This window comes from Protopterus annectens, chromosome 7.part0 (assembly GCF_019279795.1).
Source record: "Protopterus annectens isolate FY-2018-M chromosome 7.part0, PAN1.0, whole genome shotgun sequence".
NCBI lineage: Eukaryota > Metazoa > Chordata > Ceratodontiformes > Protopteridae > Protopterus > Protopterus annectens.
In genome coordinates, this window is record NC_056739.1 from 1479915158 (window position 1) to 1479987246 (window position 72089).

At 37.8% G+C, this 72089-nt stretch overlaps 1 protein-coding gene across 1 annotated transcript; it reads left to right on the forward strand.

The window, feature by feature from the left end:
- The first annotated feature begins 26389 nt into the window (after positions 1–26389).
- On the forward strand, positions 26390–39083 carry LOC122805768 (elongation factor 1-alpha 1-like). Its single transcript, XM_044076035.1, has 3 exons — positions 26390–27911; positions 31706–31813; positions 38359–39083. The coding sequence occupies exons 1-3, from the start codon at positions 26414–26416 to the stop codon at positions 39081–39083; spliced, it is 2331 nt and encodes a 776-aa protein (XP_043931970.1). The 5' UTR covers positions 26390–26413.
- The last annotated feature ends 33006 nt before the right edge of the window (positions 39084–72089 follow it).

The window sequence follows — 72089 nt, forward strand, 5'->3', positions numbered from 1 at the left end:
TGGATATGTTTGAATGTAACTCACAGCCACCTAACCAGGCAGTACTCCTAAGTTACCTTTGATAAGATGCTTGTACCTAATGAGTTTAAGAGCTGAATAGAATTGAAGAAAATAAAACCTAGTGGGGAGATAAAATTCCTGCATTGCACTCTAGATAGATGAGAGTTTAAAATTCATAGGTGTGAGTCCTGAAACAGCAAGTATGAATGTGTGAAAATTGGGACTTAACACATACTAAGTCTGAGATCACTGTCTCTCGGAGTATTCCCTTTTCTCTGTGGTAATGCAGCCTGGAGTTAGTGTACATAAGCAGCAGGAGTTGAGGGATGTATACCCCACATGAATGGGTAGGGGACTTGACCCCCTGCAAAAAGTAAATTTGAAGGAGGAAAAGACACCTTAATGAAAATCCACATTTTTTGACATTTGCTGTTCTTCTGCTGTTGCACTGTTTTATTTTTGTAATTCCAACACATAACTGTGGATCTTAGAATTTTAACAGAGAGCTGACAAAGACAAATAGCTGAGCAAGTGTGGTGTATACAGAGGGGAAAATGAGATAGTGAGCTATGAGTTTTTTTTACTATTTACTTTAACAGTGTCATAAATGTGTATAAACATAAAGAGAGGAAAGAGCAGAACATATGTAAATAAGAACATATTTTTGATAGCTGGTAGTATAAAACTGCCCGAGAAAAGTAATATCACTGTAGAAACAGACAGAAGGCAATGCAGTTGGTAGCTGAATCTTTCTCCTTACCACTTGTGTTATGCCAGTAAATCTTAGGAAGACTCCCCCTTTTTTCCATTGTGTAATTATATGGACTGACTAAAAAGTAAAAGGAAAAAGAAGAAAAACAAATTAAGGGCATTGTGGTAATGAATATTTATGCCTGGGGTTTCTTTTGTAATTCTTGACTTGAGGCTTTTAACAAATGGTGAAACGGGACAAAGCAGCAGCACAGAAAGAAAGAAAAAAGACTCTGTGTTACTTGACAGCATGGTGATACAGAAAAAGAAAAAAAAGTGTTTACCTTTACAGAAACATGCTGTGTATAACACTGACGGATTCGGCAACCAGGAAACAAAACCACTTCAAGATTCCATGCAAAAAACTCCTTTATTCAGTAAAACAACGAGTGGATAAGCGCTTTCACGCACCGAAAGTGCGCTTCCTCAGATCTTCACAGTTAAGCAATAAACTCTCAGAGTATATATACCCAATAGCAATTCAATTAAGCATCTAATTAAATAATTATTCAATTAATTGATTCACCTTGATTTAGTATAATGAATGAGAATCACTTTATACAAGGGAAGGCAGTGTAAAGCAGCTCTAGTAAACTTCTCTTTCTATTTCTTCTGTTCATATGTAGAAATACATCCATAAATAAAAATAAAAACATATTTATATAATTTATATAATTTCTGGCATGCAATGGAACATATTTCAAATGATCAAATCCATTCAGTTAAAACTATTCAAATAAATATATGTATATAAATATAATTAAATAAATAAAGAAATAAATAAATCTCATGGAATAAATCTATGGAAGAGTATAAATACATATAATGAAAAATCTATAGTATAAGAATGTATACTATAAAATATATATGTATATAGTACCAAAAGGATGAAGTTCTCATTTGAGCATATATATATAAACAATATCATAATTAGCTATGTATGATGTCAATGTTGTTCATAGACTAATAATAACGGTGAACTATATGTTTATATGACTAATATATGCCTTTGTATATATGTGACATCATCAAATATGTGAACAAAATAAATACTATATTATTTATATAAAAAATCCATGTCTATATGTGTAAAAGTATAAAAATAAATATATATTCAAATGTTAGATAAAAGTATATTATATATATATGTGTTATATAGTATATACATATATGAAAATAAAAAAAATTTTTGTGTATATATGTATGAGTATGCATATGTATAAATAAATAATTGAATGGATGTCTTTATATAAAATGTTAAAATCAACCATTAAAATCATATGGATGAACATGAGCTAGAATATATTAAATATACTTATATAAAAACAATGAAGCAAAATAAGAAAATGTCAAATTGATATGTAAACATAAATATATATCAACAAGGGCTAAGACTTAGAAACATGAATATGACATAAATATATATATGTACATAGAAAAACAACATTAGGATACATTATTTATATATCCTACTATCTAGCACTGGTTTGATGCAAATGCTCTGATTCAGACCTGGGTATAAATGAGCACCCAATCTTAAAATCCATGATAATTCCACATTCGCCAAGATATTCATATTGTTACCCCATCTCTTGTTCAATTCTATTAATTGTAATACTCTAAATTTAAAAAGAAAAAAATTTATAAAGCAGAGAAAACTATGCCGTGATCACAATGATTTCTCTAACGGCAACATCTTCGTATGGCCGAGACCACACGAGTATACACGACCAGGGGTAGCTGAAGAGGCAGAGAGAAGAGTAGATGACGCCACGACGCACACAAGACGTATGAACAACAGAATGGAACTGAGGCTAGATGCAACAAACACACCAACGGACATCACGGCAGGAGAAAGGGCTTCTAACATCACCACTTCCAAGGGAACAGCTAAATCGAATGTATGGGATTGCAATACAGTGGATGTTGAAACGTCAACCCCACCTCCCAATCAACAAGGACTGGGAGTATTAAATAAAGATACAGAACAGGTTGTTCGACGCAAAAACGCGAACCCAGATGACTCACGTTTTTTACCCTATCCCATCAAACAAACTCATTTTACAAGAGGTCGTTCACTAAGCAAAGGTCCCAGGAAAAGGAAATTTTCAGAGGAAAGGCACGGACAGAGGAAGAATGTAAGAAATTAAATACCTTAGTATATGACTTTTCTACTAGAGGGATTAATGAAAATGACTTAATTTTGTTAAACAAAGGGTTAGGTTTTATACCTTCCCAGAGCAGTAAGTTGAACAATACACTAACTGAATTAAGATTATTTGCCAGATCGGTAGCTCTCAAAATGTATTTTAATTCAAGTACAAAGTCTTTTGAAACTGTCAACAATGCATTTTTGAAAAAGAGAAGTAATTTTACTCCCCCTTTACCCAGCAATGTTGAATGTTTTACTAGAATATGTGAGGATGATTTCTATAAATACTACACACAAAGTAACAAGCATCATGTTAAAAAGAATAGATACTATAACATGACTAGCTTTGAAGTAGCCTCACTTGTCAAACTAACACAAGATGACATGCTAACGATAAAACCAGCAGATAAAGGAGGTGCTATAATTCTCATGGATACAATTGAATATGATAAGAATATGCATACACTTCTGAATGATACTAAAACATATATAGTTATATCCACCACTGAAATATCAAGGATTATACAGAAAGTGCATGACAACATCTATGATCTCCTTATGTGCAGACAGGTAGACAAAGAGCTATATGAGTTTTTACTAATTGATCTACCATTAATACCCTCCATGAAAGGCTTACCGAAGGTACATAAGGGTATCTTCCCACTTCCAATGCGCCCGATTGTTTCAGGAAGGGGATGGGTCACCTCTAACATATCTACATATCTTGAGACTATATTAAGACCTATAGTAGACTCCATTCCCACTATTTTAAAAGACACATATCACCTTCTGGATGACATTCATAGATTCAATGAAAACAATATATATACTTTGAATAAATGTGTCTTGATAACTCTAGATGTAAAAAACCTCTTCACTAGTATACCTAATGAAGAGGGTTTGCAAGCTATAATGGAAGTTCTTAATTGTAATACAGATTTTGATACTAATGAACAGATTTTAATACATCTTCTATTACAAATAGTACTTGAAAACAATGTGTTTATATTTAAAGACAAATATTATCTACAGCAATGGGGAGTAGCCATGGGCACCCCCGTAGCCAACACTTACGCGAATTTAGTTGTCTTTAACTGGGAGAGGAATCATTTATTTAGTGAAGTAAGATACATTAATAACATCAAAATGTACAAGAGGTTTGTAGATGATATTTTGATTCTATGGGAAGGCACTTTGAATGAATTCAAAATGTTTTTATCAGATTTGGAATCTACAACCCAGTTTTTAAGATTCACCATGGAATGGTCTTACACTAATATCAGTTTTTTAGATATTAATATAACAATAAAAGGAAACAGAATAGAAACTAGTTTATATAGGAAAGCATGTTGGGTGAATAATCTTTTACATTACAACAGTATGCACCCTAGACACGTGTTTCCAGGCATAGTCAAGAGTCAGTTTATCAGAGTAGGGAGGCTATGTGTAAATCAACAAGTACTTAAAGATGAAGCAAACAAGGTGGAAGAATTGTTTTTAGAAAGAGGTTATAACATGAAAATGGTGCATGACATAAGAAATGAAGTCTTTTCGACACATGATTCCATGAATGAATCGACAACAAGACACAAGACACCTCATACTAGACCTAAAATTAAGGAAGGGACGTCCTTCAATACCAACAATAGAGTAGCATATATGATGCAATATACCAACGACAATTTAGATCTAAAAAATATAATTAAACAGAATTGGAAGCTTTTAACTATAGACGAAACAACAAGGAATATAGTGGGTGAATATCCGAAGTTTCTTTATAAGAATTCCCCCAATCTAAAAAGATTGTTATGTTTTAAAGAAGGTAAAGGAAATTCCATCAAACAGTTACATCTTAATACTATGGGAACTTTTCCATGTACCAGATGTAATATGTGTAGATATATTAGTAATGAACAAGCATATAAACATCCCAAAATGGACCTTACATTTAAACCCAGGTTCTATGCAAGCTGTAACTCCATGAATTTGGTTTATTTAGCGACATGCACAAAATGTGAAGCATTCTATGTTGGCTTAACCAAGAGAAGGTTTAAGCAAAGAATATACAATCACATATATGAAATAAAGAAAAATAATGACAAGAATGCTTTAGCTAAACATGTGCTTGAATTCAGGGAGCATAGCTTCAAATTTAGAGTATTACAATTAATAGAATTGAACAAGAGATGGGGTAACAATATGAATATCTTGGCGAATGTGGAATTATCGTGGATTTTAAGATTGGGTGCTCATTTATACCCAGGTCTGAATCAGAGCATTTGCATCAAACCAGTGCTAGATAGTAGGATATATAAATAATGTATCCTAATGTTGTTTTTCTATGTACATATATATATTTATGTCATATTCATGTTTCTAAGTCTTAGCCCTTGTTGATATATATTTATGTTTACATATCAATTTGACATTTTCTTATTTTGCTTCATTGTTTTTATATAAGTATATTTAATATATTCTAGCTCATGTTCATCCATATGATTTTAATGGTTGATTTTAACATTTTATATAAAGACATCCATTCAATTATTTATTTATACATATTCATACTCATACATATATACACAAAATTTTTTTTTTATTTTCATATATGTATATACTATATAACACATATATATATAATATACTTTCATCTAACATTTGAATATATATTTATTTTTATACTTTTACACATATAGACATGGATTTTTTATATAAATAATATAGTATTTATTTTGTTCACATATTTGATGATGTCACATATATACAAAGGCATATATTAGTCATATAAACATATAGTTCACTGTTATTATTAGTCTATGAACAACATTGACATCATACATAGCTAATTATGATATTGTTTATATATATGCTCAAATGAGAACTTCATCCTTTTGGTACTATATACATATATATTTTATAGTATACATTCTTATACTATAGATTTTTCATTATATGTATTTATACTCTTCCATAGATTTATTCCATGAGATTTATTTATTTCTTTATTTATTTAATTATATTTATATACATATATTTATTTGAATAGTTTTAACTGAATGGATTTGATCATTTGAAATATGTTCCATTGCATGCCAGAAATTATATAAATTATATAAATATGTTTTTATTTTTATTTATGGATGTATTTCTACATATGAACAGAAGAAATAGAAAGAGAAGTTTACTAGAGCTGCTTTACACTGCCTTCCCTTGTATAAAGTGATTCTCATTCATTATACTAAATCAAGGTGAATCAATTAATTGAATAATTATTTAATTAGATGCTTAATTGAATTGCTATTGGGTATATATACTCTGAGAGTTTATTGCTTAACTGTGAAGATCTGAGGAAGCGCACTTTCGGTGCGTGAAAGCGCTTATCCACTCGTTGTTTTACTGAATAAAGGAGTTTTTTGCATGGAATCTTGAAGTGGTTTTGTTTCCTGGTTGCCGAATCCGTCAGTGTTATACACAGCATTCCGTTTCTTCTCTTTTGACTGAGGATTCCATTGGCACTATCCGGTATATCTTTTATTACCTTTACAGAAACATGTAAGACAGGACAGGTTCTGTTCCTCCTCCTCACCCAGCTCCACCATTATGTGTGCACTGAACCTTAGCACTTGAACATTCTATAGCTTTGAAATGGTGCAAGATATATGAAACAGGAAATTAAGACAAAAAACAGCTTTCAAAACAATAGAGTAGATGGTGTATAACGTTGGTTTAGTTTGCTTTAGCTACTTTGCAGCAGTAAACAGAACATACAAAACAGCAGAAATTATTCTGTTAGAGCTTCTCAGCAGTGGGCCGATCAATTAACATAGAAGGAATGATTTTGTTAGTTAGCAGAACAGAAGTGTAGATTTAAAACATGTGTGGTAGCTGTGGTATTAATTATTTAATACATTTAAGTAGAATGAAGGTGGGGTATCCTGTTTCCCTTTCCCATTACAGTGTCTCTGATGTCTGCAATTGGCAAATTCCACTTCCACTTTTATTGTAAAACAGTGTGAGCTATGTAAAGATGTAGAAAAAAAAATAAAATAAAAACGATCATACAGAGAAATGCTTTTTTATTTAAGTTATTTATTTATTTTTGAAATAGATGCATATTTAAGCATTAGCAGACAGAAAGAGAGAGGAAAATAAGCAGCAGAAGGGGGAAGTAAAGTTCCTGTGCTGATTAACAGTAAAAAGGTGCAAAAGAAAACAAGTTTGTGTTAGAGGCGGTAAGGTCCCCCCCCCTCAAGCATACACACTATAATATCAATGAGGTCACATGACCAGAACTCCTTAAATTTAATCGTTATCATGATAGCTGGTTTAGAGTATTGATAGATTTCACTATGAATAAAAACCAAAGAAGACTTGCAAGGATTTCATGCTTTCCAACCATTACTGTAAACAGCAGCACCTGTACCAAAAACTCAGGAAACTGCAGGTACAATCCACATTATAATGTTGTAATCAACTGAAAAAAATGGACAATGGGTAGAGAAAGATTGCCAAAATCAGAGGTGATAATATATGAGACACCAGAGGTGCAGTAAGATGTTGGAATCTGGAAGAGGGGACAGAAGTCCAAAACAGCACTTCCTCAGGTACTGCCCATTCATATGACTCTACAAAGGGATCGTATCGGGCAAAACTGCAATTCAAATTGTAGCTTGCTACAGATCACCCACCATGTCCCAGGACCCCCATTCTGCATTTCTGGAAACACTGGGAAACATAAAGGTCCTACCAAACAACCTAATATTGGGTGATTTCAATTACCCAAACATTAACTGGGAGAACTACTCAAGTACTAACTCCCTTGCCCAACATTTCCTAGAATTTATAAACTCAAACACCCTGGTTCAACTGGTCAACATTCCCACCAGAGGTGACAACATATTGGACCTGGTCATCACCAACATGGGCGACTGGTGTTCCACACCGGAGATCAACCCCTTGCTGGTTAGATCTGACCATAAACAAATCACTTTGGATATCCACATTCTGCCCCCACTCCTGGACAAGAAAACCACCATGGAAAACTTTTCAAAAGCAAACTTCACGTTACTTAAGACCGAAGTGGAAAGTTTCAAAGCCCCCATGCTGAAGGATAACGCTGTCCAAGCTGCAAAATCCTTTACTAATGCATTCTATGGGCACCTACAAGAATGCATGGATCATGCCATCCCAAGCAAAACCAAGACTCACTCCTCCAAGAAAAGGAAACCAGTCTGGTGGACTCCTGCCATAAACAAGCTATACAATAGAAGGAGGAAACTAGTACATAAAAGAGTAAAATCCCAAGAAGGGAAGACATCCCTGATCAGTATCAGCAAGAAACTACGATCCCTCATAAAATCATCCAAGGCGAGCTTTGAAAGAAAAATTGCCAAGGACTCCAAAGATAACCACAAGGCATTCTTTAGCTATGTCAAGAATCTAAGTGGCAATGCTCAGATCTGCTCGGAGTTAGTGCAGAATGGCACAAAATACACTGAAACGACCAATATCGCCAACAGACAGGTTCAGCGTAAACCTCACCCCCCTGTCACCCCTAAAAGGGCCCATAACCATACCAGAAGAATGTAGAGTCCATGAAATCACAGACACTCAGGTTAAAGCAGCCCTCTCCAAAGCCAAAAACACAGCATCAATGGGACCGGACGGTGTCTCAGGTTGCATCCTACATGAGCTCAAAGACGAACTAACCCCTCACCTAAACACACTGTTCAAACTCAGCCTCTCCACAGGCTACATACCCATAGAGTGGTGCACAGCAACGGTTATTCCACTCCACAAAGGTGGAGCCACAACAGACTGGGAACTATCGCCCTATAAGCCTGACTAGCTTGGTCTGCAAGGCTATGGAGCGCATCATTATGGAACTTATTAACAGAGACATTGGGAACCTCCAAACACTGGACCCTACCCAGTTTGGCTTTGTTAAGGGCAGATTATGCCTCCTAAACCTGGTGGACTTCTTTGAAACAGTTACCAAGGCTATAGACGAGGGAAAGGTGGTCAACACAGGCTACCTACACCTCTCTAAGACCTTCAACACCATTCCTCATTCTGGTATTATAGACAAGCTCACCAGCCTGAACATAAACCCCTACATCACAAGATGGGTTGCCAACTGGCTCATGGACAGAACCCACATGGTGAGAGTTGTGGGAGCTGGGTCCGACTCTAAACCGGTTACAAATGGCATTCCCCAGGGCTCAGTCCTAGGACCCCTACTGTTCGGCATATACTTCTCAGAGGTGCAGGCAAGCACAGGAGGACTATGGCTGACCAAGTTCTCAGACGACTGCAAACTAGGGGCTATAATTGACTCTTCGGCTGACACAGACATCCTCCAAAAGGGTCTCACTGAGACAAATACCTGGTGTTAAAATCATGGCCTCAAGCTAAATGCCAAAAAGTGCATAGTCATCCCCTTTGGAAAAAACAAAGTACCCACAAACTACCACATAGATGGTAGTCCCCTAAATACGGAAGACATAATAAGGGATCTGGGGACCCAAGTAGATAGTAATCTCACCTTTGATAATCACATTGCCAAAGTGGTTAGAAAATCCTTCTACGTGGCCCACCTAATCACAAATGGGTTTGCATCCAGATCAAAAGAGGTCATTATGCCCCTCTACTCATCACTCATCAGACCCATCATAGAGTACAACGCCCCATTTGGGATGTACCTTACAAGACACCTGCAACAGCTAGAAAGACCACAGAAGTACCTCACCAAGAGGATCACTGGCCTCAAACAGATGCCCTATGCAGCTTGACTGAAGGAACTCCAGCTGTACTCGGTTGCATACCGCCTACTCAGAGGTGATCTCTGCCTGACATACAAGGCCATGTCCAACCCAGAATTGATGGACATGCTCCACCTAAAGAAAACCTTATCCTCTCGAGCCACACGCTCTAGGATCTAAACCTCACCACAACAATAAATAGGACATGCTGGAGGGATAGATTCCTGTCCCAGAGACTTCCCATGTTTTGGAACAAGATCCCAATCTACATTAGGCAGAGCTCCTCACTAACATTCTTCAAAAGAAACCTTGACGAGTGGATGGGAAACAGGAAGTTTACCTCGGGGATCACTTCAGTGGCTTTGCTGGACAGAGGCACAGGGAACTAATCTAAGGGGGTGGCAAAAGCCAACACATTCTGGCTAGGCTTATAAATGCCTTTGGGCAGATAGCCTAGTACCTACCTATGAAGCTATGTGGGAGGAAACCCACACGAACGCACGAACGCAGAGAGGGCATGCAGATTTAATTGCTAAACAAAAAAGAGAACTGCTCTAAACAAAAAAAAAAAAGAGAGAGAGAACTGCTCATTGACTTTGTCTGATACCTTTTGTTCTCAATGTACTGGGTCAGAAAGGCAAAGATAAATGCAATATAATAAAAAACAAAATGAAAAGAACCACAATCAGTGGTAATCGCGGAGTGTTTAATGTTAATGTAAAATAAACACAACTAAGTCTAAGTTGAACACTCAGGGATTACCACTGGTTGTGGTTCTTTTCATTTAGTTTTTTAATATAATAAAAAAAGCACTACTAAAAATATGGATCTGAAGTGTTTATTAAAATTAAGTGTTTTTGTTCAAGCAAACATTAAGTACCGTGTGAGCAGTAAACTCTACTATTCAACAAAAAATTTTTACAGTGATAATTCATGCATTCAATATCATTCCATCAGTATTAAAGTACTAAAAATAACCCCCATTTGTTAACCAGCTAGGCCCACTGGACACACAATCTCTTTTCAGTGGCTACACAGAAACAATGTCTGGTTAACTCACTTAAGCCTATAGTTCACATCGATACTTCCTTGTGATTTTGGGTCTAGTTTCTTTAACTATGTGACTTACTAGCTAATAATAGTATTCGAAAGGACAAGGAGTTATTAACAAAATAACATTAAGATTGTTATTCTAGGATGTCCTGCAGTGGATAAACTAATATTTGTTTTCCACATATTATTCAAATGTTCATATTTATGTTCATATTTTCATAAATTATAAACCTACATTTTATTGAGGTGTACAGTGTAACACACCAATGTGGGGATAGGACATTTCACTGAAAATTAAGATTGTTATTCTAGGATGTCCTGCAGTGGATAAACTAATATTTGTTTTCCACATATTATTCAAATGTTCATATTTATGTTCATATTTTCATAAGTGATAAACCTACATTTTATTGAGGTGTACAGTGTAACACACCAATGTGGGGACAGGACATTTCACTGAAAATGCTGGTTTATATCACACTATATTAAAAATGTTGCAAGTTATTTGTTAGTAATTATGAAAATAAGCAATACTTCCATATGTACTTAATACTTAAAAAAACATGTGACCAATAAACTGTTGCAGGAGATTAGGTGAAACCTTAGATGTTGTTGAAGAAAACTTTCTTTGGTATTTGCACATTAATTTGCACATCTTGAGAGATATCCAGTATTATTTATTTTGCTAATTATACAATTAAGCATATATGTTCATATTTCTATAAATATATCAGTAAACATACACTTATAGAAGAATTTCTTGTCATGTGAAAGTTTATGTCTGGATAACAAACATTTTCTAATAAGGTATGTCTAGGTTGTACTGTTTTCAGGATATGAAAATTGTTTGCGGAAGTTTAGAAAAAATGAAATTTGGGGTTTGTGTATTTATAAAATATTGCAGTATTATGGAAAAGACTGTGAATGCACTGACTATTATCACTCTAAAGAATACTTCTTACTATTTGTACAGTTTTAACAGCTTATGTTATTCACAAAATATTTACATTTGTTTATCTTATACTTTTTAAGTTTATTTTCAGTAAATGCTCTGAAATGTAAGATGAGTTTAGTCTACTAGAGGTGTGACATTCCATACCACGAAGGTGTTAATGAGTTAACTGACTTGCTCAAGGTCATATAGTAAGCAAATGAGTGCTGAGGGAATTAAACCCTGTACCACAGGAACTACAGCTCACAGCCTTAAACCTCTGCTCCAACTGCCAAAAAATACATACTTTATTTTTGTCTCCAGTTTTACTAAAAACTTTCTGTATCTGTAAAACCAGTCATATGCAACACTTTTAATAAGCCAAACTTAAGCTATCATAAGACTACAAACAATTCCTGTCTGGATGTTTATACTGAGATATTTATTAAAAAAGAAGTGATGCTTATTTACATAAAACAATATAAAAATCTTTTACCTCTCAAGCTGTAAAAGTTACTATTAAATATGAAGGTATATGCCATTAAATGCTGGGAAGGTAACTTTATGATTATGTACACAGAAGTCCAAGAAAATTAGTTATGCTACAAACATTATGGTGTTTAGACCACATTTTGACTGAGATCTAGAAAAAAGGCTCAGTGATTATGGTAACTGCCCAATGCAGGTTGGTCAATTACAATGACAGTGAGAAAATACAATTCAGAGACAGCTGTGGCCATGATGAGAAAAACCTCATCATCAGCTCATTTGCATTTCTCTGAAGTACACATTAGCCATTACTAGCACTGTCAAACCTGACCACACTAGTATTCTCTCTAGCAGCCCATGCGTTGTGTTAGTAAAGACACCTCTATACATTTATGCACACTACACAAATTGGAAACCACGCACTCTCCAGCCAAGACTGGAATAGCTGGTCAAAAGGAGAAGGTCAACACTTGCACCACACCACATGGCACACATAGCCCTCCAGAACACACACCAGCACTGCCTTCACATAAAAACACAAACCACACACCCACCTTTCCTGAGGCTCTCAATAAAAATCTACCCAAACAGCAGAGACCTCCAAGGCATAAATGCACTCAACCACCACAACACAACACTAATCATGAGACACATAACTCTCCTAAATAGTGTGCCACTCAACCAAAGCCCCTAAGGCAAAACAGCATGCCCAACACACTAGTCTTAGGTGACTCGATAGTGAGGCACACTAATGTCCCACTCACTACACTGAATAAGGAGAAAGTAACAGTCAGCTGCTTGTCAGGCACCAGGCTCCACCACATAACACATGCACTCACGTCCATTAACAGCAGGTACAAATATGACTCTGTCATTGTACATGTGGGTGTGAATGACCTGAGATGTACCTCCTTGGATTACATGAAAAGAGACATGGAGGAGCTCTCGGATTATGTAGCCCAGGTGGGTATGACCCTAGCACTGAGCAGCATGCTACCAACACCCAGAATTATACCACAGTACAAGCAGAAAATGATTGATTTCAACAATTGGCTAAGTTTCTAGTTTCATTCTAAGGGGATCCAGTATCTGTCTGCCTGGGATGACATGATTGACAGACCTCGATGCTTTGCTAGAGATGGCCTGCATTTGTCACCCCTGGGCTTCTGGATACTGGCCAAGGCTCTTGCCACCCCTATAGTGCCTTTTTTAGATGGTGTTCCAAAGACCAAATTACCACCGTAACAGCTGCAAACAAATGCAATATGAGGGTCAAGCTGCTCAATGACAGAAGTCTAAATCTCAAAATGCACTCGCTTAAAGCACTCCTTAAAATGGAGAACATTGACATTTGTGCTGTAGCAGAGACCTGGTTCAAGTCAGCAGAAAGCACCACTGCACTACCAGGCTATAACTCTTTCCACACCTTTCGGCCCCAGTACTTGGACTGAAGCTCCAAAGGCTTATTCATAAAGGATGCACACACCTCTAGACTGCTAGCCCAATATAGCACATCTCAGATACTTCAAGTGCAGCTAACATTGGGTAAGCCAGCGATTCAGGTCGTAGCCTGCTATAGGTCCCCAACCATGTCCCAAGACTCACACTCCATGTTCCTAAGCACCCTGGAGAATATTAGGGTCCAATCTAACACTCTCATACTGGACAACTTCAACTTCCCCAGCATTACCTGGGAAAACTACTCATGTACCAATACACTTGCCCAGCATTTCCTGGAATTCATTAATTCCAATGCCCTGGACCAGCTCGTCCTTACCCCCACTAGAGGTAGCAACATCCTTGAACTGGTCATCACTAACATGGGTGACTGTTGCTCTACACCAATAGTCAACTCCTCCCTGGTTAGATCCGACCACAAACTAATCATCTTGGAAATCAACACACCCCCCCCTCGCAAATGTAACCACCGTGAAAAACTTCTCCAAAGCTAACTTTGGGCTCCTAAAAACAGAGGTGGCTAACTTCATGGCACCCATACAAATGGAGAATAGTTGCATGACTGCCAAGTCATACATCAATGCACTGTACAAACACATACACAAATGCATAGATCTCACCATAACCAATAGAACTAAGATGCTGTCCTCAAAAAAAAGGAAGCCAATCTGGTGGTCCTCTGCCATAAACAAACTCTACAACAGAAGGAGGAAACTGATGTGGAATAAGGTGAAGTCCCAAGACTGGAAAAACTCCATTATCAGCCTTAGCAAAAGGTTGAGATCCCCCATCAAATCCTATAAAGCTAGCTATGAAAACAGAATTGCAGCAGATAGTAAAGACAACCACAAGGCCTTCTCTAGTTATGCAAAGAATCTCCACAGCAATAACCAGATTTGTTCTGAGCTACTGCACAATGGTACCTCCTATACTGAGCCAACAGATATTACCAATATACTGGCTGACAGATTCAGTGCCAACTTTACCCCCCCAAAGGACCAATCATAATGCCAGTAGCTTGCCAGACATCCAGTATTACTGCTACACAGGTTAAAACAGCACTGTCCAAGGCCAAGAATACAGCTTCTATGGGACCTGATAATATCCCTGGCTGTATTCTACATGAACTAGAGTGAACTGGCACCTCACCTGTGTGCCCTGTTCAACCACAGCCTCACCTCCAGGCTTTGTCCCTACCAAATGGCGCACTGCTACAGTCATCCCTCTCCACAAAGGAGAAGTGATTACAGACCCTGAGAACTATTGCCCCATTAGCCTGATGAGTCTGATATGCAAACTTATGGAATGCCTCATCATGGACCTAATAAACAAGGATATAGGGAATCTTCAAACTCTAGATCCTACACAGTTTGGTTTTATGAAGGGTAGATCATGCCTGCTCAACTTTGTCGACTTCTTTGAGTCTGTCACTAGAGCTGTGGATGAAGGCAAGATGGTTTAAACAGCCTACCTTGATCAGGACAAGGCCTTTGATACAATTCCCCACTCATGAATCATAGAAAAATTCACTAAGCTAGGCATCAACCCCTATATCACTAGGTGGGTTGCAAACTGGCTCACAGATAGAACCCACAGTGTGAAAGTAGCTGACTCCAAGTCAGTCTGCAGACCAGTCACAAGTGGAGTCCCACAGGGTTTGGTCCTGGGTCCTCTCCTGTTTGGTATCTACTTCTCTGAAGTCCAGGCCAACATGAAGGGACTCTGGCTGACAAAGTTCACAGACGATTGCAAGTTGGGAGCTATTATTAACTCCCCAAATGATGTTGACATCCTACAGAAAGGCCTCACTGAGACCAACGACTGGTGTCAGAACCATGGCCTTAAGCTCAGTGCCAAAAAATGTGTTGTCATCCCCCTTGGGAAAAACCTGGTTACCTTGAATTACCACATCAATGGTAGTCCACTGAACACAAAAGGTGTTATAAGAGATCTGGGAAAACAGGTTGACAGCAACCTCTCTTTTGACCACCACATTGCCACTGTGGTCAGAAAGTCCTTCTATGTGCCACATCTCATTACTAAGGGGTTTGCATCTAGGAAGAAAGTGGTCATTGTCACCCTCTACTCTTCCCTCATTAGGCCAATCATTGAGTACAATGCCCCATTTGCCATGTACCTCACTATACACCTGCAACAACTGGAGAGGCCGCAAAAGTACCTGACAAAGAGGATCCTAGGCATTAAACACTTGTCCTATATGGACAGACTCAAAAAACTCCAACTATTCTCTGTCTCATATCATATCAGCTACTTAGAAGCAATCTCCGCTTGACTTACAAAGCCATGTCTGACCCAGCGTTGTTAAAAATGCTACATCTAAGGAAATCCCAATCTCTCCAAACTACACACTCCAGAGACCTCAACCCCATTACCACCATCAACAGAACACGCTGGAGGGACAGGTTCATAACCCAAAGACTGCCCATGCTATGGAACAGACTTCCCATACATGTCAAGCAGAGCATCTCACTGGACCTCTTCAAGAGAAATCTTGATGAGTGAATGTGAAATAGAAAATTCACCCTGGAGATCACTCCAGTGGCTCTACTCGACAGAGGCACTGGGAACTAAGGTTGGGTGGCACGATGCCAGGGTAATCCTATGGGCTAGGCTTGTAAAGGCTCCAGGGCCATTAGCCTAGTACACACCTATGAACCTGTGAAAACACACACACACACACACACACACACACACACACACACACACACACACACACACACACACACACACACACACACACACACACACACACACACACACACACACACACACACACACACACACACACACACACACACACACACACAAACATCTACCCATCAACAAACAAGCCTGCTCCCACAGACATGGAAGGACTCACCCCTTTACCCGCCTGCATGATCCAATACACACAGACACACATGATTAGCATTAGCTACTTCCCTGGACTGTTGCATTATCATGCAGGTCTGCTCACAAAACTGACACCTTCACTGATGCCCCTGCAAGTGGTAAGGCAGTCTAAGAATTGGAAAGGCTTACTGCAATGGGGAAAACAGCAGAGGTAAGGCTTCCCCACCACAGTAAGCCTTTATGAATTCCAGTCCTTATGTGGGTATGTTATTTCTGAAGCCTCCTTGTGTGATGTAGTATCAAAGAGCAGAAATGTCCACCGGAAATGAAGAAGTACATGTATAGAATTAGTAAGACATGTATTTATCATCAAAAGACTTTGTGTTTGGAACTAGAGAAGAATAAACCCTAGTAAAAATGCTGTGTACCCCTCAAAATTCTTTGTTGAAAGGAATCATGGCTGAAAACAGGAGGTTTTTATCTAGGAATTATTTTTTTTCTCACTGCAACTGGATTAGCTAAAATGTCTGAAGAGATTCAATGTGCAATATTCCTACATGTTCCTGCGGAAGAAGCCATAAAGATACATAAAACTTATATTCTTTAGAATTCTGTTAGGTATGTCACCAATATCAGAGGTGTTCCAGAGTGCTATTGTCAAAGCAACCACAAGACTGGAAGGCGTTGTAAATATAACTGATTATGTGGGTACTAACATGAGAACAGTATGATAACAAAATGATACATCTATTTAATAGATTAAGGTAATATAATTTAATATTAAATAGGAGAAATCATAATCAGAGTAACAACTGTGAAATGTGTGGATCATACTTTAACATCAAAAGGTCTGCAATCTGATCCAGAAAAAGAATATGCAAATACCAAGGCCAGAAGACAAGCAAGTATTACAGAGATTTCTTGGAATAGTACAATATCTTACAAAGTTTGTACCCAATATGTCTGAGATGATGTCTCTAAGAAAGCTGGTAGAGCAAGATGCAGCCAACTGGGCTGAGAATAAGATAGGAGTTTTTAAATGCTAAATATATTGATTATGTTGCAGCATTAAAACACTATGATGTAAACAAGCCAGTTGTGGAACAGTAGATGCTAGTCAGAATGCTATAGGAGCTGTGATCTTACAAGCGAATAGAACAGCTACCTCTTGTTCAACAGCATTTACAGATGCACAAAAAGCCATGCTCAGGTAGGAAAAGAACATCTAACGATTCTGTACTGATCTGAAAATGTCCATGAATATGCCTCTAGTAAAGAAGCCCAGGTGGAATCAGACTAGGAACTACTCTTGCAAATCATATACAGAATGTCTTCATATTATGCACCTTTGAGATTAGGGAGGATGTTATTTAATCTACGGAGCTGAAAATTAAATATCAAATTATAAATAGCAGATATTAAATAATGTTTAATAATACGTATTTACCAGAGAACATAGCTCTCAACTGTCCATATTTTCACAGAATGTCCAGATTTATGCCTCACATTGTTTGGTCTGTTCCTCAGAATTTTTTTGGCAAATTATTGAGGAATAAAGTCACTAAATAATGACATACATTTGAGTTTCAGACTTAATATCCTTCTGAAAATGCATGTTAACACAAATCCTGTTATTCTAGCAAATATCTAAGTTTATAAGAGCAATACTTAAAATCTGTCCCTATTTTTGGGCCTTTGTCCCCCCATTATTTTAGGCTTTGTCCAGATTTCTTGTGCTAAGAGGTACACCGGAGAAGGATGAAGAGCTGCTAAAAGAAGAACTAAGGAGTATTTGGGTAATGCTGCAGTTGCTATTGAATGAAGAAAAAGTAAAAGAATGTCAGAGGTGCACTGTTGCTGACTTAGAAACAAAGATGCTGAAAGATATTACAATAAAAAGTCTTGCTTTTCTTTCAGTAAAGAAAGTTGTCCAAAACTGAAATTCAGATCTGACAACATAATAGTTTACAATCAACAGAGAAACATATTATTGAGATAACATATAAGTCACATTGGGAATAGTAAAGAGTAAAGAAGGAATAAGGGATACAATACTTTCACCAAGAATATCAGCATAATTAAAACAAGTAGTACAGAGATGTGTCATTTACAATGTTTTCTATTAAAATAATCTTATTTATTTATTTCACATTTATTTACCGGGATAGTCCAACTGGGCAGATGCCCATTTTCAGCAGAAGCCCAGGAAGAAAACCTCTAATAGATACAAAACAAAACATAACATAACATAGACATGTCTAGTATAGAGTACAGCATCTAGTATGGAGTACAGCATTTTCTAACGAAAAATATGTCAGCATGCCCAGTTCCAGGTCATCTATGGGGCAAAGTGGATAATTACTTTAATTTCAAAGAAGCCATGTACCTGAGCTGAATGTATTATAATAATAATTATTATTATGATTATTAAATATATGTTTGTGAAATGTGAGATCAGGAGATGGTGGAGTCATCTAGGAGTTTAAAACATTTCTCCAGAGTAGAAGAGTTGGGTAAAGCTGATTTGGAGGACATGCTCACCTGACTCCATATCTTCCACACATACACAAGTTCCCTACATTAAACATCTAACCTCCTATCTATCTACCTACCTAGTTACACAATTTATAGAGCACAGTATTACTTGCAAGTGCCACAGGAGAGGTCTGACTCTTAAAAGGAGACAGTGTGCACTTTTGTCAGGATGACCTCACCATTGTGTTGCAGAGATGTTTCTGTTAAAAGTGGGATAGGGGAGCTGTATGTAAAGAGAAATAATTTCCCCTGGGGAAGTGAATACAGCACAAAGCATTACAAACACACACACACACACACACACACACACACACACACACACACACACACACACACACACACACACTCACACACACACACACACACTCACACACACACACACACACACACACACACACACACACACACACACGCACACACACACACGTTCCTCACATTCAGCATCAAACCTCCCAACCATCTATTTACACAACCTATAGAACACAGTATTAATCACAGGCACACCCAGGAGAAGACTGAATCTTAAGCTGAGAAAGTGCACTTTTGACAGAATGACCTTATCAGTGGTGTGGTGCCCCTGCACTGGCCCAGTAATCAAGAAGCCTCAATCCTCACCACTGACAACAACTAGGGGGCATACACACTGGGAGGATGACAAGTACACACATGGTAAAGTGCAATTTCCCTTAAGAGCATACACAGACCACAGTCAGTCTGGGGATGGTTTCTCCCTCTTTTTCTAGATTCCTAATAAGACTCCCCACTGGCACAGCTATAGGGTTGAGATCTCAGCCCTGTGGCCAAGCTGAGACCTCCAGCACCCTCTCTGTCCAACCAATGATTCATGTCCCTGCCCAAGTAGCTGACACACACACTTTCAGATTTGATTGATATACAGACACACACACACACACACACACACACACACACACACACACACACACACACCTGGGAAAGGCTGACACAGGTCTACTAGCTATGCCCCTTTTTGCCCAGATTATAAGGTAGTTCCAGCTGCCACCAGCCAACTCTTTATCAGCTACTCTAAGGCCCTTGCCAAAGGGTGTCCAATCTTGCTGTGTAATATTACTATTAATCCAGATGGTAGTCTGACCAAGACTTGCAAGGCTATTTAGGAGTGGCCTGTACAGTGTCACCAAATACATATGCAAGTAATCTAAGAGCTTAAATATGTCTCACAAATATCAGCCACAAAGATAAGCTTAAATATATATATATATATATATATATATATATATATATATATATATATATATATATATATAATAAAAGAACAAGACAATGCTCAGTACCCAAACACACTTACTTCAGAGTTCAAAATTACAGGAAATATTTTAAAACAACATTGCAGGACAGTCTCAGATAAATACAGAAAACATCTAAACTAATCTTTACAATATTCCTATCTATATCTAAGAGATATACTATGCCCTAAATCTTACATACAGGCAAATGCAAATGATGATGAGTGGGTGTTTCCAGGTCAAAGACAAAATACAAAATGCACAGTGTCTCTCTGAGAGAGTTCTTAAATTAATATCACATTTACTGCTGGGTTAGCCTAGATGACATTACTTTTTGTCACCTGACTTCATTTCCCAGGCTAAATAGAAACTTAACAGAATTTAACATCTCTGTGTGAGAAATACATACCTCTCAGATTTTGCAGGTCTTGGAAGTTGTAAAACAATAAAACACTTACAAAACAATGCAGAAGGCACCCTAGTTTTAGACATCCTGTCTTCTTGCTGCATTGAAACTAACTTTTATAACACAATCATAAAATAATTTAATTTCAACTTATTTTCTTGAAGTTTTGCAAGTTAACTCTGTATGTTCCAGTTTCTACTATCAAAACATACATTTGTACAGGTATATAGTTTATATACATTTCTGCTCTTTTCCAGTAGGGTACACTGTGGAAACATTCTTGAAGTTCAGTACTGTACAAACCCTGTTCAACACACACTTTTGTACCAGTAGATTAATATATACATACCATATAGTTCTCTTACATTTGTAAGACAAGTATATGAATCATGTTGATATTCACAAATGGCATAAGATTATTTACAAAATTCCAGCTAGCTGGGCTGGCAGCATTAGTTAGTCACAAGTGTGATGGAGAAAGAAAGTTTCTGATAAAAGCAGGAAAAGGGAGCTGTGTGTAAAGTTAAATGAATTCCCCTAAGGGGAAGTGGATATAGCACAAAGAGTTACAGACAGACAGACAGACAGACACACACACACACACACACACACACACACACACACACACACACACACACACACACACACACACACACACACACACACAAGTTTCCCATTTTGAGTACTGAACCTCCTGCCCATCTAGTTACACAATCTAGAGAGCACAAAATTAGTCACAAACACCACAGAATACATTGTATCTAGCCACAAGTGCCACAGAATATATTGTATCTAGTGATTTGTTAGTTAGTTAAAAATCATCTGTGTTTCCTTAACAGTTGGGCTCAAAACCAGTCATTTTATATTAAGAGGGCCAAAATCTGCATTCTTGTGGCAGGAGAGGTCTGATTTCACCTATCTGAGCTGGGAATTGGTGGTGGAAAGGTCATTGTGTGCTTACCTGATTGACTTGCGGGGTTAGTTAGTAGAAAACTTGTATTTTTCTGAGTGTATATAAGCCTCATATTTCTGTGAGTCTTAGCTCATTTATCCTGAGTTACTCATCACTTGGCAATGATGCCATTGACTTTGAGTGGTCTTGCAAGCATCTGAAGCTATCTGAGGCAAAAAAGATGACACTAATTACAATTTTGCACTTGCTTTGCTTATTCTTGTTATACCATGAAGGTTTACTGTAGAATTTATTTATTTTTCTGCACTTCTTTTAAGTTTATGTTACTTTTCAAACACATAAAGTGCTGCTGTTTTGTACTGAAATACATTTATCTAGTGACTTGTTAGTTAGATCCAGGTATCTGTTAGTGGTTCATTAACACTTGGGCTCCAACCAGTCATTTTACATTAAGATGGTCAAAATCTGCACTCTTGTGGCAGTAGATGGCTGATTTCACCTATCTGGGCTGGGATTTGCTGGTAGAAAGTTCATTGTATGCTTACTTGATTGGCCTTTAGGCTAATTAAGTGTAAAACATGTTATTTCCCTGAGCATATATAACCCTCACATTTGTGCAAAGCTGCTCTTCATGCAGCAGTGGTCAATGGTGCCTTGTGTATACACAATCTCCATAACCTGAAATTTCCCTGTAATAAAATCAGAACTTTACCTTAGTCCCATCATGGGGCAACTAGTTTGTGCTGTGAACAGCTCTTAAGCATTCAGTTAGGATTATTTAGGTCTGCATTACCTTATCAAAGAAGCCAGGCCTATTGCTGCCCAGACAGCATCTGGTTTGGGTCCTGGGCAGCATTATAGGCTAGGTTAGCAGCAGATTACATAAAGTAAGCACCCACCCTTGTCTGGTTTAAACACCCTCCACTCCTATCCCTTGCAAAGTACACCAGGACCTGCAACCATTGATGGATACTTTCCTACCATCTCTATTTCTAGCTTGGTGGACATGGGCATCTTGAGATAATGTAGCAATTGCCTAATGTACACTGACAATCATTTAATTCTCCAACAGACAAATACAGTATGTGAGAGATGTAGTTAAAACTGACACTAAAGGCCAGACTCTCACATAGACACAAAATGCAACAAAGAGCTTGTTAGTGACTCACACACATCAATCACTGCACCCACAAAGGACCATGCATATAGACCTACATATTCAGAGATGCTTACATGTAACCTATCCAAACTTCAAAGGCCTTTGGGTGCAGTCCTCAGAAACTACACATGCACACAAAGAAGGCATTTACCAGCACAACACATAAAGCCACATCGCATTGTGTCTCGGCTACTAAGGCCATAGGACAAAACACCCTACATGCCAACATTCTGGTCATAGGTGACTCCATTGTGAGACAAACCAATGTCCACCTTACAAGGCTGGATAAGGAGAAGGTTACAGTTAGTTGCCTGTCAGGGGCCAAGATCCATTAGATCATACAAGCACTCAGGTCACTTATCCCTAAGTTCCAGTATGACTTAGATATTGTCCATGTAGATATGAATGACCTGAAATGTACCTCCTTTAACTATGTGAAAAGAGGCATGATTGAACTGTCAGAATATGTGTGACAGGCAGATATGAGCCTAACATTGAGCAGATTTCTACTGTCTCCAAAGATGATACCACAATACCAAAAGAAAATGATTGTCTTTAGCAATTTTTTTAGCACTGGAGCCATTCCAAAGGGGTCCAATATTTATCATCCTGGGAAAACATGGTTGACAGGCCGCAGTGATTTGCCATGGATGGTCTTCACCTGTCACCTCTAGGCTTTCGGATATGGGCAAAAATATTATCTAGCCCTATAGTGCCTTTTTTAGGTGTTGCCAAACAGACAAACCTTCCAATATAATAAAAGCTGCTCAGGACAAACTAAGAGACCTAACAAGAAACTGCACTCCCTAGAAGCTCTCCTCACCCTTTAAAATGCTGACATCTTTGCAGTTACCGAAACATGGTTTAAAGCCATAGAAAGCCCTCTGGTGCATGGCTATAATGTGTATCATGCATTCTGATCACCCACTGAACATAAAAGAGTGAAAGGCAGAGGTGTATCTATATACATAAGGGAAAAGCTCACCTCAAGGCTGATCAAACAATATGACCTTCTTGAAATACTCCATGTCCAACTAACTATGGGAAATCCATTACCATATTCTTGCTAGCTTCAAGTTTCCCTCCATGAACCAGGAAATCCACACATCCTACCTGAAGTTACTTGAATCACTCACAATCCAGTTCAATACCATACGTATGGGTGATTTTAAGTACTCCTCCATTAACTGGGAGGCATACATGACTGCTAACATACAGGACAAAATATTTCTTGAGTTTGTGAATTCAAATGCCCTGGAACAGCTGACCTGCACTTCCACCAGGGGAACAAATATCCTGGATCATGACAAAACTGTAATACAAAGACATGTGTGCAAATATGTAGTCATATCACCCTCTGTAAAATTAATAATTAACTGTTTTTGCATCCTGCATCTCCTCTCTTATTTGAATCAATTCACTTCAGTTACACATTGTGCCACAGGGATAGTTATCTGAGATGTGGATTTTAGTCACACATTACTGTCCAGATTACTGACAAAAGTGCACCATTGCTGGGCATTTTTGCACTACATAAGGCAGCCTAAAATATTTTTTTTTCACTTTTTTCCCTTAGGCAGTGAACTCTGCCTGTGTGCTGTCAAGCAGTGTGCAAATGCACATTAAAAATAAATAAATAAAATATGTATTGTGAATAACTGTAAAATGATCTGTAAACAGAATTCAAACACTGCATCATCTGTCTTATTTCTCTCAATTCACTTCATTTAAACCATGTGCCACAGAGCTGGACATCTGTCATGTGCATTATCTGCAGTCATTAGTAATCATGGTGCTGAAGGCTATGCATCGGCACCAGGCTTATTTGCACTACTGAATGCAAGCCAAATTAAAATTTTCACTTTTTCCTGATGCTGTTGAAATGGGTATGTTATTTTTATGTCTATTAATGTTCATTTGAATATACAGCTAGCTTAGAGTACTGCAACACTTTCATATATTTTTACTTTTTAGCTAAGAAGAACAGTTTGACTTTGTTAGGGTTAAATAGAGCTTAGCAAACAGATGATATATGTTTCTTATAATCATTTAACCTCGAAAAGAAGCTAGGTATTTTGTAGGAGTTAAGTCTGCTGAAAGAGAAACACATAACCGATGTCAAGAGTAAAGCATGAAAAGTATCCTCTTGTATGCATACCTTGTTATCTGTTTACTCATTTCACCCTTGGAAACATGTTTGCATTTAATCACAAGTCAAGAATGCTTTGTACTTTATATAAATTAATCTTCTTTTTTCTAATTTTAGGATATAAAAGGAGTTGCACTTGAGCTTATTATTGAATTTCTCTATACTGAGATGTTCCAGTATCATGATATTATATAATAAATAATGTGTTTTCATCCAGAATATCTGACTGTTTGTGTTTGGAATTGAATAGCTCCATATTATCTGCTGACAAATATTCCTTTTCACTGTGAAAGATCATTTTGAGCTGCCAAGTGCCACACAAATGCAGAAGGCAGTATTAATAAAAGCATTTACAAAATTGTTTTGGATAATAATTTAAAGTAACATGAAAATCAAAGTGTATACCAAGCAATGAACAGAGCTATTACTGTATTAAACTTACACATTCAGCCTTCTCACATCTCCTTGTCACACCAGTACTATCATTTATGTTTCACAATATGAGGACATTGGTAATTCCTTGTTGAAAATGGAAAACAGAACAGCAGAAATGCTTTCATTTTTCACACAGCACATGTACACAATTAATACTGACATCATTTTTAATGACACATCTGTCACTTTTAGTCAATACTGACCTTAATTGAGTTTCCTTCCTCAACACATTCAAAATGAGTATCAAGATCTATTATGTCTTCCCTCATTAAAATGATCTGTGCACAGGTTTCAAACCCTGCATCACCTGTACTGTTTCTCCAAGCTCAGTACATTTACACATTATGTCACAGAGATAAGTGTGTGACAGCTTGAATTTTTTCAATCAGTAATGTCTAGAGTGCTCAGGAAAGTGCACCAATGCTAGTCTGAATTGTGCTATTAATGGCATTCCAAATTAAAGCTGTTAGTTTCTACCCTGGGAGGTGAACTGCCATTCACAGCTACTGACCACTGCCAGTCAATGGAGCACAATGCCAAATGGTTTGCAAGCAATCAAGAAAAAAAAATGACACATTTTAAAACAAGTATTTACATGTCAATTCTCATGTTTCTTTAACTTTGTTATCTTGCAACAGGAGCCTGTACGGCTTTGAACCATCAAACCATAGTATTAAGAACAATCATTTGAGATAATTTCCCATATATGCCACATAGAATGACATATATTAGCAAGGAGTGCAAGTGCTTAGATGTACTAAAAATGTGACATTTTATCAAATGACATTGAAAGTGCAACAGAAACAAGTTATGAACATTCTCCTTTCTCATTTGACAGTATCTGTCTGGATGAGTTGAATATTGGCAGCAGTTAGGATACCCATGTACTCATACAATATTAAAGAAAGACGCAAACAATGCAGGTGTATTCCTCTCTTTCTTTATTTTGCCTCTTTCCCTTTGCTATGCTTTCCTAACAACAATACCATGATTTTATTGCATATATCTATATCAATGCTTAATGTACTCCCTTGAATATGCACATTTCTTAGAAAGAAGCAGTAGCTGTGGACCGTTTTGTGATCTAGTGTCCTGATTTTCATTATGGGGAAAGAGAAGATCCACATTAACATCGTGGTCATTGGACACATTGACTCTGGCAAGTCTACGACCACAGGTCATCTGATATACAAATGTGGTGAGATCGATAAAAGGACTATCGAGAAATTTGAAAAGGAAGCGGCCGAGATGGGTAAGGGGTCATTTAAATATGCATGGGTCCTGGACAAACTGAAGGCAGAACGAGAGCGTGGTATCACCATAGACATATCTCTGTGGAAGTTTGAGACTACAAAGTATTACATTACAATTATAGATGCCCCTGAACACCGAGACTTTATCAAAAATATGATTACTGGTACTTCTCAGGCTGACTGTGCAGTATTAATTGTTGCTGCTGGTGTTGGAGAGTTTGAAGCTGGCATTTCAAAGAATGGACAGACGCGTGAACATGCACTGCTTGCATACACTCTGGGAGTGAAGCAGCTAATAGTTGGCGTTAACAAAATGGATTCTACAGAGACACCCTACAGCCAGAAATGTTTTGATGAGATTACAAAGGAAGTTGGTGCTTACATAAAGAAGACTGGTTATAACCCTGTCACTGTGGCCTTTGTGCCATTTTCTGGTTGGCATGGGGATAACATGCTGGAACCCAGTACAAAGATGACTTGGTTCAAAGGCTGGAAGATTGAAAGGAAGGAGGGTGGTGCTAATGATACAACTTTGCTTGAAGCTCTAGATTCAATTTTGCCCCCTACTCGTCCCACAGACAAGCCACTTAGACTGCCCCTTCAAGATGTTTACAAAATTGGAGGTATTGGTACAGTCCCAGTGGGTCGAGTGGAAACAGGAGTGCTGAAGCCTGGCATGGTTGTGACTTTTGCACCAGTTAACCTTTCTACAGACGTAAAGTCAGGAGAAATGCACCATGAAGCCTTACAGGAAGCACTGCCTGGTGACAATGTTGGCTTCAATGTTAAGAATGTATCTGTGAAAGAGATCAGACATGACAATGTTGCAGGAGACAGCAAAAATGATCCTCCACTGGAAGCTGGCAACTTTACTTCACAGGTTATAATCTTGAACCATCATGGCCAAATTGGTCCTGGATACTCGCCTGTGCTGGATTGCCATACTGCTCATATTGCCTGTAAGTTTGCTGAGCTGAAAGAAAAGATTGACAGACGTTCTGACAAGAAATTGGAAGATAATCCAAAATTTCTGAAGTCTGGGGATGCTGCTATTGTGACTATGATACCAGGCAAGCCTATGTGTGTTGAAAACTTCTCTGCCTATCCACCACTGGGTCGTTTTGCTGTTAGTGATATGAGGCAAACGGTTGCTGTTGGTGTGATCAAGGCAGTTGATAAAAAGACTGGAGGAGCAGCCAAGGTAACAAAGTCTGCAGCAAAAGCTGCTGCAAATAAATTAATTGGTCTTTGGGGGACTGTTTGCTCAAGAGCAGAAGTCCTGAATCCTGTGGTAAAAGACTGGTTAATATTGATAAAGATGCATCCAAAGAATTTTCAGAGGAAAAAGGGTAGACTTTGATCATCGGTGAAATATCAGTTGTCTCCTGAGCTTGGGAGGTTTGTTCAGTATTGGAATTTCAGTTGGGGTGTTTAAAATCCTGTTTCTGTAATAAAGCATGTATGTATTAATTACTGTAATAAAGCATGAAAATGATAAAAAAAAGGGGGGGGTTGGCGGGTGGCCTAATGGCAAAGGTGTTTGCCTTACAAGCACAAGGTGCAGGGTTTGAGTCTCACAAGGGATAATTGGCTAGGCTTAAAATGGCTTGCAAGGGCAGTTAGCTTAGTACTAATCTATGAACCTATGAACCTATGAACCTAAAAGCATTTGAATGTTAGAAATGTTGCTCTCCTAAATCAGTCAATGTGCTTTACACTTTTAGTAAGGCTCTTCTTCCTGACACATCCTCAGTAAGTGCACATCAAAGAGGGAAGACTGTGAAACGCTGATTATTTTTTAAGTCAGACTAATCATAGACTTCTTCAAGCCATTAGCAAGTAACATTTCTCAGTGCTCATCTTTGCAATGTGTGCACAAAATTGTGTAGCTCCTTACACCATATTTACCTTAACTGTACTTAGTTCAGATAGTGGCATTCAGGAATGCTAATGATTTAACATTTCATTTGCATACTCACAGTGCTCACAGGGCTGACTGCACTATATAAAGGCAATTCTGTAACTAATGCACTTGTAGTGGGGAGACTGTTTGGATCCAGAAAGTTTGATACTGCTAAATAAATACACACAATATTTGGAGATTTATCTACTTTCTAGACTGCTTTTTTGAAAAGGTATGTTGCTATTTCTTACAGACAGCTTTTAGTGTAACATTGAGGAAGAATTGCAATGCCCGATACAAACATTTTTTATCATTCTGCTTTTCTTTTATCCTTTGCTGTTGACATAGTCCATGTATATCAGTTATTTGTTTGCATTACAAAGCCTAGTAAAGAATGCTACATGACATTTATTTTGTACTTTTTATTTTCATGGAATTTGAACAGTTATTGCAGAAGGGTGTAGTATAACCTTGTAGTAAGGTTAGGTATTTTTAAATGTGTTAGCCCAATGAATGTGTTAAGTTTATGATATCTGTCTGGCTGCCCTTCACAACAGTGGAGATGGCCCTATAATAGTTGTCTATATTTCTACTTGTATATTGTGAATTAGTATTGTTAATGCTGCAATGTATTACACAGTTACACAACCTGTTCTCTGCATTACAGAATTGTTATATTTGTTGGGATCTACTTCAGTAGATTAAAATAGCATAATGCCAAAATGTAATATGCCAAGATGAAAAGATCACAAATGAACTTTAACGAATGTGAAAATACCAAAAATGTTAAAAATAGAAAACCTAATATGCATTTCCAGAAGCACCACAGAGAACGACCTGAACTCAAACAAATGCCAAAAAGTGCATAGTCATCCCCTTCGGGAAAAACAAAGTGCCCACAAATTACCACATAGCTAGTAATCCATTAAGTACGGAAGAAGTAATTAGGGATTTGGGGACCCAAGTAGATAGAAACCTCTCTTTTGACAATCACGTTGCCAGAGTGGTTAGAAAGATCTTCTATATAGCCCACATTATCACGAAAGGATTCACATCTAGAACAAGAGAGGTCATTGTGCCCCTCTACTCATCTCTCATCAGGCCCATAATTGAATACAATGCCCCATTTGGGATGTACCTTACCCGACACCTGCAGCAACTGGAGAGGCCCCAAAAGTACCTCACCAAGAGGATCAAGGGACTCAAACAGATGCCCTACGCAGTTCAGCTAAAGAAACTCCAGCTCTACTCAGTTTCTTACCGCCTACTCGGAGGTGATCTATGCCTGATGTATAAAGCCATGTCCAACCCAGAATTAATGGACATGCTCCACCTCAGGAAATCCAAATCCCTTAGAGCTACACGCTCCAGGGACTTAAACCTCAGCACAGAAATAAATAGGACATGCTGGAGGGACAGATTCATATCCCAGAGGCTGCCCTCACTCTGGAACAGAATCCCAGTCCATGTTAGGCAGAGCACCTCACTGACCCTCTTCAAGAGAAATCTTGACGAGTGGATGGGAGATCGTAAGTTCACCCCTGGGATCTCTTCTGTGTCCCTGCTAGATAGGGGCACAGTAAACTAACCTTAAAAGGGCTATCTTCTGTGACCTACTCTACAGAGGCACAGTAAACCGATCTAAAAGGGTGGCAAAAGCCAAACACACTCTGGCTAGGCTTGTAAATGCCCCAGGGCAGATAGCCTAGCATAAACCTGTCAACCTATGAACCTAAATAACCTGCACATTAAAACACAGCAATTAAAAAATAATAATACACCACCCCCCACCGCCCCCCGAAAATTATATATACCAACTCTGAGATTGCACTACAGTGGGGAAAAGTGTAAATTTCCCTTTCCTCACTGTACCACAAGCTCTATTTACAACAATTAAACATGTAAAAAGTTTCTCTTACATATTATGTTTAACTTAAGAAGATGTTTCTTCTAAGACCAGTGTGATCTGCATTCAAAACCTCTGTGGTGCTTCTGGACATGCATATTAGGTTTCCAATTTTTAACATTTTCAACATTGTTCAAATTTGTTAAAGTTCATTCTCAATCTTTTCATCACAGCATTCTAAATTTCGGTATTGTGCTATGTCAATCTACTGAATTAGATCCATTTGTTGTTATTTTATTAATATATATTTTTGAGGGTTTGGCTGTCCTAACCTGCATGCAGTCATAGGGAGCATTACCTTTTAAATTGTTGTGTACATAATGGATGCATACATTTACACATAATTGAGTTCACAGCCATCTTGTCTGTGTATTATAAATTTAATTTTGTGTCTGTTTTCTGTTTCATCTCATACAGGGATATGGCAACCAATAAGAAATCTGTACCCCGCAAGCCACCATTCACTGATGCAGAAAATGATGTCATTATCTAGGCCTTAATTCACCATGGAGTTTTTATCTTAGGGTGAGATAGAGGTGACCAATCTGCCAGGGACAGGATATGGCAGCAGTTGGTCAATGACATCAATACTGTTGGATGTCATGGAAGTAGTTACTCCAAGATATGAAGCCAGGCAAGTGATATGATAACCTCTGCCTGCCATAGGGCAGCTGTATTTGCATGGGGGACAGGTGGCTATGGGAGGTGGTCCTGCTTCCAAACTATTGCTAACTGAAATACAGGAGTTCATCTCTACTGTCAGACATCCAGATAGCTCACCAGAGGGCTCACACTGAATCCTTGATGTTGTTGCTGATGTGGACAACAGACCCAGAGTGTCTCAAGCAGAGCTTCCAGGTATGCAAAAGTAAATAATTGTGTCATTTTTATATCTTGATATGAGTATATCTTATTTGTGTGATATATGTAGAGCCAGCAAGAAGTGTGAGTCAGACAAGAGATAGAGGTAGGTGCTGGGGGGTTCAACTAGTCAGTAAATGTCTGCATGAGAAAGTTATTAATCTGAACATGTAAAGGGGACTATTTTCTGTTTCTTGTTTCATTTGCATTGCAATCCTTCTCAGCCTTCTTATCTTTCCCTTCCTTACATACAGGGACATCTGAATTGCAGGCTGTAAGACCAACTGCACATGGTTAACACACATTTGGTTGTTGTTATTACTGTATATAAGGTAAATTCATGTCTAAATGAGAGTAATATTTATATTATTTTAGCATCTATTATAGTTTAACATACCTTTCATATAAGAAAAATTTTGATAAATTTTATTCCCTGTTTCTCTGTTTGTTGTGTTTATTGCTTGTTATCACAGATGGTCCTGACAGTGGCACTGTGGAATTCCTATCACCTGATGTCAGAGTATCGGTAGCCTGGGATGATGATGGTGGTGTTGAAGAGATACATTCTGGGGGTGTAGAGGGTGAGTCTGATGCTGAGTTTGTGCCTCCCACATCCCCTGCCCATATTTTGGACACAGTCAGTATGCCTACACATACCCATGACAAAGAGACCTCTGATATAGGACAGGTTGAGGGTGACACAGTTGATCAGGGTAATGTGGTTACTCCAGTTGCAGAACTGGTTTCTTCTCCCCATACCCACTGTGAAGGTAAGTTACCACACAGGAGGCTTGGTAGAGGTGCTCAGAGGAGGCCTGCTGTCTACTCTCCCCCTGATGATGGTGGGTCATTAGGGGCCACCACACATATGTGTAGGACCATAGTGGAGGCGCAGGCACATTCCACAAGGGTCTCAGAAGAGATAGTGCGAGCACTAAACATTGTGCATTCTGACATGTGTGACTCCCTGAACCATCTGGGTGAATTCTTGGACAGGTTGATTAACACACTGGATGGGACAGTGTCTGTGATGGAATATCTGCCAGAGGAGGGGGGCATACAGGTGGCCGTAGAACTGCTACATCTTCTAGTGCTAGCAGACTTGGCTGTGCAAAATCCCGCTCCAGTAGTGACACTACTTCCCACATGTGGTAGGCCATATTGTCATGGTCCTAGACTTTGTTGTGAGGAGAGTTTGTCCTGCAGACATCACTCACACTCAGGTAGCACTCTGACTTCTAGCTAGGGCAATGGAAGTAGCAGTGCAACTCCTTGCAGACGTGGTTGTCTTGAGCAGAAATGATGATGCAGAACTGACTGTTCCACCATGCATAGCTCAGACCTGTCTGACATGCCAATATGTAGTGTTAGCACAGTGCTTTTTTATATTCATGCAGACACACATACATTGAAAAAACACTTGCCCATATACACATGCAAGCTACAGTACTATTGAGTGATATATATCTGTTGTTACTGGCCCTGAAGACTGTATACTCTGCTATACAGATACATGTGTTTCTTACTAGCACACACTTACATCTTTGGTGTCAGCCTTGCCCTCCTGCTACCTATCCAATCACCCTTTGCAAATGATGATGACTGTGCCCTGCCCTTTGCACATATCTTTGTGACTTAGGGTTGCAAATATGTCTGATGCACACAATGGATAGCTAATGCTTGCTTGCTCACAAGCTTACATTTATCAATATGTATTGCAGAAGATATGTTTTTGATTTCTTGTTCCTACTCACTTGTGAATGCTTGCTTCTATAATTGTTGAACCTCACTGTAATCCAGTAAGTACTATAAGTAAAGTAGTGGAACCATTTTGGTACTTGACTTTTGCTTCTTGATATTCTTGTGCAAATGATGCTACATTTGACTTGTTCCATGTTTTATACACAGTGGTCAATTAAAATGCTTGATGCACAATATTGGGTAGAATACAGAAATGTATATTGCAAACATTAGGCATATAAGCTATTACTGACATAAACATATACCTTAGAGAAATGCTGTATTTAGGGTTATATACATTTACTCTGTTATGTAACCCTCCCATTTTTTTAAAGGTTCCACATTTGCCCTGTTGTAACTGCAAGTACAAATTGTGTCCTTGGAGGTGGTTCCTGTCTGATGCAGTCAGAACACAGCCATTACATGGTTAAATAAAGGTTGTGGTGTTTGACAGACAACAGTATTCCTATCTGTATATGCATGGGATCTTAGGCTTTGATCAAGGTAGTGATTGTGCGTGCTATCCTTTATCACTTAACCATAGCCAGAGGATACTGTGCATGCCCCCATCTACCAGCAGCATCTGCAGGTTGTGGTTCTCCCTCAGGCTTCTTATCTGTATCTGCTGCTGCTGGCCCTGCCTGTGGTCCTTGAAACTGCAGTTCTGCCCCTTGCTGTCCTTATTGAAGCTGTTTCCTGACAATTATGTTGTGTAACATGGCACAGACTGTAATAATTTCAGCAGAGGTGCCTGGGTCATATTACAGTGCACCTCCTGATGTGTCCAGACACAGGAACTTTGATTTGAGCAATCCAAACAGATTTTCTATGTATTTCTAGTTTGAGCATGGGCCTTGTTGTATCTTGCTCATTGGAGTCGTGTAGGTTTCTCATGGTGTCACTAGTCAGTGCATAACCTGTATCCTCCACTAGATGCCGTTGAGGAATGTCACCCCTAGCAAATCTGGTATACAGCTCACAGGTGTGTGATATGTGCGAGTTGTGAAAACTGCCTCGGTTATCTGCACAAACATTCTAGATGATCCCCTGGGCATTACAGACAACCTGACAGTTTATAGATTGGTAACCTTTTCTGTTGATGTACCTCATTCTTTGTTCACTGGGTGGGAATTTTATTTCTATGTTAGTGCAATCTTTCACCCCCATCACTTCAGGGAAGTGTGCTACTGCATAGTATTCCTTCATGGTTCTTAATCTCTCCTATGGGGTGTGTGGGAAACAGATGTAATCCCTTGCATGTTATAGCATTCCATTTAAAAACTGACGTAATATTCTAGAGGCTGATGCCTGTGACACCTCTAATATATCCCCTGTGTGTCTCTGGAAATTACCAGTAGCTAGCATACATAATGATACACATACCTTGGTTTCCACTGGGATGGGTTCTCCATGATTTCCCTGGGGCCTGAGTCGGGGGTGGCAGAAGTTGCATATTTCCTCCAGTGTTTCCCTGTCCACCCTGTATTGCTCAGCAATTTCTGTGTCTTGTAATTCATGATAAGTCAAACAAGGTATAAACACGCTTCTTCTTCTTGCCTGAGATCTGGCAGCAGCAGCACCCTGATTTAAAGCCTTTTGTACATAGAGCATAATGATAGCAGCAACAACCCCTAACATGTTTTTCCCCCTAAGTGTAATTGTTCCTGTATTCCAAAGAGTTTTAGTAGTCATGGCAAATGGCTACACTGAGTGTACACAATTGCTTTATAGCTTCCTGAATAGCTCCACCTGTTGGATTGATTAATTAGCATGTACTTTGGCTCTTTATGCTGTCATTAACATATTCTGCCATTTTCCTTCGTTTTGCATCTCTACACAATGTATAGAGCACATTAATGAATACCAAATCTGGCGCAATGTTTTATTGTTTCTACCGCTACTACTTCATATTACCTTTCACTGGTAATTTATCCAGCAATATTATTCACAAAACAACATCTTATAAAACATCTCAAACCTTTTCCTACAATTTTTACAACATTTTTTAATCTCTTCCTTTAATTATTTCCATGGATACACTGAGTATTACTTTTCCATGACCATATTATACCATTTTTTTTCTATTCAGTTTTAACTTCCATAACTTAACCTTTTCCCATATTCTTTCCTTCTATCTTTTCCTGCTTTTTTCTCCCTTCATTTTTCCACACTTCTTTATATTTCACATATAACATTTTCCTATAATTTTCTTTCTTTCTCCTTTACATTCCTTATTACCCCAAAACAAATCCATAAATGCTAAATATACTAGAGGCTTTTTATTTAAAAGCATCTCTTTTATTGCATATTATTCCTATTTTAAATGGGTTTAATTCTGACCCCTCACCCAATAAACAGAAAATACTTCTAACATTTCTTTCTCCATCTTAGCTGGAAACATATACATCCACCCAATTATTATATAAGCATTAAACATACATACATTTTTCTTAAGTGATATATATTTTTTCCACCAAACTAATAACTTTTTTAATTTCTTCCATTATTTCTCTATTGTCCTGTTGTCATACTCTTTAAATTTCACTTCATATACCTTTTTTTCTTTTCTGTATAGTATGTCCCATTCATTTTCTTAATAACACTAAAACCCTTGCTCATCAATTTGGTTAACTGTAAACTAAACTTTTAAATACTTTTTAAATCTTTACAACAATTTCAGTCATCTAAACCTTGTTTTTAGCACTAATAATCAAATCATCTATATTTGATAAACAGACAGGTATTAGATAGACTTTTTCCATCTTCCATATTGCTTCTGTCATTCCTCAAGTATATCGTTATAATTGCATTCATTACCAGTACCAAAGACTCCTGCACAAGGGAGGACCTTCTTTAACTCATCTAGTCATTTTTCTTTTTCTTCCCATCCATCCAGTTATCCGTTTACTATAACTTTGACCTATGTTTTTTTTCATAACAAATTATTTTATTCACTACGTTTTACCCAATACCATACACCTCTAATATCTTCCACATTGCTTCATGGCTTGCATTGTCAAATGGTTTTGCTGTTATCACGTTACTAATCTTGTCTCCCTGTTTTCTCTCCAGATCATATCTACTACTTCTCATATCATGACTAACATTTTTTTCTTTCTTTTACATGCTAAACAAAAATCCTATAACTTTGCCCAATAATTTCTGCATCTTTTTTTTTTTACATTATTTTTATTAAAAAATATAAATCTGTATTTCCTAGGATTTATGACAATGGAAGTGACTTCAAAACTGAAGGTGCATGGGGTGAAACTGAGTACAGATAAGACAGTTGTAATGATAGCAAATGGGCGAAATCAGAAGAAGCCGAAAATTGAAACAGAAGGGAAAATAATGGAACAGGTTAACAGCCTTAAGTATTTGGGAGGGGGGATTGAGGGAAGTCTGAATGAGGAGGTCAAAGCTAGAATCAGGAACATGCTATACAATCAGGGATAGTTGAGACACATGGAGGTGTGTACATTTGTTGTGGGGGTTGGCTACTGTACTCCTCAACAGTCATAGGCAAGCCTTCCAGACAAAGCTGAGAGGAACACTAGATGGTACCAGGGAGATTTTGTAAATATTACTCAGAGGCACTTAAAATATTAGTAGAGCAACAGCTGTAGAATCACAAAGCACATTCTGAACAATAAGAAGAATGCCTGGAATTATTGACTGTAATTATCTGTGATTTGTGAGGGGAAGGAGAGGTTCTGGCAACTCGGGGACAGCTAAGTGGTATGTTGGTGAGTGTGTGTGTGTGTGTGTGTGTGTGTGTGTGTGTGTGTGTGTGTGTGTGTGTGTGTGTGTGTGTGTGTGTATGTGTGTATGTGTGTGTGTTTGTGTCCATGCATGACTGACAGTGAATGGATAGGTGCCTTTCATTCACAAAGTGTTCTGCTAAGAAATAAGTTTCAAATGTCACTTCATAAAATTGTTTATACCTAACTGAATTAATGCCATTATATTTTTTAAATGAAAACTCAGACGTAATATAATATTATCCATAATATCATACCTGAATGGCTTCTTTGCTTTTTGCTCTAATTCCTACCACTGATCACATTATCTGCACATTCACTTGTTTGGTGTTACTTTGCATTTCTGTGCTTCCCTCTTCCTCCATACTTCTTCATCTACCTGCCTGACTGACTCACAATTTCAGCAAAGAATCTTTGCATTTTTCTTTTCATAATTTGTATCAATTATTTTCACTTCATTCTGTTGCAGACTTATACCATAATTTATATCATAAATCCCAACATTTCTTTCTTTCTCTCCTAGCTTCTTACCAGCATTTTCAGAAATGTTCTGTTCTTGTAGCACTTATTCTATCATTGCACTACAATCAGCTCTTCCTCCTGGATCAGATCCATTAAGACTTGTATTTCAAGTCCTTCACCATCACAACTGGTCACAACTTCCTCTGCTATCTCTGTAGCAGGATCCATAGGCCATGCAGCACGCTCAAACTTCTGACTGCTATCCTCCACCATTCAGGAAGTGTCCCAGCTCAATAGTCACTCTCTGATGACTCCAGTATGTATACCACCTTGGGTCTACACTAAAAAGAAGGATTAAAGCCTAATGAGACTTACCTGTTCCACAAAAATAAATAAATACAAGTAACATCTAATCAACATTCTCTATAATTCAATGGTCAGTAGGAAAGACCTACATATACAATGATGAACCTTGTGAGAAAGGTTTATAGGAAAAGCAATGAAGAATGTCATCTTGCAGTTTTGGAATTTAAGAATATTCCACAGTAGGGGCACAATGTCTCTGTAGCTCACCTGTTGATAGGCGGAAGGTTGAAAAGCAAATTACCTATTTCAACTTCTTTGCTGATGCCTAAGAAGCAAAATAAAGTGAAATAAATGCTGGAAAAATAGAAAAAGAGAGAAATGTTGATATTACAGATCCTGCAGAAGACTACCTGTCCTACAGGTTGAAGATAAAGTGATAAGAAAATCCGCAGCCTGGAGAAGAAACCAAAATCCTATGTAGGCCATTGGGAAGATAGTACAAATGAAATCAAAGAAATATATACAATGTAAATATGTCAAAATTAAGACTTTGGAAAGAAAAGTATCCAAAAGTACAACAACCGGTGCTTTTATTATTAAAAAAAAAGTCAAGAGCTGTAAAGAAAGACTCCTCATGTTGTGTTTTTAAAGGAAGTTGTACTGTTGCAAGTACTGTCTCAAAAGCAAAGTCAGATGTCCCATTAAATTCTTCAGGTATGGAATGCCATTAAAGAAACCAGACAGATACATGGACTGTTCCAGAGTTAAACATGATTATAATGACTAAAATTTAATGATTAAAATGTCTTAGTTTTGACATATTTACATTGTACATATTTCTTTGATTATATCTGCAGATGCTGTAGAGTTTTACGTGATCACAGAGATAATAGCTGTAAATGTAGTAGCTTTCTATGTGATCACAGTGACAATATCTACAGATGTAGTAGATTTCTATGTGATCACAGAAACAATAGTTGTATATGTAGTAGCTTTCTATGTGATCACAGTGACAATATCTACAGATGAAGTAGCTTTGTATGTGATCACAGTGACAATATCTACAGATGTAGTAGCTTTCTATGTGATCACAGACACAATAGCTGTAAATGTAGTAGCTTTCTATGAGATCACAGTGACAATATCTACAGATGTAATAGATTTCTATGTGATCACAGAAATAGTTGTAAATGCAATAGCTTTCTATGTGATCACAGTGAAAATATCTATAGATGTAGTAGCTTTGCATGTGAAAACAGAGAAAATAGTTGTAAATGTAGTAGCTTTCTATGTGATCACAGTGACAATATCTACATATGTAGTAGATTTCTATGTGATCACAGAAACAATAGTTGTATATGTAGTAGCTTTCTATGTGATCACAGTGACAATATCTACAGATGTAGTAGCTTTCTATGTGATCACAGTGACAATATCTACATATGTAGTATATTTCTATGTGATCACAGAAACAATAGTTGTAAATGTAGTAGCTTTCTATGTGATCACAGTGACAATATCTACAGATGTAGTAGACTTGTATGTGATCACAGAGACTATAGAAAAGTTTGACTTGACATAAATAGCCCATGTCATGTTTAGTTTAGTGTTAAAGTTAATTGTAATGTAATGTAGGTCCTTTACAGACATTTAGACTTGCAGCTTTAAAAGGAAGTGGGATGTTATACATGGAGCATAAACTTTTAAGAGTTAATGAGTGAACCTCAGTTACTATCACTGCGTATGGCGCACAAAAAGTGATTTTATTTGTAGTGTGGACCTCATGGAGTTTACACCACATCTTATCGGTGTGTTATTTGTTAATCTTTTTGTCATAATAAATTAAAATATCAGTGACAAGATTTCACCATGTTTTCAAGCAATGTAATGTAAATCATTTGTTTTTGCTATGATTTCTACATGTATGGAAATATAAAAAATCTTCATAATGACAGACTAACAAAAATTCTGGGGCATTGCATTCTACATGAACAATAACAATAACATTTCTGTCTCTTACCATGATATTTTATTTTTAGCCCCAGTTTGCTCCTGTTGTAATGTCAGTCATTTACCCCCTTTCAATTAATTTTTCCAACTATTCCCCACCATTGGGGAGTGAGAATCAGTAGGAAGGGGGCATCTTTAAAGCAGTCATCAGGTATAGTTCAGCAATTTTCTTTCAAGCTCTATTCCTGTGACACTGACCATAGTGATAACGTTTCAATGGTGTATACAGTGCACATCAGAATTGTACTGCCCCTTACCTGTACAAAAGGTTATCATCATGAATTCTCTGCCCACCCACAGAAGGCACTAAACAGTTGTTCTCCTGATATCATAGGTTCATAGGATGGTACTAGGCTATCAGCCCTAGGGCCTATACAAGCCTAGCCATAACAATTCCCTGGCTATTTCTTCCAACACTATTTACTTCCCTGGACCCCTGTCTAGCAGGGCGACTGACGTGATCCCCGGGGTGAATTTCCTTTCTCCCATCCAATCGTCAAGGTTCCTTTTGAAGAGGGCCAAAGAGGCACTCTGCTTGACATGTATGAGCAATCTATTCCAGAGTCTGGGGAGTCTCTGGGTCAGGAACCTATCCCTCCAGCATGTTTTGTTTATTGTGATGACAAGGTTTAGATCCCTGGAGCGTGTGGCTCTGAGGGATTGGGATTTCTTTAAGTGTAGCATGTCCAACAGCTCTGGGTTTGACATGGCCTTGTATGTTAAGCAGAGATCGCCTCTGAGTAGACGATATGCAACAGAGTATAGCTGGAGTTTTTTAAGGTGGTCAGCGTAGGGCATCTGCTTTAGGCCTGTGATTCTTTTAGTGAGGTATTTCTGTGGCCTTTCCAGTTGTTGCAGATGTCTTGAGAGGTACATACCAAATGGGGTTTTGTATTCTATAATGGGTCTAATGAGGGATGAGTACAGTTGAACAATGACCTCCTTTTTTCTGGATGAAAAGCCCTTAGTGATGAGGTGTGCCACATGGAAGGATTTCCTGACTGTTGTGGCGATGTGGTTATCGAAGGTGAGACCACTGTCCACCTGTGTCCCTAAGTCTCTTATCACACTTTCGGTGTTTAGTGTACTGCCACCTATATGGTAATTCATGGATACATGTTTTTTCCCCAAAGGGGATAACTATACATTTCTTGGCATTGAGCTTGAGCCCATGTCTCTGGCACCAAGCATCTGTTTCTATAAGGCCTTTTTGTAGAGTATCCACATCATTTGGGGATTCAATAATGGCTCCCAGTTTGCAGTCATCTGTGAACTTTGTTATCCAGAGTCCCTTAGTGTTGGCCTGTACTTCAGAGAAGTAGATGCCAAACAAGAGTGGTCCCAGGACTGAACCCTGAGGTACTCCACTTGTCACTTGTCTGGAGCTGGATTTGGAGTCGGCTACTTTTACAGTGTGGGTTCTATCAGTAAGCCAGTTAACAACCCATTGGGTGATGTAGGGATTAATGCCCAGCTTAGTAAGTCTATCTATGATTCCAGAGTGGGGGATGGTGTCAAAGGCCTTGGCAAGGTCTAGATAGGTTGTGTGGACCACCTTACCCTTGCCCATAGCTCTGGAGACTGATTCAAAGAAGTCAACCAGGTTCAGGAGACAAGATCGTCCCTTCACGAACCCAAACTGGGTGGGGTCCAGTGTTTGAAGGTTGCCAATGTCTTTGTTTATAAGTTCCATGATGATACGCTCCATGGCCTTGCAGATAAGGCTTGTCAGACTGATGGGATGGTAGTTTCCGGGATCCAAGGTGGATCCCCCCTTGTGGAGCGAGATAACTGTAGCACCAGCAAAGTCAGATTGTGCATATGTGGCCCTGAGCATGCACATTCTCTCTCCCCAGGATAGACCAAATCCATTCTCTTTATGCATGTATAGTCAAGAACCTAGGCCACTAATCAAATTTAGTTTGCTTGCCACATCATTACAGATTCACAGCTGTAGTCTTCTAGTGCAGAATCACCATGCATTTTATGATGTCCCTCAATAGTATGCAAACTGTTTGGTTATGAAAGGTGAGAAACTAATGTGTTAAAAATTCACTGCAGTATATTAAAGATGAATAAATATAGGCAAGAGGGATTTAAATAAACTGTAGGTCTTATTCACAGTGCTGCTTGGCCTTACATTTCAAAAGAGCTTTAAGTATAAAGTTATTCTGGATCCCTGAAAAACTGCACTTATCAGGCCCATGTGCAAGAAAAGGGGCAACAAAAGAGTCAACAACTGATGGCTCATATCAGCATTCTTTGGTGTTGGAAAACACATGGAGAGATCTGTTTTATGTGAGTTGTTGTTTGAAACACAGGGGGAAAAATATACTATCAATACATTGACATTCATACATTAACACTGATTTACCACATCCTACACCTTATTCTCCTATCATAATTTCTTGGCAATCTTGGATAAGAGCTTTCAGGTTTTCAGGTTGGTGCTGTACATGTAGAGATTTCTAGTGTTTTTGATTAGATTAGTCAGACTAGGTTGCTTAAATATCTTGAAGGGTAGGCCTTTCTTTTCATCTTATTGGCCAGATAGAGGAGTATCTGCACAACAATACCTGGAAAATTTCCTGGGTGGAAATTGTTGAGTCACGTAATTTTCTTAATCAGGGTGTTCTTCAGGAGTCCATACTGGGTCTTTATCTTTTTAAACTGCATTTGACAAATACTGGCCTTCATTTTTCAGTCTTCAATGCCATCAACTCCAGTGATATAAAACTTGGAAAATCATTACAGGTCCTGATCTCATAATCTATTTACAATTGTTGCTAAATGATCCTCCTTCAATGGTATCAACTCTCACTCACCCACAAACTAGTAAACCATCCACTAAATGTCCCATCCCTCCAGAATCTACTCCAACCCTATCGCACCACCAGACCACTAAGATACAGCAACAAAAATCACTTGCAGATCACTAAAGCCAATAACTCTGCTGGTGAATCACTATTCTCTTGCACCATAGCCAAATTATGGAACTCCCTCCCACCCACAATTACCTCCGTACCATCATGCACCCACTTCAAAACTTTATTAAAAGCGCACCTAAAAACATGCTGGTTATGCCCTTGCAACTCCCACTCTAATATCACCCACCCCATCCAACCACTACCTTTCTTTCCACCCCACTAACTACCTTGATTATAGCAAGCTTGGATGCTCATAAACTTACTACGTATTATACAGCAGGAACTTCTTATTGTAACAATTGTTAATGTCTGTTATGTATTTCACAGATAAAGATTCTAGTTGTCTACTGATGTACTATGTTCTTCATCTGTAACTATGTTTGTAATTAATTGCTATGTTAATCAAATTGTTAATTGCTATGTAAATCCAATGTAACTATTATCTATATATTTTAACTGTGGAGCTTTTCTCCCCAGGCCTCCGCTGAAAATGGACCTACGTCCAGTCGGACACTCCTGGTCAACAAATGTAAATATAATAAAATAAAAAATAAAATAATAAACAACTTGCATTGTTAAACAACCACAAATAACATGGTTATCAATATTAATAAAACAAAATGCATGCTCTTTTGAAAGAATTAGAATTAAGATGGCTTACTATATAGATAATGAGGCAATTGAAGAAACCATGGTTTTCTATGATTTGGGACTATTAGACGATAACTAACTTTTAAATATCATATAAATGGTGTATGCTTTACATTACTAAAGACAATAAGCAATATGTGCAGATGCATCAACTCACAGAACCCCAGGGTAATAATTGATTAGTTTTCTACTTTAATTAAATGAAAGATTGAATCTGAGTCACCAAATCAGAGTCTGCATTTTATGTATTTTATAAAGAAATTAGAAAAATATCCAAAGAAAATGTACTAAATTAATTTCTGGCTTGGTAGGTTTAAACAGTGGTTTAAAAATATGTTTTTTTCCTCCCTAACTTATCATAGATTGAGAAGTCACTTGGTATTAGTACATAGCATCTTTTCAAAATGAATTTTTATTCAAGTATTTTGGTTTTATGTTTTTCATTTCATGTGTAAATGAATGTAGGTTATGCAGAACTTTATTTAAAACTAAAGAAACTACAAACTGTTTTTTTCTCAGAGAATAGTTACATGATGGAAATGTTATCTATGAGTATTTGACTATTATGTAATACCAGTGACTTCAACTCTAATTATTAATTATTTATGGAGATAAATGTTACAAGATTGTTTCTTTTTAGTTGTCATTTTGGATCTTTATCCTTACTCTGTGCATGGTATCATATGATAAATTTATATCAGATAACTGACTTTTCAGAATATCAACCCTCAAAAGGTCAAGACCATATTGTTTAAGTTCTGAAATGTTGAAAGTTTAGTAGGGCAGGAAAACTATTTTTTGAAGAGATCATGGTACAGTGGGGATCAAAGAATTTTCCCTTTTCCCCATTATGGTTCAATCTTGCAGTTGGTATATATCATTAGCAAAGGGTGTGGGGGAGCAGACCCCATGTAGTGTGTTCAGAAAGCTTGCCTCCTACAAAAACACAGTTGGTAATGATTTCTGTACATTTGATATTTCAGAATATTGACTATATGTTCTTGACCTTTTAGAAGTCGGCATTCTGAAATGTCAGTTATCTGATATAAATCTGATATTATATACATATATACTATATATATATATTAGTGTGTGTGTATATATATATATATATATATATATATATATATATATATATATATATGTACACACACAAGGTATGTGGGTATGTAAAGAGTACAGATATTACTAAAGACCTGGGGTGTACAATCCCTGAGTATGTTGTAATATCTGTACCCTGCACACCCCCCAAGAGCATTCCTGCACTTATGAAGTTTTCTGAAGTTTGAATTTTACATTTAGTAGTTTAAGAATGATAATTATATGTTTTATGGTGCATTTTAATGTAAAATGGTTCCTCAATCCATTTTAACAGATTGCTGTACAGGGTTATAACTTTTTTACTGTATAAAATTTTGATGTATAAATGTCATCGTTGCACAGTCCAGCTTATATGCACATGTTAACACAATTCAACACTTCGGCTGAGTTCTGGCAGGTGAGTGAGTTAAAATAAGGAGACTTACATATCAGTAGCACAGAACTTCATAAACCTATACACTGGTTTCCAAGTCATACATCTTCACAAATATTCACAAGTGCAGTCATTCTGATTGTAACTTCAAGAACTGAAAGACATATATATGCAAGCAATAATGTTCTCCCCAACATTTTTAAGTTGGTTTAGCTCAACCTAAAACATTCACAAGGGTAATAATTTAGGAGGCAACTCCCTAAAAACATGTATGAAAGCAGCCATCATTTTTCTTAATTGCATATAGAGTTTCCTTTTGTGAATTGTGTCTTCAAATTTACCTCTTAGGACAAATAATGCCTGGTAAAGTCTTTCTACTATGTGTGTGTGTGTGTGTGTGTGTGTGTGTGTGTGTGTGTGTGTGTGTGTGTGTGTGTGTGTGTGTGGGTGTGTCCCTTCAAGTAAATTTTTGATATTGTCCCTCTTTTGTAGCCAAAAAGTGGGGGCCTGGAGAAAACATCAGGTCTGTTGGGCATTGTGGAAAAAAATATCCCAGTATTTTTGTATAATTCTTTTAATTTCCTTACTGAGACAAACTCCATCATATAATCTTAGACCTCATAGCCACTCAAGGCCATTCTTACAAGCATCTAAAATCAGACTGCAGTGCCCTACCCTATCCCTTTCTACCCTTGGACCCAAGCTCTGGAGGGATCTCCCATCAATTGTTAAAGATGTTTCAAATACCTTTCTATTTGGGCATAACTGCAAGATCATTTCGGCACAAGCTGCTTGTAAATGCTCTGCTTCAGGTCACATAACCTAGTCTCTCTAATCTCCAGCACATACTGCCTATCATTTTCACTAAAGCATCTCTTTGCTAACTCCTAACATATCACTTCTCTAGCTGATGTAAATACTGTACATAGTAGTACCTGCTGACTACCTTCTTAAATAATTTCTCTATTGTATATTAACTACACCTTTGTTTTTAGTGTACTCCTTTATTGTATAAATTCATTTTATTTTTTCCATTTGATGTGTATTCCCATTCTGGGATAAGACTGAAATTGATCCAATGGAATTAGTGCTCTTTCCCAGCTAACAAGTTGAATGAATGAATGAATGAATGAATGAATGAATGAATGAATGAATAAATAAATAAACAAGCATTTAAATTGCTGTTAGCAAAGAATGGCCAAAATTATAAACTTAAACCAGTGAAATACAGTGTGAGGTGAATCAGTCTACTTATTATATTCAGCTAAGACTAAATTAAACAAGTAAACTATGTTGCATACAGATTGAAATTTGCAAATTAATGATGCTGTTATTTACTGAACTGGTACATATTTCCCACACTGATATTCATCAGATTTGCTATTATTTTTTCCTCCCAGAAAGAAGAATCTTGTGGCACTTAAAGTCTGTAAGAGTGGAGGTGGCTTTACACAAGCAGCCCGTGATGAAATTGCACTTCTGAGATCTGTAAGTCCTTCTGCCTTTGAAGATAAATGATGACTGGAGTGATTATGTATGCAAATATATTTGCAAGATAGGAAAAAAATGAGAGTGAATGCTTGTTTTGGTGTATTTGTGTGAAACTTAGTTGTTGTGTAGGTATACATAATACTACAATGTTGTGAAGGCATCTTTTTTACCTGTCTGTATTTATTCTGTGAACAGCCACCATTTTTAGTCATTTGCATATCGATTACTATAAATGTGTTTATTCTCTTTTTACTGAAAATTACTGAAATGTTGATTTTCATTAATATTACTATAACTAAAATCTCCACCATACCCAAAATGTCAAATAAAAGTGATATCTAAAAGTGATACCTTGTTAAGCTATGCATGTCTTTTATAGTCTTTGTGAAGAACAGGGATATACTTTGTTATCTTCAGCCTTTACTTAAAATATGACACAATCTGACTTCAGTGTTAATGAAAACCAAAGATCTGTTTACCATTCCCTGATTTCACTGCTTGAGGTTTTGACCAATGCACACTGGAATGTGTTTTTAGGGAACTTTAAAATTATATTGCTGATTATCAGTGAGAACAGAGAGATAAAAAGATTAACAGCATCTGGAACTACTTGCACACACAGGCCAGTAAAATGATATTGGCTTGTGTAAGCCATTTAAGACACTACCATTGTTTTCATCTGAATATTCTAACATTAAGCTCTGTAGTATGATCATATAACTTTACCACTACTATCAAAACAAAGTGTACCAGATAAAAAATACTTTTAGCAGCAACATTATACCTGACAAAGTATTCATGTCATGCATTATTATGGTACCATGCCAGTAAATTGTGATAATACACAAAATTTGAAAATCTTCAATCCACGCACAAAAAGAGTACTTACTCCTCATGATTATTGGTATACACCCAAAAGGGGTATTCAAATTTGTCACAAGAAGTTGTAACCCAGGTGGTTTAAAAACTCAAAACTTTTTCGACCTTGACACCGTTACAAGCTAACTTGTCTCAGTAATAGAACTGCTTCATACATATTGCTTCAAGGACACTGCACTTCAAAAGAATTGAATGCCTTTATGGTAGGCCAAGAACTGAAGAAGTAGTTCCATCATCATTATCATTATTATTATTATTACTATTATTATTATTAAACCCGAGGTATTCCATCTTGCTTTGCTATGAGTTAAATATATGTTTTCAAGTGGTGTTTACATTATTTCTAATAACAGTTTTTACATTAAAACATGGTGAATCATATAACTAATTTTGCACTGTATAATAATAAAAGTGGCTTTCCTACTGTGAGTTCAGATAAATACTGATCTGAATAAAAAATGAATCCCTAAAGGTTCAGGTTATTGACATCCAGTTACAGATTAGGTACTCCAAGCCTAGTTTAAATGCATGCACATGATTTAGTATAATTGTATTATTTTGTATTCATATGATATGCCACTAAGTGTTGGACCTGTTGCACAGTAAAACTTCATTGGTGATCATAGGAGGTTCCTAGGCTATTGTCCCTGAGGCCTTTATAAGCCTACCCAAGAGTTTAGCCCATGTTTAGACAAGTCAACATCCAAAGCTAACTTGTCTAAGTGATGCACTTAACTCATTACATGTCTAAACCAGAATACCCCTGCTCTGTTTCCTGTTGACTGATGATGCAGTGCGTGACAAGCTGTTCATCTTTCTGGTGCTCCATCCTTGGAGTTCGAAATACTTATTAAAAGCTTTGACCCTTTAGAAGTGTTGGAATTTCTACCCAGGGTGTAACACATGGCTTTGGTGATGTGGTTTAGGTTTAAATATTTCTAAAGATTTGCAACATTAGCAATGTTAGAAGGAGGAGGAAACACAATAGGAAAATGAGAGCTGTTAGTACTTTGACAGTATTTGATGTGAAACTCCAGGCATGGGACTAATATTGTGATATACATGAATCATTTTTGGGGTCACTGAGAATTTGAATGAAGACAAGAAAAAGCTTTTCTTAGCTTTAAAACTATTGCACTTGTTATAATAATTACTATATCATGTAGCACACAGATGTTCTGCAAAAATCTGTTCAAATATAGACCTCATGGAGCTCTCCCCTTCTCTCTCTCTCTCTCTCTCTCTCTCTCTGTTTTATTTGTAAAGTCTCATGGCATGACAGCACATGTACATATTACATAAACATTAAGCCTGGGTATGAAGAACCTAGCTGTGGCATGTGTTATCATGTTGTTATCAATCCTGATTTGAGGCTTTGTCCTTTATTAGTTTTGGTCTTGTCCTTGATGTTAGAGAAAATAGATTGAGAGCTAAAAATCAAACATTAAAGAATACAGATAAGCACTTTGTTTTAGCTACCTCCTAGTTACAGTAAACTACAGAGTTCAAATCACCGGGAATATTAAAAACAACATTGATGGACAGACTCAGACAAATAAAAAAAACATACCTGAAGTAAGCTTTACTATATTTTCCTGACTGAATCTAGGAGAATTACTATTTCCTAATAATTTAATTGATAGAGCAAGGCACAATGAAATCTGTGAACAGTCCTTCTAGTCAGGTTCCCCAAAACAGTATACTCCCTCCTCAGAGATTACTCCCTGTAAAATATAATATCCAAGATGGCTTGCAGAATGACGTCATCTAGTCACCTCACTGTATGTTTTCACAGTAACCCACTTTGAAACTGAGACAGGGATTTAGATAGATGGCTACAATACACATCTTAAATGTTTATGGAAGTGCCTGGGACTTCCTCTCTTTTCACTGAACTAATGAACAAAGGCTTCTTCCAGACATAACTTCTCTGGTCCTATTCAGTACTGTGAGGTGAAGTTTTAATGGTTTAACAGCTCATTTACATTTCCCTTATTTTTCTTAAAATAAACTAGCTGCTTAACCTTTGCTTTCCCAGTATCCTCTATTATAACATATACATTTAATTCAGCTACAGTAGTACATGTACATTTCTTTTCATTCCAGCAGGGTGCACTATTGATATATTTTAACGTAAGCAAACCTTGCAAATACATTTTCAGCACAAGCATCTGTACAAATCAGTTTGATATACAAATGACATATAATTATTTACAAAGTTTTAGCTAGCTGTACTGGCACAAGTCATACACCTACTGCCCTATGTCTATTGGCATGGTTGGCAGTAACTTCTATCATCACAGCTTCCTTTCTACCTTTTGGTCAACATTTTCAAATACTTCCTTTGCTTCACCATCTTCCACTGCTACATCTGTGTTTATGTAATTTACAGAGTGGTTGATCATCTTTTGTCTTCTCTCTGATATGTCCAAAAAATACATTGCAAGTACTGGATCCAGAACCAACTTGAGTACTTCACTGGATATTTTCCTTATTCCTGATATTATCCTTCTTCCCACAGCCCTTTGCACCCTCCCTTCAACCATGCAGTAGTCTAGTTCCTTATTCTTGACCCTGCCCCCAAATAGTGCAGGTTTTTAAGCTGGACTGACTCAAAGACCTTGGCGATATCCAGACAGTCCACATGTAAATAGTCCCCTAACAAATTCTCCTATAACACAGTCATAAAATTGGATCAGGTTTGATTGACAGCTCTTTCTGGCCATAAACACATGTGGTTGTTGTTTTTGAGATTGCTGCTATCTAGGAAAGATACCATCAGCTTTTTTCTCAGGATTCTATCCATGCCTTTCCCTGAAACTACTGTTACGCTAACAGGGTTGCAGTTTCCTGGATTTTTTCAGCTCAATCAACGTTTTAGTCTTCCAGCTTTCAAGTATTTCTGCTCTAGCCAGAGATCTTTTAAAGGTTGACATCAAGATATCTTCTAGCACAGTGGTCAGATTCCTTGGAGACTCTAGTGTAGTGAGGATGGGTTGAAGGTAGTACTGCCCTGGGTGAAGGTGTGATCATGAGCACTGAGAATGGACTTTTTTGATAACTGAAATGAAGACATAATAGGCTCATATGGTCATAGGCACTTACTAGGCCATTGATCTGAGAGGATCTTTAGCAGCCTAGCCATGCATTTCCACTGATTTTCTACCCTAAGTAGTTTAGTACTAAAGCCCCTGTATTTTGTGGAAGTATTATATAACCCCAGGCAAAATAAGCCTTTATTATTTTGTGTGAATCCTTTGCATAGTAAGTATGAATAACCATAACCCTGAAGTATGTATTTACATGTTCCCCTGTTCATGAAGGACAAAACTGCCACACCATGGGAGAACTTATGGTATTATATCCATGCATTCAGGTTGTGCTTGAATAAAGTAAGAATTGTACTTAACTTCACATGGAGAACATGGTGGTCTGAGAGAAATGGTATTCTCTGTGAGACATATCTTTCCCTCCAGCATGTTTTATTTAAGTTGCAGTAGAGAATGAGGTCTCTAGAGTGGGTGTTTCTGCTAATATTGGACTTACAGTTATGTGGAAGATCTGCAAGGATGGGATCAGTAGAGGTTGTCTATGTGAGGCAGAGATCTCCCCATAGCAGCCTATAGGACACCAAGAGGAGGGACAGCGATTTGAAGCAGTCAGACTAGCTTTTGTGATTAGTCTCTTCATTTTCTTGGTGAGAAAAGGTTGTGCTTGCTTGGGCTGAGTTAGTTGCTTGGAGAGGTAAATGCCAAATGGAGCATTATTTTCAATGCCTGGCCTAATGAGTGCAATGTGCAATGGATTCAGAACCTCCCTAGATTTGGATGACATACATTTGCTAATAAGCTATGCTATAAAGAAGGACCTCCTAACAATAGTCGCCACATGTGGTGGAATGACAAGTCATTGTCTACATATGTTTCCAGGTCCCTTAGTAGTGGGTCAGTTTTTAGGGGAGTGTTGTTGATGTGAAAGTTGTGGCGGACATCTTGCTTGCTGTAGAATACAATTATGCCCTTTCTGGCATTTAGTTTTAGGCCATGGTTTTACTGTCAGCTATTTGTTTGTGACAGGCCTTCCTGAAGGATCTTGGTATCTTTTGGAAAGTTTATAATGACACCAAGTTTACAGTCATCAGCAAACTTTGTCAGCCATATGCCCTCAACATTTGCCTTGACCTCTGAAAAGTAGATACCAAAAATGACTGGCTCAAGGACTGAGCCTTGGGGTTCTACTGTAGTGATAGGTCTCTTGGTGGAGGTAGATCCACCCACCCTAATTTCTTGGGTTCTATTTGTGAGCTAGTTTGCTATCTAATGAATTACATAGGAATTTATATTTAGCTGGCTGAGTTTATTTTTATTAACTATGTCTCAATGGGGCATGCTGTTGAATGCCTTTACAAGGTCTAGATATGTGGTGTGAACAGTTTTTCCCTCATCCATTGCTTCAATGACCATCTTGGTTGAGTAGCTAGGATCTGTCAACAGCAAAACTGGGTCAGGTCAATGTTTTGTATGTCGCCTATGTCCTTGTTTATTAATTCCATAATGATCCTTTTCAAAGCCTTACAGATATGGCTGATCACGATTATAGGTCTGTAGCTGCCTAGATCAGTCAATGTGCTACCTTTTGAAGGGGGATAACTGTTGCAGTCCTCCATTCACTTGGTACAAACACTGTTTGGAGACTAATATTGAAAAGCCTCTGTAGGGGGGTTGACGGGGCTTGTTTCAGGCTAACCAATAAGCATCCTGATATGTTATCTTCCCCACAGAAACAGTGTTCTTGGCCTTGGACAGTGCATTTAAGATGTGTTCCTGGAAGATTTGAGGGGGAGATGCGGACACTGATAAGACATCTGGACAAGATGGGGATGAGGGAGATGAAGCTATATCTAAATTTATCCACTAGTAGACTGGTTATGTCTTTAGGCTTAGAGTGTTTGACATTGTTTACTATTAGCTTTGAGCAATTATGAACATTATTTCTTGGGTTTATGACATAATTAAAAAAAGACTGGGATTATTTTGTCCTGGATTGGTATTTTACCTTGTATCTACTTTGGTTGGTTTAATCAGGTCCGAAATTTTCTGTTAGCCTTAGCAAGATCATTTTTGGCATTTGCAGAATTAGATTTGTTTTATGTACAATGAGCTTTTTACTTTTATTGTAGATAATCTTTATATTATGGTTCCACAGTGAGTGCTTATTTCTAAACTTGGGGTTAGGAGGACAGTTGTTTCTAATCAGTTACTCACATGTTCATAGAAATTTGAGGTGAATGACTCTGCATTTGTAAAGGGGTTTTCAGGGTAAAATAGGAAAGATGAATTTTGCAACATCATCACTCATTTTTAATAGACTTGCTTTGATGTAATCTCAGAATAACAAACTAGTGGAGGATGCTTCTTGCTTCAGTCTTAAGATGAATATGACTGATTTATGGTCTGATTTGGCTAGGGAGTATATTACACCTGGAAGGGAACAAAGTTGTCCCATATTGATAAGAACAAAGCCCAAGTTTTTTTCACCACTTGTTGTGGTACAGACTAACTGGTACAGTGAGTTTGTATTTATGAAGGCCAGAAATCAGCTCTCTGTTGAAGTGTCAGCACTTGAAATGCTGAGTACCAACAAGGTGAAAAAAAGACTGAAAACACAGGAGAAGACTGAATCTCAAAAATTGCTCTTCTCCTTTAAACTTCTTATTCGGAAGGGGGGTGCAAGAACCCCCTGCGCTGCCACTCCCCTGAGCATATATATATATATATATATATATATATATATATATATATATATATATATATATATATATATATACCAACTCCAAGATTGCCATATCTTGGAGAAAAGGGAATAATAAGAGAAATGGCATCTCGGATTTAGTATATGTAAATCCATTCTTTTTACCATTCAGCCCCATATTTTGGTTCTCGCTCTAGCCTGCCCCAACATTTCAAATGGTTACCCCAGAAATCTCTAGGCGTACATATTTGGGATTGTATATAAGAAAGGAGAAGAGCTGTGGGGTAAAGGTTGATCAAAATCCAACAAAACCTGTAATATTCTAGCAATAGAATCAGCCACCAAGGCTGAGTAAAAACGTAACAAAGTTAATAACAAAAAGGTAAGCACTTTCACAGTGATAACCACTTCTTCAGACCTAATACAAATGCAGTCTAACAAAGAAACTTAAAATTAAAAACATAAACCAATAGAAAACATTGTCCAGAACACATGATTAAAATGTAACAGTAATAATAAATGTTCTGTTTGTTCATAAAATCAAATAAACCAATCTGATTACTCCTGTCTAAAAATGGCCAACTGGAGAATACAGCAAGATCTGTCATTAAAGAACAAATACTTCCCACGTGGTGCAGGACTCAAAACATGTTTCAAGACAACAAAAAGATTGATCAACTAGTCAGCACTCCCAAATGTTTAAAGTTTTTATTCGGAAATTGTTTACATTAAGCACTTTTGTATCTTTTATTAAAGAAACTTCCTCAAAATACAATTCTATTCTAATTTTTGTAAGAAGTTAATATTATGTTAGGAACTATAGGAATGTGTTTTAGTTAATATCATGAATTGCTTTGAAATATTTGACTGATCTTTTTGTGTGAGCATATCCCTTTAAATTACTTTGGTGCCTTTTAATGGAGAGAAGGTATTTAACAGTTTTGTGAGTATTTTTATTTCATTCTGAAGAAGTCCTGAATGGTCACAGGACCAAAGCGCTTATTTAACTGTTAATAAAGTATGTTTATATTTCTCTTGCTCATGGTTCTTCAGAGGTTGTGTGCCTTAGTTGCTTTTCCTTAGTTATTGGTGCTGTAGTAGTGGACTTTTCCTCTGGTTTATTTGGTGTTTGGTTTCGGAATTGGCACACAACACATAGATGGCTGCTCAGCAAGGAACGAAGGGAGTAAGTCAATCAGACTACTCTATTTTAACATTGGATGATGCTGGAATGTCAGCAGCCTTTGCTCAACTTAGTTCTGAAGTGCAGAGCTTGAAAGAAGACCTTTCTCAATTGCTAGAGCTCCTTTCACAATCCAGAAATTGTATTCCCTGTGGGCAAGGAGCTGTTCCGGCTTTGCAAAGGAATGTGAATGAGTTGAAGAGGTCTAGTGGCATTTTGCATGTTGAATCCATTAAAGAGTTTTTACTTCATGATCCACAAAGAAGTCAATTGTTTTTTTCCTGGCATTAACAGTTCAAACAGCCTCTGGAGATGTGAGAGATATTTCTAATGTTTACAATGTATTGCCAGGAAACCGAGCCACAAGCGGAGATTTTGAATGTTCTTATTTGCATCCAGGTACTGTTTCCTCCCTTGCTGATTACAATGTGAGGGGTTCAGAGTAGGGCGATGGTGGTTATAAATTTAATTTTAATATAATTGATGAATGGGCTAACAATTTTTGTGAAAAAGACATTTTTCAAGGAGAGATTTTGAAGAATAAATATGTATATAAAAAAGAACAATCTGTACAGATGAAACCTTTAAAGGATGGGATTAGGGAATTGGAAAGTAAGTTATTTAAAATTAAGAGTGTGAATTTGGATGTCTTGTATTTAGAACAATATAACCAAACAGTTAATACCCACACTACCAATGATGAAACCATCTCCTTCTAAAAGTAAAATCCAGAAAATCCAAAAGCAAGAGGCGGTAAACACGTCAAGGTCTAAAAATAACTTTTTAAAATAAATATAAGCACTTTCGCATTGCTTTACACAACGCTTCTTCAGATATATTTTTAGACCTTAACGTGTTTATCGCCTCCTGCTTTTGGAATTTCTGTATTTCGAACAATGTTTAAAAAGATGAATTGTTCCACAAGGGCTAAGCATTAGTAAATACCCTAATAGGTTTTTATATGATTTAAAAATGATCAAATAATTTAATGATGTTTTTGACACCTTTGGGTTTGAAATCATGAAACTGATGATTAAGTATAGTAAAAGAAAGGTTGAGCGATTATTAGTTGAGGCAAAAATTTTGAACAAATGAATTAAAACTGATTTGCTTTTTGATTGCCATAGGGATATTTATTAGAACTGATAGGAGATGTGAAGAAATTATTAAGAAAAAACAGAAAAAATGCTTAGGGATGTTAAACAATATAGTGAGAATAAAATGTATTTATTTAAAGGGAGAGTTGTTAATAGACATGTCTGGGATTTGAAAAAAGCAAGTCCATTAGTTACTAATGAGGGTGACAACACCTCAATGATGGAAAGTAACAATGAAATTCCCACGTGTAGTTTAGAGCCTTTAGAGCTTAATGACCCCGACCCCTTAAACCCGAAAGTTGGATTAGATTTTATTGAGCCAACTCAAGGGGGTGTGGAGGGAGAAGTAAGTGATACTAATGATTTGGATTTTCCGACCTCCAAGGGGAAGGGGAAAGGTCATGTCAAGAGAAAGAGGAAAACAAAGACATAGGTGTAATTTTAGGGGATGATGGGGTGACCTAGAGTTACAGAGGTTTCCACGTTTTCAATTTAAGTAAAATTGATGTTAAAATTGAACATTTTTCAATTTTTGAGAAAGGGTTTAAGTTTGTACCTGCAGGAAAATTTGATATTTGTGACACTTTGAATTAAAATTGTTTATTAGAAAACTGAATTTAGCAATGTTGTTTGATCGATCAAACATGGGTCTAGAGGATACTATTAAGAAAATGAGTACATATAACCCACCTTTGCATCCAGCCTTACAAGTATTTGAAGCTGCATGAATGTCAGACCTTTATTCTTATTTTTCTGACCAGGTTGTCAGTAAATACAATAACAGGAAATATCACAAAAAATATGATTTAACTCAAGAGGAAAGGGAAGTTTTATATGAGCTGGTGCACAACGTGGAACTGCAAATTATGAAACCAGATAAAGGTGGGGGTATGGTTTTGGTAGATGCTGTTGATTATTCTTTCAATATGTTGCAGATATTATAGGATAAACAAACATATCTTCCAGTCGCTAAGAATAAGATTAACATTGCACATAGAAAAATAGATATTTTTTTAGAGGACCTTCTGTTAGAAAATAGGATCACCCTGAAATGAATTTTTGAAAGGTTAAAACCCCCAGGATACCATCATTTTTTTGGAAACCTCAAGATTCACAAAAGTACCACAAACCCCCCATATAGGCCAATTGTAGCAGGTGTGGGTTCAAAGACACACCCAATAGCAGTCTTTTCGGAATGTTCTATAAAATTTACAAGAAGGTTTCCACATTTAGTGAAAGATTCATGGGATTATTTTAGGGAACCTTACCCTAGATTTGGTCACAGAGAAAACATGGTTTCTTACTATAGATGTTATTCATAGGTTCATAGGTTCATAGGTTTATACTAGGCTATCTGCCCTAAGGCATTTATAAGCCTAGCCCAAATTATTGTGGCTTACGCCACCCCTTATATGAAAAAATACTGTGCCCATTAGTTTGTTGTGCCTCTGTCCAGCAGTGACCCAGAGATGATTCCCGGGGTAAACCTACGATCTCCCATCCACAGGTCTAGATTTCTCTTGAACAGAGTCAGCGAGGTGCTCTGCCTCACATGGACCGGGATTTTATTCCACAGCATAGGGAGTCTCTGAGTGATAAATCTATCCCTCCAGCACGTCCTATTTATATCCGTGCTAAGGTTTAAGTCGCTTGCTCTAGTGGTTTTGGTGGATTTGGATTTTTGAGGTGGAGCATGTCCATTAATTCCGGGTTGGACATGGCCTTGTATGTCAGGCACATGTCACCTCTGAGCAGACGGTATGCGACTGAATAGAGCTGGAGTTTCTTCAATCTGGCAGCATATGACAGATTTTGGAGTCCCTTTATCCTTTTGGTGAGGAACTTTTGGGGTCTCTCCAATTGCTGCAGATGTCGGGTGAGATACATCCCGAATGGGGCATTGTACTCGATCATTGGTCTGATAAGTGAAGAGTACAGGGGAACAATGACCTCACTAGATCTGGATGTGAATCCCTTCATGATCAGGTGGGCAATGTAGAAGGTCTTTCTAACCACTTTAGCAATGTGAGTGTCAAAAGAAAGGCCACTGTCAACCTGGGTCCCCAGGTCCCTGATAACCTCTTCTGTGCTTAGTGGATTGCCACCTATATGGTAGCTTGGGGTTACCTTGTTTTTCCCGAAGGGTATGACTATACATTTTTTGACGTTTAACTTCAGGCCATGGCTCTGGCACCAGCTATCTGTTTCCGTGAGTCCCTTCTGAAGGATATCAGTGTCCGATGCACTTTCCACTATGGCCCAGTTTGCAGTCATCTGCAAACTTTGTCAGCCAAAGTCCTCCCATGTTGGCCTGTACTTCTGAGAAGTAGATGCCAAACAATAGGGAGCCAAGGACCGAGCCCTGTGGGACACCACTTGTGACCGGCTTGGAGTCTGACACAGCGCCAGCAACTCTAACCCTGTGGGTTCTGTCCTTAAGCCAGTTTGCAACCCATCTTGTGACATATGGGTTTACATTTAAGCTGGTAAGTTTTTCTACAATACCCGAGTGGGGTATTGTGTCGAAAGCCTTTGCAAGGTCAAGGTAGGCTGTATGGACTGCCTTTCCTCATCAATGGCCTTGGTGACTATTTCAAGAAGTCGACCAAGTTCAAAAGGCATGATCTTCCCTTGACAAAGCCAAACTGGGTCGGGTCCAATGTCTGCAAGTCCCCTATATCTTTGTTTATGAGCTCCATTATGATCCTCTCCATAGCTTTGCAGACTAGACTTGTTAAGCTTATGGGGCGGTAATTACCAGGGTCCGTAGAGGCGCCACCTTTGTGGAGTGGGACCACAGTTGCCGCACGCCACTCCTTGGGCACGTATCCTGTGGTAAGGCTGAGATTAAACAGCTGCCTTATGTGCGGGTTTAATTCCTCATTTAGCTCGTGTAGCACACAGCCGGGGACACCATCCGGTCCCATTGATGCTGTGTTTTTAGCTTTAGAGAGAGCAGCTTTCACCTGCGCATTTGAGATGTCCGGGAGGCTACACTCGGCTGGGATAGTTATCTCTCCTTTAGGGGAGAGGGGTGAAGTTTGCACTGAACCTGTCTGCCAGTATGTTGGCAATGTCTGTGGGTTCAGTGATTTTTGTATCATTTTGGACTAATTCTGAGCATATCTGTGAGTTTCCACCCAGGTTCCTAACATAGCTGAAAAAGGCCTTATGATTGTCCTTTGAATCCATGGCAATTTTTCTCTCAAAATTGGCCTTAGTTGATTTTATGAGTGCTCGTATTTTTTACTAATAATGATCAGGGGTGACTTCCTTTTATGGATTTTGTTCTATCATGTAATAGCTTTCTCCTCTTATTGTAAAGTTTGTTAATGGCTGGGGTCCACCAGACTGGACGTTTGCCCTTTGTGGAAAGAGTCTTGGTTTTATTTGGGATTGCCTGATCCATGCAGTCCTGGAGGTGTTCATAGAAGGCATTTGTAAGGGCTTCCAGCTTGGGTTGTGGTTTCCTCTGACTCAGGGGCCTTGAAGGATACCACACCAGTCTTGAGTAGTGTGAAGTTTGCTTTAGAGAAGTTCTTCACTATGGTCTTTTTGTTTGGGGTGGGGCGGATGTGGATTTCCAGTGAGATTAGTTTATGATCAGATCTCACCAATGAGGGATATACTTCCGTGTGGAGCATTTTGTCCCCATGTTTGTGACAATGAGATCTAGTATATTTTCTCCTCTCGTGGGAACAGTGACTAGCTGTTCCATGGCATTTGAATTTATGAACTCCAGGAACCGTTGGGCTAGAAAGTTAGGGCTTGAGTAATGTTCCCAGTCTATATTCGGTAGTTGAAGTCACCCAATATGATGGTGTTTGGAGATACATTTATACCCTCCAGTGTCTTCAGGAAGGCTGTGTGGGGTTCCTGAGTTTGAGAGGGTGGCCTGTAGCATGCTACAATTTGTAGAGCAGTTTTGCCTATTGTTAGTTGCACCTGGATGGTTTCGAAGCTTCATGCGTTGCCACCAACCTGGAGGTGTGAGTATCCTTTATGAATATGGATACACCCTCCTTTTGTGGAGTGGTCCGGGTTTTGGGGCGGAACGCATGATATGAGGTAAAACCTAATAGTGCCGGGTGCTCTCAGGAGCCTTGAACCAGGTTTCAGTTACAGCACAGACATCAATGTTCTCCATACTGAGAAGGGCCTCGAGTGCGTGCATTTTGAGATTTAGACTTCTGGCATTGAGCAGCATTACCCTCAATTTCTTCCCATTTTTGTTTTCTAGGGTGGTAGGTTTAGAATTTGAGCCTTGCCTAAAAAGGCACTATGGGGTGGCAAGAGCCTTAGCCAATATCCGGAATCCCAGGGTGACAGGTGCAAGCCGTCCCTTAAGCAGCGTGGCTTGTCAAGCATGTCATCCCAGGCAGACAGACACTGGATCCCCTTTGAATGACACCAGACATTAAGCCAATTGTTAAAGCTGATCATCTTGTCTCTATATTGTGGCATCATTCTTGGTGAAGGAAGGATACTGCTCAGGGTTAGGGTCATACCTGCCTGGGCTACATAATCAGAGAGCTCCTCTATGTCTCTTTTCATGCAGTCCAGGGAGGTGCGTCTCAGGTCGCTTCACACCAGCATGGACAATGACTGTGTCATATTTGTACTTGCTGTGGAGTGACCAGTGCTTGTGTTATGTGGCGGATTCTAGCGCCCGATAGGCAGCTTACTGTGACCCTCTCCTTGTTCAGCCTGGTGAGTGGGACGTCAGTGTGTCTGACTATGGAGTCACCTATGACAAGTATGTTTGGTGTTGTATTTGGCCTTAAGGGCTGTGACTGCTTTGCACACTGCTTTTGTGGTTTATGTGTTGCTTGTGGGGTGTCTTGAGGTAGCAGTTGTTTGGGTGTCTGCTTTGGAGGCCTCTGCTGTTTAGGTAAATTTTTACACAGAGCCTCCGAGTATGTCTTTGTGTGTTTATGTGTTTGATTCAGTGGAGTGGTAGCATTATGTGAGGCTGGTTTTGTGGTGTGTGTAGTTGCCTTCTCCTCCTGTCTGGTCTTGCCAGTCCTGAGTTGAGAGAGCTCAGCCTCCAGTTTGGCTAAATAGCTGCATCTCTCGCAAGTATTTGTGTTATGTGGGAGGAGGAGAGGGTTGTCTGTGTACATGAGGCAGTTATAACATTGCCTCAAGATTCCCAGATTCACCAGCTGGACCGAGAGGAGATTGACAACTGACCTTTGGACATGCTAGAATAATATTGGGAAATCCTTAATTGAAAACAAGGGCCAGTGGGGAGTGAGGGTGTAGTGCTTTTAATTTTTAGTGCTGACTTATATAATTGCTTTAGTGAGCAAGTGCCAGGTAACTTGAGTGCAATGTGATACAAGTAACTAAATGCAAAACGACAAACAGTAACTTTCTTTCAAGTGAAACAAGGAAATAAGTACAGTAAGCAATGCAGATATCACTAGTGATCCACAGAAGCTGAGAAGTTGCGTATTAGGTGAATTAGCTTCCAGGGAAATAACAAGCAAACAAACAACAAGTATATAAACAAAGCTAGATTCAGTAGGCCTGGATCTAGTCTATGCTAGAGCAAACAAGGTGAACCAATTTCAGTAAGATACAGTTCAAATATTCAGGCACTATAAACCTTTAACCAGAAAATTCCCAGCTCAGAAGGGCAGAGTCCAGCCTCTTCTCCCACAAGAGTGCAGTCCACGAACCTTCTTAATGTAAAATAACTGGCCTGAAGCCCAAGTGCCTAAACCAGAACTAATACACTTGGACACTGGGCTCTCAATCAGCAGTTCCCAACTTAGAAGGATGAAAGCTACCTGTCCTGCCACCACAGTGCTTGCCACAAACCTTCCTAATGTAAAACAACTGGTCTGAAGCCCAAGTGCTTAATCCAAAAGACTTGAATGATAGCTACACTTTAATCAAGTTACAACCAAGCAGTAATAAATACCATTGAATACTTTAGAGAATGTCTGGATTAGTGCTCAAGTTACACAAACAAAGCTAGATCCAGCAGGCCCGAATCCAGTCTATGCCACAGCAAACAAGGCGCACCAACTTCAGTAAGAAACAGTTCAGATATGCATGCACTATAAGCCTTTAACCAGAAATTCCCAGCTCAGAAGGGCAGAGTCCAGCCTCTCCTCCCACAAGAGTGCAGACCACGAACCCTCTTAATGTAAAATAACTGGCTTGAAAGCCCAAGTGCTTAAACCAGAATTAATACACTTTTAGAATAACAGACACTGAGCCCTCAATCAGCAGTTCTCAACCTAGAAGGATGTAAGCTACCTGTTCTGCCACAACAGTGCAGACCACAAACCTCTCAGTGCAAAACAACTAACTGGTCCGAAGCCCAAGTGTTTAAACCAAAAGGCTTAGAATGAGTTACACCAAGCAGTAATAAATACAATTGAGTATTTTAAGATGATGCAAAAGCAAAAAGAAGTAGGTAAAAACACAAGTACAGTAAAAGCAGATGAAAAATTTTTTTTTTTTTTTTTTTTTTTCTGAACAAGTGCTGAGATCAAAGAAACAGATTTGAGTGCTGAAACTAGAAAACTGGCTAGTTACAAGAAAAAAAAAAAACAAGCTAGAAGGCTTCCCTCAAACACAGAAGGGCTTGGGGGCTCAGAAGCCTACAAATAGTCTGTACCACTTAACAAGAAAGGCAGGAAATAAGCTTAATTTTTTTTTTTTTCTATTTCCCAGATGCTCTCTTTGTACACAGTAGGAGTGCCTGAAATCAGAATATGATCTCACTGCACTCAGTTGAGTGAGCAAATGAGATGGGCCCAGAGGCAGGCTGAGGGCCGGGCAGTTTCAATCCCACTAAGGTTAACGCAAAAACAGGGCGGTGGGTGGGAATAACTGAAGAGCAGAATAACCAGTTAAAAATTCCTTCAACACTCCTTCATACACAGTTTAAATCAATTTAAATACTGTATTTTTTAAAAGAAAAAGTGCATAAAAAGGTACTTAAATTCTCTTATACGTCCAGTTGAATATAACCAAGTTCTTAGCTTGCCAAGCTGAAGTTTTAAAGCAGGAATTATTTCACATGCACCAGTTTAAATATGCAAGGACAGGAAATCACTGAATGTGGCTACCCCACACCTGTAATTACTAGCAAATAACAAAATTCAGCCAACACTAGCTTTTAGTTCAAGTTACTGAAGAGCAGAATAACCAGTTAAAAATTCCTTCAACACTCCTTCATACACAGTTTAAATCAATTTAAATACTGTATTTTTAAAAGAAAAGTACATAAAAAGGTACTTAAATTCTCTTATACGTCCAGTTGAATATAACCAAGTTCTTAGCTTGCCAAACTGAAGTTTTAAAGCAGGAATTATTTCACATGCACCAGTTTAAATATGCAAGGACAGGAAATCACTGAATGTGGCTACCCCCACACCTGTAATTACTAGCAAATAACAAAATTCAGCCAACACTAGCTTTTAGTTCAAGTTACTGAAGAGCAGAATAACCAGTTAAAAATTCCTTCAACACTCCTTCATACACAGTTTAAATCAATTTAAATACTGTATTTTTTAAAAGAAAAAGTGCATAAAAAGGTACTTAAATTCTCTTATACGTCCAGTTGAATATAACCAAGTTCTTAGCTTGCCAAGCTGAAGTTTTTCATCTATATATATAAGGAAGAAGGGTTAGATTTTTTTCTTGATGTTTTAAATATGATGGAGCCTTTGAAAGGAAAGGATTTAAACCTATTTATGGATTTTATGAGGGTGTAATTGGAAAATATATTTGTGTATTTTGAAGGGGAAACCTTCAAGCAAATTAAGGGTGTTGCAATGGGGCAGCTTGCACCCCCTCATATGCAAAATTGGTTTTATTATACTGGAAAGTAAAATATGTATTTGGATCAGACTTTTGGAAACATATTAAACTATATAGGAAAATTTTGGATGACATTGTTTGTCATATGGGAAGGACCTGAAACCTCCATTGGGATGTTTGTTGACTATTTGAACAAAACTACAAATTTTTTTAAAGTTTACACATAACTATGACAAGTGAATTGACTATTTAGATGTAAAGGTTGACATTTTTGAGGAGAAACTTAAATCTGGGATTTATAGGAAACCTACATTTAGTAATTCTTATTTACTATATTCTAGTGCCCACCCTTTCAAATAGAAAAAAAAAAGTATTGTGGAAGGCCAGATGGTTAGAGCAGCAAGGGTGACCTCCCAAGTTGATGACTTTTTGAAAGAGGTAAAATTCATATCTAGTTTATTTTTAGGGAGAGGTTACCCCGAAAGTTTAGTAGCTGAAGTTGCACAGGAGGTTACCACAGGTTGGGGAACAACATTTTTGCCACTTTTAGGAAATAAACCGATGGTGACAGCTACTAGGCAGATAGAGTCAAATCAAGACTTTAAGAGAGCACTAGTATTAGAATATAATTATGCTACCAATTTGGTGAAGGATGTAGTTACTAACAGTTGGAAAATGTTAAGGTTTAACCCTGAAATGGTTGGAAAACTGGGAATGGGTCCCAAGCTTGTTTTTGAAACAGGAAAAATCTTAAACAAATATTTGAGAGAGGTTGTAGGGCAGAAAAGACAAGACATAATTAAAGATGGGGTATACAAACTCCTTTTGGATGTTAGGGAGGAATAATGTGAAGAGTGCACTTGCTAAGCATATTTTAGATTGCCCTTCTCATACTTTCAAATTTAGTGTTTTGTAGCAAGTAACTAAAGATGAGAGGGAGCTTATTATAAATAAGTACCTCAATAAACATGAATTAAAGTGGCAATTGAAGCTTAACACTATGAGGTTTTCTGGCATTAATGAGGCTTGCTCTATTAATTGTCTTCTAAAGTTGAAATATTTGGAAGTATGTGGTTTGATGTAATCTTCTTCTTCTCTTTTGGCTGTTCCCATTAGGGGTCGCCACAGCAGATCATCTGTTTCCATTTCTTCCTGTCCTCTGCATATTGCTCTGTCTCACCAACCACCTGCATGTCCTCTCTCACCACATCCATAAACCTTATCTTAGGCCTTCCTGTTTTCCCCTTACCTGGCAGCTCCATCCTTAGCAACCTTTTCCCAATATACCCAGCATTCCTCCTCAGTACATGTCCAAACCACTGCAATCTCACCTCTCTGACTTTGTCTCCAAACCGTCCAACCTGAGCTGACCCTCTAATATACTGATTCCTAATCCTGTCCATCCTTGTCACACCCAGTGCAAATCTTAACATCTTTAACTCTGCCACTTCCAGCTCTGATTCCTGCCTTTTTGTCAATGCCACTGTCTCCAACTCATACAACAAAGCTGGTCTCACTACCCTCTTGTAGACCTTCCCTTTCACTCTTACTGGTACCCGTCTGTCACAAATCACTCCTGACACTCTTCTCCATGCATTCCAGCCTGTCTGTACTCTCTTCTTCATCTCTCTTCCACACTCACCATTACTGAACTGTTGATCCCAAGTACTTAAACTCACCCACCTTCACCAACTCTACTCTCTGCATCCTCACCATTCCTCTATCTTCCCTCTCATTCACACACACATAATCTGTCTTAGCCCTGCTGACCTTCATTCCTCTCTTCTCTAGAGCATATCACCACCTCTCCAGGGTCTCCTCAACCTGGTCCCTACTCTACCATTTGATGCAATGTGGCACTCATTTTATTTGGGTTTTATTTTAGCTTATTTCTGTAATATGTTTTTAATTTTTTTAATGTTTCACTTGTAAAATTAATACCATTTTAACTCCATTGTTAGTGCTCTGTGGTGGTATAATTATATATATTTTTAATGAAATTTATTATTAACAGTGGTGGCATATTTATCAGCATTTTTTTACTTGCATGCATTTGATTCACTGTTATTGTTTGATGAGTTTATTGGAGGTGTATTTAAATGTTTGTGAATTATAGAATTGTATTCTGGGGAAGTTTCTTTAATAAAAGAGATGAAAGCACTTAATGTAAACAATTTCTGAATAAAAACATTAAACATTTGAGAGTACTGACCTAGTTAATCAACCTTTTTGTTGCCTGGATACACATTTTGAGTCCTGTACCATGAGGGAAGTATTTGTTCTTCAGTTTGTTCATTTTCTCTGGTTCTAGCAAGATCTGTTATTGATTACACCTCTTACCCTACAGCAACATAAATTGTTGTTTAAAGCAGAAGCTACTGGTCACATCTCTCATGTAACAAGCCAATAAAAAGCAAAGCAATCTGAATATAGCCTAACTGTGTCTTTGGTTAGTTGTATTTGAGAGTAACCAATTAAAAAATAGAGGAAGACCTATCATTGGTCACAACTCTCATCACGGACCAACAGAGACTGTTGTACAAGGCAATATCTACAGGCCACATCTGTTGTGCAATGAGTCAATAGAAAGCACAACATACTAAATATTTGGGACTGTATAAGTTTCCCAGTTAATGGAGGAGTAGCTGAAGTTCCCAAGGAGAATGATGTTTGGCTGAATGTTTAAGTCATGGGCCAAGGGCAGTTATAGAGGGGTTCCTAAAGTTGGCTGCAATATAATACAGGGTTTTGTCAATGGCAAGTTGGACATGGAGGAGTTCCAGTCATTCAGTATCAGTTTTTTCCTTGTCTCTGATCTCTCTCCCTTCATGGTACAATAGCCTGGTTAGTCCTTCCCTTCCTCCTTTCTGCTGTTTACCAAAAAAGTTCTGTTTTCCCCTTCTTAACCTCTTTTGCCCCCTCTCCTTTCTACTTGCACCTTTACTTCCCTGCTTTATTGTCCTTCTTCTTATCTCTTTATACTGTGCCTCCTTCACCTACCTATTTCATCCTTGCAACCTCTTGATTTTTTTATTTATTAATGTACGTGTTTATTTGATTATTGCTTTGATTGACCAGGTCAGTCTGGTTGGGCAGAAGCAACTTTTCAGCAGAGACCAGGGAAGAAAAGCTCCAGACATAGAGACATAAACAGTTATGGCATAGATACTTAGTTAATAAAGAGTAAGATCTATATGAAAAAAAGTTACACAAATAGGAGTAACTTTTTAGGGCAAGAATCTATATGCAAGATAGAGCAGTTATTTGTAATACAGTACTAATCAGGTATAAACACTTACTATGTAATAGGGCATACCTTTTGGTGTAGTTGAACATGGTTGAATAGATGCAGAGGGAGAAGTATCTTGGTACTGGAATATTTAGAGAGTAGCAGTATGTTATAGTGCTGATAAATGCAGTATGTATGATGTGTAAGGTCTGTAGTCATGTGAGGAGTAAAGATGTGGTCAGGAAAATGAAAAGGGGGTAATGTGGAGTTTTATGGAACTAGAGAGTAAGGGAGTAGGGGGGGGCAGAGGAGGGAAAGCGTGGAGAATAGGGGTTTTAAGGGTGTGGGAAAGAAATAGCTGTGGCTTCTCAACTAGTTGTAATTTTGGAAAAGAATGGCTAAGATGAGGTGTGAAGTGGGTAGTGCTATTAGGCTACCCGGATGTGGAGCATGATGATAGCCAAGCATCTGCCAGGTGCTGCCTTAAGTTGGGTTTGAATGCTTTAGTTTGTCAATAAGCCTGTATTGGTCAGTTATTACAGATTGTGGATATGTGGGTGGAGTAAAGAGATTCTCCAGCAGTGTTATTAGATTTGCTGGTAAGTAGCAGCGGTTTTACTTGGAGTACAATATAAGAGGGGTGCATACTGCTGTAGCATGTTATTTATAGAGGGGCACTTATCAGGGTTATAGATAAGTGTATGAGCAGTGATTAACTGGGTATAAGTTAGATATTGTGGTAGTTCAATCCACTGAAGTTGTTTCAGGGCTAGGTAGTGATGGCTATTATAGGGAAGGATTTAGCAAATGTTGCTATCTTATTGTAACATGCTTCTAGCTTTGACAATAAAGTAGTTTGCTAGTTAAAGAATATTGCTGAAGAATATAGAGTTGTTAGAAGGAGATAAGATGAAGTGATAGTTTTTTCTGACTGTATTTGCAAGGTAGTGTTTGGATCTATAAAGGAGTCACAGTTTTTGAAATTTCTGATGACTTGTATATGCAGGTCAAATTTAAGATGTTCATCTATGGTGACACCAAGTAGTTTTGTGCTCGTTATTTATTTATTTATTGATACTGATGTTGTTGGCTGAGGTAATGTAAAGGAGTTTTTCAGACTGAAGAATTGATTGGGTGTAAATAACATTATTTTGCTTTTCTTTGGATTTAGGAGTAGGTTTGAGTTTTCCAGCCAGGATTTGATGGCAGAAAAAGATGTCTGGGTGATAAGACTAAACTTCTGTGGGATTTGATACAGAGTAGATCGGAATGGTGTCACCAAGGTACTGCATGATGGCTGTTTGGCAGCAGAATGGAGATTGTTTATAAAATATATTAAAGAGTGAAGAGCAAGAAGCGGGTATTGATGAACACATTTGGAGATAGGTAGAAATGGAAAAAAAGTTATTTTGCCATTTTGCAGCCTGTTTACTCTCTGAAAAGCAACTATGAAACCAAGAGGCTGGTGGCTGGTAGAGGCCTATAGAAGAGAGTTCATTAAGTAATTTTGAGTGGAAGATGGTGTCAAATGCCTTGAATAGGTCAAGGAAAATATATAAAAGACTAAAAGACCAGTGTACCTGTAGGAGTTGGTTGTATTAATAAAATCTAGGAGGGCAATTATGTTATTGTTCTGTGGATAAAAGTCATGTTGTGTTTGACAGAGAAGATTATTTTTTTTTGCAAAATTGTTGTGCAGTTCTGTATGTATGCATTTCTCTTGCATTTTTAATAAGGGAGATAAAATCACATTTGGTCTGTAGATTAAGAATTTTGTGGAATGTTCACTTTTGTGGAATGGTATTATAAATATTTTTTCCCAATGGGGGGGGGGGGGACATGACCTTCAATGATAGAGCAGTTGTTTAATATGGAAATAGGATAGGCTAGTCAGTTAGCTGCAAAACTGGAAAATTGTCCAATGCCGGACTTGTTGTTTTTAGGTTTTTGAAATGCTTTTTAATAGTAAGAGTAGGGACAGGTTGCACAGCGAAAGACAATGGGCTATTATTTGTTTGTGTTAGGTGCTTTTGGCTAAGTGGGGCGATATCTTTAATGAGAGGACTGTTTAAGCAAAGTGGGTGTTGAATTGGAAGACTATACTGTCAGTAGATTAGTTGGTTGATGACAATGGTGTGATTGTTTGGCTAGGGTGGGGTAGATTTTTCATAGACGACCAGAACAACTTTGGGTTATGCTGGTGTTTATCTTGAAATTCAGTGAAATAAGATGTTTTTGTTTGTTCTGATTTGTTATTTTGTCTTTTTTTTCTATGATTACAAAAGTTTTTTTTCACATTCTTTTGAGTCTTATTCTGGGACCACTGTTTCAAGGCTTTGTTTCTTGTTTGCATGATGTGTTTAGTTTCTTTGATTAGCTACGGTGCTAGGTTTGTTTTTATCTGTTTGGTTCTAAGTGGGGCTAGTTCATTTAGTACACTAAGGACAATGTTGTGAAACTTACAGGCTGCTTCATCTAGAGGTAAATGTTTAGAATATTCCAATCATATTCTTGAACATAGGAAATGAAAGTTTAATCCTTGCAGCATAGAAAGGTTGCAGACTTGCTTGTATTATAACTGTCTGTGAATCTGGATTTGTTGTCTAATTACACATGTTGGTAAATGATCGTTGATGGTATCAAGCAGTTTACAACTGACAGTTACATTGTTTGAGAATGTAGTTAAAAGCCAGTCTTGTAAGCAATCTTTATTACTATTTCTGTTGATCCTAGTTGGTGAGTTGATAAGCCAGGTAACATTATTTAAATTTAAAAATTGTGTAAAGGAGTCAGTTTATTATTTTCCAATTTATATTGAGCTCTCCATCTATAATGGTTTCATGGCTTATAGTAGTAGATATCCAGTTTAAGATCTCTTATTGTCACCGGGAGGCATGTACAGGACAACAAAGTAAATTGCCTTTTTGTTCAGCTTCAATTGAGTCAAAGCATTTCTGCATTGTTAAGCTGAGGAATGGGGTGGGTATAGGAGATCGAGTTCAGATTGTTTTTGTATAAGATGTCTACCCTGCCAATGTTTTTGTTTTGTTTTTCCTTTCTTAAGATACTATGATGAGGGAAGATTTTTTTTTTTTTGTCTTGTATTACTGATTAAAGCCATGTTTCCGTGGTGGCCAGTACATCAGGGAAGAGGAATGATACTTCTGTGTGGAACTGAGGTATTTTGTTACACATGCTCCTGAGATTCATATGTATGAGCAGCAGGCTCAGCTCCATATTTACTTTGAATAAAGACATTGTGTCTGATTTTTATAGAGAAAGTGAATTATCTAGTTGCATTTTTGGGACATGGTTTGGACAGATGATTCCACTTTGTACAAGCTGTACCATAGAGTGAGGGTTTGGGGATAGCCATTTACATTTGAGTTTGTTCTTTAGCTCTATTCTGGTGCATAGGGTATTGGTATTGAGGTGCACATGTTTGTGAATGTGAAAATGTGACAGAGTATAGGTTTGGGGAGATTTATGTATGCATAGACGCTGATGTTCTGGTTTGAGTTGTAATTGATTTTGGGTGTGGAATGGACACTGTTAAGGTGTGTATGACAGGATGTTAAATTAGCAAGTAGAAGCAGAGGGGTAAGTATTAATATTTTTGTGATAAGCATAGTCAAAATATGAGAATAATACTGGGTAGAGCCTGGTACTGTAGAGAAATGTGGAGAGTGCATTTGTGTTTAGTGGTTATGAGAAGTATAAAAGTGAGTGCTAAAGTTGTGGTGAGAGAGAGGTGTGGATGAGAATGAGACTTAAGGATAATGGGAGAAAAAATGAATGAGAAAGCAGAGTGTGAGTAAGGAGGAGTACAGAATCTGTGAGTTGGAGTAGGTAGCAGTATGTGAGGGCTTGTGAGTTAGAAAAAATTGACAGTAAAATGTGGTAGTGTTTGTGGGATTAGAAAGACCAGCAATGGACTGCTGGAAAAAGGCTGGTATGTAGTATGTTGAAATTAAGACTACTAAAGTTTTAAACATATTGCTTTAATGCAGTAGATGGGGTTTAGACTATTAACCTAGCAAATTTCCAGTAAGATGCCTAGATTAAGTGGGGCACTATTGATGCCTGTTCAGTTGTGTGAACTCTTCAAATGGAACTATGCACAAAAAATGGTGTTGTATTATCAACATACATATCGATTTAATTCTTTGTTTTAGGAGATGCTGAGATGATTGTATGGTGTCTGGGATTATGCTTTCAGTTCTGGCTTGATTCTGGAAAACTATTTTGTGATGAGTAGATGAGTAGATGAGGTATTTTGTAGAAAAACAATAGTGATTTGATTCTTTGGTTTAAGATATGCTGAGATGGCAGCATACAGGCTCACACTTTCATTCGTTCTAAGTTGATTCTGGAAGAGACCTTTGTGCACTTTTGTCCTACTCATTAGCCTCACATTTTTATATAGCCCCACTTGCCTTCTCTCTCTCTTGTTTTTTTTTTTGTCTGTTCCTCAAACCATTATTCACAGCCCTAAGTATCCCATCTCTGTCCCATTCCCATAGCTTGTTTACTTCTTCGGATTGCCTTCAAAACCCTAAATCAGTAACACAAAAACACTCTGAAACTAACTCAAACACCCAAAAGCACAAACCAGACCAAAAGTTCACTCGGCAATTTAATAGAAAACACATGCAGCAAAGTCTTAAAATTCCACTCAACAATTGTTGTAGTGGTACATAAAATCAGTAAGGTAAAACCATCCGTTACATAAATATCTAAAGCAGAAGATAAGGTAAGTGATTTTGTCTGATATAGTCACAGACTTTTTCAAAACCATAGAAAAGCATTGCATCATGGTATAAATAGTAGCTTAATCAAAATCAATTAACATTTAAAATCAATTAACATTTTAAAGAAACAGGTTAAAACTGGAAAGTGAGAATCACACATGCTAGTGTGTTTATGAAGAAGTGTGTGTTTTATGTGTATTCTTTAAAGGTATTTTGTTCGGTTTGAAAAACAATTTATCTAGAAAGTAAAGAATACACATAAAACACACACTTCTTTATAAATATTTCAAGACTTTGCTGCACGTGTTTTGTATTAAAATTGCTGAGTGAACTTTTGGTCTGGTTTGTGCTTCTGGGTGTTTGAGTCAGTTAAAGGAGTGTTTTTGTGTTACTAGTGGATTTTACACTCCTGCATGCTCTCTTTTTATTTCAAAACCCTAAATCAGTTTTGAAGTTCTCTCATCTACCTCAGAATAATCAATTCCCCTGCATTACTATACGATCAGCTTTGTAGATATTTACCCTCCCATCAAGGATAGACTACACAATGGCAAGATCACTGGAACTAATTATGCCTTCACTTGGACATCCCTAACTCCTTCTATCTTTGTGCTTTAAACATTCTACATTTGAAAAGTGCATGATCATACATTTGTCCACACTAAATTAAGTCCTGTCTCTTGAGCCCGCTTGTCAAGTGATTTTTAAGTATTAAGCAATATTGGTCCCAGAACAGAACCCCAAAGAATTCTGGAGGTAACAGGTAAATAACCAGAAAATGTATCACATATTTTCACACATTGTTGTCTTCCAATATGCCAATTCATAATCCAATTAGTAAAGTAACTATTAACGCTATATTTAAAAAGCTGATTATGAATTTATTTAAATGAGAAAGTGTCAAACTCACTGGTCAAGTCTTGCAAAATCACCCATGGAGACAGGCCCATATCCAGAGCCAAAGTAATTTGATCATAGAAACTCAACCTAGTTACTCATAGTAGATCTTTTTTTTTTGTAAAACCATGTTGATCAATATCAGTAACTGGTAGATCAAAACCAAGGCCATCCATTAACATCAAAATACACTTTTCAAAGCTTTTACCGATCAAAGATGTTAAACTTATCAGTCAGTAGTTACTAATTTGATCTTTACTATTTTCCTTATGCATAGGGGAAACCCATAATAATTTTCAAGTACCAGGAACAAATCTGTCTGATAAAAATATATTAAAATCAGGCATAAGATTAGTATTAAAAGATCATTCACTCTTAACAAAAAAGTACCAGAAATGTTGCCAGGGTCCATAGATGAAGAAACCTTTATTTTGGAAAAAGCAGATCTCACCATAGATTCAGAAAT

Bases quoted from the DNA above. Each gene is read 5' to 3' on its own strand.
- LOC122805768 (XM_044076035.1), top strand. From the start codon at position 26,414: ATGGGGAAAGAGAAGATCCACATTAACATCGTGGTCATTGGACACATT. The intron at 27,912-31,705 runs GTAGACTTTGAT...TTGTTATCACAG, and splicing joins GAATTTTCAGAGGAAAAAGG to ATGGTCCTGACAGTGGCACT. The intron at 31,814-38,358 runs GTGAGTCTGATG...TTATATCTGCAG, and splicing joins ACATTCTGGGGGTGTAGAGG to ATGCTGTAGAGTTTTACGTG.